The following is a 72,089-nucleotide window of genomic DNA, read 5'->3' as shown; positions in this document are numbered from 1 at the left end:
GTTGGCTGGGTGTCTGCCTTTAGCTCAGGTAGTGATCCCAGAGTCCTGGGATCAACTCCCCACATTGGGCTCCCTGCTCAGCATGGAGTCTGCTTCTCCTTCTGTCCCTCCTCCCCACTCGTGCTCACTCACTCTCTCTCTTGAAAAACTAAATAAAATCTTAAAAAAAAAAAAAGATTTTAAACATCATCTATATCCAACAGTATGCCAGAGACTTCTCTAGCCAGAGCTGGGAGAATGGATTGAACCAGAACATCAGTGTTGGTGATGATTTTCTGGATTTGACACCAAAAGCAAAGGCAACAACAGTAAGAATAAACAAGTGGAACTATATCAAACTAAAAAACTTTTGCACAACAAAGAAAACCATCAACAAAACAAAAAGGCAATCTATGAAATGGAAGAAAATATTTGCAAACCCATATATCTGATAAAGGGTGCATATCCAAAATATATCAAGAACTCATGAAACTCAATAGTCACAAAGCAAAACCCAATCACAAAGTGAGCAGAGGATCGGAATAGACATTTAGACATTAAAAAAAAAAAAAAAGACATACAGATGGCCAACAGGTATGTGAAAAAGTGCTCAACATCACTAATAGCCTGAGAACTACAAATCAAAACTACAATGAGATATCACCTTGCACCTGTTAGAATGGCTAAAATTAAAAAAAAAAAAAACACACACAGGAAACAAGTGTTGGCAGGATGTGGAGAAAAGGGAACCCACATGTGCATTGTTGGTGGGAATGTAATTTGGTACAGTCACTATGGAAAATAGAATGGATGTTCCCCAAAAATTAAAAATAGAACTACATGTGATCCTGCAATTTCACTTCTTGGTATTCATTCAAAAGAAATGGAAACACTACTTTGATAAGATATCTGCACCCCATGTTCATTGCAGCATTATTTACAATAGCCAAGAGATGGAAGCAATCTTAGTGTCCATTAATGTATTAATAGATAAAAAAAGGGAGGAGCAAGATGGCAGAGAAGTGGAGACCTAAATATTGTCAGGTCCCAGGAGTTGAGCTAGATAGTCATCAAGCCATTCTGAACACCTACAAACTCAACAGGAGATGGTAGAGAAGAAGAGCAGCAATTCTAGGAACAGAAAGGTCATCGTTTTCTGGAAAGTCGAGAAGTGAATCCAAGGATTCACTCCGAAAGTGGAGAAGTGAATCCGAGGCAAAATTTGGGAAGATAGACTGTGGGAGGAGGGGCTGGCTCCTGGCAAGCGGTAGAGGAGCAGAGCACAAAATTGGAACTTTCAGAAGTCTGCTCCACTGAGGGACGTTGCTCCAGAAGCTAAATGGGGGTGGCAGGGGCAGTGTGGAGACCTTGTGGGGACAGTGTGGTCTCAGGACCCTAGGGGTCACAAATAGATCTGGGGAGTTTGAGTGAGGCAGAGCTCTCCAGGTATCATAGCAGGGAAACCAGAAGCAGAGACAGAGCCAAGGAGTTACCTTAAACCATGGATCCGGGGTTACCTTAAACTGTGATCCAAGGCACAGTTGGACTACTGCTCTTGGGGCAGGGTCCCCACAAGTGGCAGATATGGGGAGATTCACATTCCTCCCCCAGGGGAGTGGCACAGGAGTGCAGCAGGAATCTGCTGGGTCTGTAGACTTCAAATGGGGGGCTGTACGCCAGAGATAAAAATGCTTGGTTGGGGCACCTGGGTGGCTCAGTGGGTTGAAGCCTCTTCCTTCAGCTCAGGTCATGATCTCAGGGTCCTGGGATCGAGTCCTGCATCGAGCTCTCTGCTCAGCAGGGAGCCTGCTTCCCCACCCCCACCCCGCCTGCCTCTCTGCCTATTTGTGATCTCTGTCTGTCAAATAAATCAATAAAATCGTTAAAAAAAAATGCTCGGTCACAGGCTGGGTGAGCATGGAGTGCAGTCAGAGACCAGGGAGATGGGAGAGAGTGACTGCTTTTCTCCAAGGGTGCACTGAGGAGCAGGGCCCCGAGCTCTCGGCTCCTCTAGGTCAGAGATTGGGAGGCCGCCATCTTCATTCCCGTCCTCCAAAGCAGTACAGAAAGTGTTCTGGGAACAAAAGCTATTGAGAGCAAAACCGAGCAGATTGCTTAGTCTGGCCCTTGGCAAAGGTGGCTCAGTTCCACCTTGGGAAAAGATATTTGAGAATTACTGCAACAGGTCCTTGCCCAGAAGATTAGCAAGAACATCCAACCAAGACCAAGTTCACTGATCAATGAGAACTGTGGAACTCCAGCACTAGGTGAATACAGCACATAGAATTCATAGCTTTTTTCCCCCTGTGATTCTTTAGCCATTCAAAGTTAAATTTATTTTATTTTATTTTTTTATTTATTTAATTTTTTAAAAAGATTTTATTTATTTATTTGACAGACAGAGATCACAAGTAGGTAGAGAGGCAGGCAGAGAGAGAGAGAGAGAGAGAGAAGCAGGCTCCCTGCTGAGCAGAGAGCCCGATGCGGGGCTCGATCCCTGGACCCTGAGATCATGACCTGAGCCAAAGGCAGCAGCTTAATCCACTGAGCCACCCAGGCGCCCCTATTTTATTTTTTTCTTATTCTATTTTCAAAATGTTTTCCTCTTTCATATTTCAACCTTTTTAAACTATTTTACCTTATCAATATTTTTTTAAAAAATCTTTTTAATTTGGGAGAAGGGGGTGGGATTATGGACATTGGGGAGGGTATGTGATTTGGTGAGTGCTGTGAAGTGTGTAAACCTGGTGATTCACAGACCTGTACCCCTGGGGATAAAAATATATGTTTATCAAAAATAAAAAATTAAAAAAAAAATCTTTTTAAATTTTCATTGTTATAGCCATATTCCATCCCTTCATTGTATTTAGCCTTATTTTTTATATACATATTAGTTTTTCTTTCTTTAAAATTGTGGGATACAGTTTCTTCTAACAGATCAAAATATACCCTACATCTAGTGCATGGCTTTGTTCTAGCCTCCAGCCTGATCATGTTCTTTCCTCTTTTTTTTGTTCTTTTTTTCAACCACCTTCTTATCAATTCCTTTATTAGAATCTTTTTAAATTTTCATCTTCATAGTCGTATTCCATCCCTTCATTGTGTTTACCCTAATTTTTGTGTATATGTAGGGTTTTTTTGCTTTAAAATTTTGGAAGGCAGTTTCTTCTAACAAACCAAAATACACCCAAAATCAAGTGCATGGTTCTACTCTATTCACCAGTCCCATACACACACACACACACACACACACACACTTTTTTTTTTTCTTTTTTCTCCATTTCTCCTTTCTTATCCCCTGGTTTCAGGTCTCTTCCAATTTGGTTAGTGTATATTTTTCCAGGGTCATTGCTACCTTTTTAGTATTTTGTTCTCTCACTCATCTATTCGTCTCTGGATAAAATGACAAGGCGGAAAAATTCACCTCAAGAAAAGGAACAAGAGGCAGTATGGATGGTTAGGGACCTAATCAATACAGATATCAGAAAGATGTCAGAACTAGGGTTCAGAATTATGATTATCAAGGTGCTAGCTGGGCCCCAAAAAAGTATGGAAGATAGTAGAGAATCCCATTCTGGAGAAATAAAATCCCTTTCTGGAGAAATAAAAGAACTAAAATCTAACTAAGTTGAGATCAAAAAAGCTATTAATGAGGTGGAATAAAAAAAATGGAGGCTCTTACTACTAGGATAAATGAGGCAGAAGAGAGAATTAGTGATATAGAACATCAAAAGATAGACAAGAAAGAAGCTGAGAAAAAGAGAGATAAATAATACTGGACCACAAGAGGAGAATCTGAGAGATAAGTGATACCATAAGATGAAGCAATATTAGAACAATTGGGATCCCAGAAGAAGAAAGAGAGACAGGGGCAGAAGGTATATTGGAGCAAATCATAGCAGAGAATTTCCCCAATTTGGCAAAGGGAACAAACATCAAAATCCAGGAGGCACAGAGAATCCCCCTCAAAATAAATAAAAATAGGTCAACACCCTATCATCTAATAGTAAAACTTACAAGTCTCAGTGACAAAGAGAAAATCCTGAAAGCAGCTCAGGACAAGAGGTCTGTAACATACAACAGTAGAAATATTAGATTGGAAGCAGACCTATCCACAGAGACCTGGCAGGCCAGAAAGGGCTGGCATGATATATACAGAGCACTAAACAAGAAAAATATGCAGCCAAGAATACCATATCCTGCTAGGCTGTCCCGGAAAATAGAAGGAGAGATAAAAAGCTTCCAGGACAAAGAAAAACTAAAAGAATTTGCAAACACCAAACCAGCCCTACAGGAAATATTGAAAGAGGTCCTCCAAGCCAAGAGAGAGCCTAAAAGTAACAGACCAGAAAAGAACAGAGATGAAATACAGTAACAGTCACCTTACAGACAATACAGTGGCACCAAATTCATATCTATCAATAGTTACCTTGAATGTAAATGAACTAAATGTCCCAATCAAAAGACACAGGGTATCAGAATGGATAAAAAACAAGACGCATCGACATGCTGTCTGCAAGAAACTCATTTTAGACCCAAAGACATCTCCAGATTTAAAATTAGGGGGTAGAAAACAATTTACCATGCTAATGGACACCAAAAGAAAGCTGGGGTGGCAATCATTATATAAGATAAATAAGATTTTAAGCCAAAGACTATAATAAGAGATGAGGAAGGACACTATATCATACTTAAAAGGTTTGTCCAACAAGAAGATCTAACAATTTTAAATATCTATGCCCCTAACATGGGAGCAGCCAATTATATAAAGCAGTCAAAGAAACACATTGACAATAATACAATAATAGTAGAGGACTTTTACACCCCCTCATGGAAATGGACAAATCATCTAAGCAAAAGATCAAAAAGGAAATAAAGCCTTTAAATGACACACTGGACCAGATGGGCATCACCAATATATTTAGAACATTCCATCCCAAAGCAACAGAATACACATCCTTCTCTAGTAGATAAGGGACATTCTCCAGAATAGATCACACCCTGGGTCACAAATCAGGTCTCAACCAGTACGAAAAGATTGACATTAAAAAAAAAAAAAAAAAGATTGGCATCATTCCCTGCATACTTTCAGAACACAATGCTTTGAAACTGGAACTCAACCATAAGAGAAAAGCTGGGAAGAACTCAAATACATGGAGGCTAAAGAGCATACTACTAAAGAATAAATGGGTCAACCAGGAAATTAAAGAAGTATTTAAAAAATTCATGGAAACAAATAAAAATTAAAACACCAAGAAAGGTCTCAAGGCACAACCTAACCCTACACCTAAAGCAGCTGGAGAAAGAACAGTAAATAAAGCCTAAATCCAGCAGGAGAAGAGAAATAATAAAGATCAGAGTAGAAATCAATGAAATATAAACCAAAAGAACAGTAGAACAAATCAAAGAAAGTAGGAGCTGGTTCTTTGAAAGAATTCATAAGATTGATAAACCCCTGGCCAGACTTACCAAAAAGGAAAGAGAAAGGATCCAAATTAATAAAATCATGAATGAAAGAGGAGAGATTACAACCAACACCAAGGAAATACAAATAATTATAAGAACATATTATGAGAAACTATACATCAACAAATTTAACAATATGGAAGAAATGGATGCATACCTAGAGACATATAAACCACCAAAACTGAACCAGGAAGAAATAGAAGACCTGAACAGACCCATAACCAGTATGGAAATTGAAGCAGCCATCAAAAATCTCCCAACAAACAAGAGCCCAGGCCCAAACGGCTTCCCAGGGGAATTCTACCAAACATTTAAAGAAGAATTAATACCTATTCTCCTGAAACTGTTCCAAAAAATAGAAATGGAAGGAAAACTCCCAAACTTATTTATGACACCAGCATTACCTTGATCCCAAAACTAGACAAAGACCCCATCAAAAAGGAGAATTACAGACAAATATCCTTGATGAACAGATGCAAAAATTCTCACCAAAATACTAGCCAATATTATCCAACAGTACATTAAGAGGATTATTCACCTTGCCCAAGAGGGATTTATTCCTGGGTTGCAAGGTTGGCTCAACATCTGCAAATCAATCAATGTGATACAATACATTAATAAAAGAAAGGACAAGAACCATATGATACTCTCAATAGATGCTGAAAAAGCATTTAACAAAGTACAGCATCCTTTCTTGATCAAAACTCTTCAAAGTGTAGGGATATTGGGTACATCCCTCAATATCATAAAAGCCATCTATGAAAACGCCACAGTGAATGTCACTCTCAAGGGGAAAAAACTGAGAGCTTTCCCCCTAAGGTCAGGAAAACAGCAGGGCTGTCCACTATCACCACTGCTATTTAACATAGTACTAGAAGTCCTAGCTTCAACAATCAGACAACAAAAAGAAATAAAAGGCATCCGAATTGGCAAAGAAGTCAAACTCTCACTCTTTGCAGATGATATGATATTTTATGTGAAAACCCAAAAGACTCCACTCCAAAACTGCTAGAACTCATACAGGAATTCAGTAAAGTGTCAGGATATAAAATCAATGCACAGAAATCAGTTGCATTTCTATACACCAACAGCAAGACAGAAGAAAAAATAATTAAGGAGTCGATCCCATTTACAATTGCACTCAAAACCCTAAGATACCTAGGAATAAATCTAACCAAAGAGGCAAAGAATCTGTACTCAGAAAACTATAAAGTATTCATGAAAGAAATTGGGGAAGACACAAAGAAATGGAAAAACGTTCTATGCTCATGGATTGGAAGAACAAATATTGAGAAAATATCTATGCTACCTAACGCAATCTACACATTTAATGCAATCCCTATCAAAATACCATCAATTTTTTTCAAAAAAATAGGACAGATAATCCTAAAATTATATGGTACCAGAAAAGACCCCCAATAGCCAGAGGGATGTTGAAAAAGAAAACCAATGTTGGTGACATCACAATTCCAGACTTCAAGCTCTATTACAAAGCTGTCATCATCAAGACAGTATGGTGCTAGCACAAAAACAGACACTTGGGTCAATGGAACAGAATAGAGAGCCCAGAAATTGACCCTCAACTCTATGTCAACTAACCTTCAACAAAGCAGGAAAAAATCTCCAGTGGAAAAAAGACAGTCTCTTCAACAAATGGTGTTGTGAAAATTGGACAGCCACATGCAGAAGAATGAAACTGAACCATTTCCTTAGACCACACACAAAAATAGACTCAAAATGGATGGAAGACCTCAATGTGAAACAGGAATCTATCAAAATCCTTGAGGAGAACACAGGCAGCAACCTCTTCGACCTCAGCTGCAGCAACTTCTTCTTAGAATCATCGCCAAAGGCAAGGGAACCAACGGCAAAAATAAACTATTGGACTTCATCAAGATCAAAAGCTTTTGCATAGCAAAGGAAACAGTCAACAAAACCAAAAGACAACTGACAATGGGAGAAGATATTTGCAAATGACATATCAGATAAAGGGTTAGTATCCAAAATTTATAAAGAACTTAACAAACTCAACACCCAAAGAACAAATTACCCAATTAATAGGCAGAAGACATGAATAAACATTTCTGCAAAGAAGACATCCAAATGGCCAACAGACACATGAAAAAGTGCTCAACAATCACTCAGCATCAGGGAAATACAAATCAAAAACCACAGTGAGAGGGGCACCTGGGTGGCTCAGTGGGTTAAGCCTTCGGCTCAGGTCATGATCTCAGGGTCCTGGGATCGAGTCCCGCATCGGGCTCTCTGCTCAGCAGGGAGCCTGCTTCCTCCCTCTCTCTCTGCCTGCTTCTGATCTGTCTGTCAAAATAATGAATACATTCTTAAAAAAAAAAACAAAAAACAAACCACAGTGAGATCCCACCTCACCCCAGTCAGAATGCCTAAATTAATAAGTCAGGAAAAGACAGATGTTAGCAAGGATGTGAAGAAAGGGGAAACTTCCTACACCATTGGTGTGATTCAAGCTGGTACAGCCACTCTGGAAAACAGTATGGAGGTTCCTCAAAAAGGTGAAAATAGAGCTACCCTATAACTCAGCAATCACACTCCTGGGTGTTCACCCTGAAGATACAAATGTAGTGATCTGAAGGGGCACGTGCACCTGAATGTTTACAGCAGCAATGTCCACAATAGCCAAAATATGGAAAGAACCTAGATGTCCATCACCAGATGAATGGATAAAGAAGATGTGGTATTATATACAATGGAATACAATGCAGCCATCAAAAAACGAAATCTTGCTATTGGCAGTGACGTGGATGGAACAGGAGGGTATTATGCTAAGCAAAATAAGTCAATCAGAGAAAGACAATTATCATATGATCTCTCTGATATGAGAAATTTGAAAGGTAGTGTGGAAGGTCATAGGGGTAAGGGAGAGAAGAAATGAAACAAAATGGGACCATGGAGGGAGACAAACCATAAGAGAGATCACAAGTAGGCAGAGAGGCAGGCAGAGAGAGAGAGAGGAGGAAGCAGGCTCCCTGCTGAGCAGAGAGCCTGATGCGGGACTCGATCCCAGGACTCTTGAGATCATGACCTGAGCCGAAGGCAGCAGCTTAACCCACTGAGCCACCCAGGCACCCACCATAAGAGACTCTTAATCTCAGGAGACAAACTGAGGGTTGCTGGAGGTGGACAGGGATAGGGTGGCTGGGTTATGGACATTAGGGAGGGTATGTGCTATGAGTGCTGTGAATTGTGTAAGACTGATGATTCACAGACCCGTACCCCTGAAACAAATAATACATTATGTGTTAATTAAAAAAATACAACGGAAGCACAAAAAAAAATAGATAAAGAAACACACACACACACACACACACAGAGGGATATTATTCAGCCATAAAAAAAGGAAATCTTGCTATTTGTGATAACACATAAGGACCTTGACAGTATTATACTAAATAAAATAAGTTAGAGAAAGAGAAATACTGTATGATCTCATTTATATGTGGAATACTGAATCATTTGCACACCTAAAATTAATATGTCAATTACATTTCATTTTTTTAAGAAGCAGGCAAAATAATACTTCAAAAATATAATTAGGAAAAAATATATAATTAAGATCTCATGAATTAGGAGTCAGAATTTTTTGCCCATTCGCCATCCACTTCTTCCACTTAGTGGCTACTCCAAGCTATTTTATAGTTTCTAATCCCATGTTCTAAGTTGAATTTAGACTTCTACCCCTTTTTCTGTTCAAATTTACTTCTAGTTAAAATATGGTTTTCAAAGGGGGTGGGATTATGGACATTGGGGAGGGTATGTGCTTTGGTGAGTGCTGTGAAGTGTGTAAACCTGGTGATTCACAGACCTGTACCCCTGGGGATAAAAATATATGTTTATAAAAAATAAAAAATTAAAAAAAAATAAAATATGGTTTTCATTAGTTTCAATGTCCTTCTGAAAGTCATCTTTCTACCAAACACTGGTCACTTTAAGATGACTTCAGCCTCATTTTTTCTCAGTTTAAATTATTTGCTCTGTTCAGATATATAAATTTTTGAGACCTTTTTCTCTCTCTGATCTTTTAAGGAACTCCTAAGTGCCTTACTACTGAAAAGCCCATGACAGCTTGGTTTTTCTACCTTCTTACCTAAAAGCAAACATACCAGGAACTAGGAATTTGGGAGGCCATATTAAAATTCTGTTAAGAATTTTTTATAGACTATATAGCATAACTGTATCTTGAGACATTACTTTAAATTTCATAATTTTCTCTATCCTGTCATATTATGTGGTCAGTCAAATGTTTTAAAATTTATTTGATATCAAATACTCAGGAATTGAAACTGTTAACTGTTTTTAATGAGAAAATCTAAACTACTCCATGATAATCGGCTATAAAAATAGGAGAGTAATCAAACAGTTAATTAATTAACAATAATTTATTGAGTATTTATAATGTAAAGGCTAATGTGCTAGGTGTTGAATAGAGTACAGGTTTTAAATCTACCATCAAGAAACTTGTAGACAAATTGAGGAAATAAAATAGAATACTCCAGTGTAGCCTATGATAAGAATAAGGCAGTTTTCACTTCTAGCCTTGCCTTGATGCTCTCATTCATGGCTTCCTTTGTCTAGATTCTCTGATCCTCAAAGAAGAAAAGAAAATATTTGGGGGATAATTCTGAAACACAACAAGATTCTCAGGGATTTCTCTGGACTAGACATGAACTTATTTTAAGCCACTATGCAGTCTCACCTTGACCTGGACTTCTGGAGCAAGCTGCAACAAGAATAGTGCTGGTTTGGGTGAATTTATTTCACAGTAGTTGCCTAAGCAGACACTAGGTCTAAAAACTGCCATCTGTGGCTCAGTCTGTTGCATGTCTGACTCTTGATTTCGGGTCAGGTCATGATCTCAGGGTTGTGGAACCAAGCCCACATCAGACTCTGTGCTCAGTGTGGAGTCTTCTTGTCCCTCTCCTGCTCCTCCCCCTGCTCACACACACTCTCTCTCTCAAATAAACAAGTAAACAAACAAAATCTTTTAAAAAAGTTTTTAAAAAGTTTAAAAAACCCTGCTATCTTTTCCATAGAATGGGATATTTGCAAATCATATATCTATAAATGATTAATATCCTGCATAGATAAAGAACTCCTACAACTTGATAACAGCAGAGAACAATTTTTAAAAATGGGCAAAGGACTTGAATAAACATTTCTCCAGAAAAGATATACAAATGGCCAGGAAGCACATGAAAAGACACAATGTATATAATTAACCATCTGGGAATCACCAGATACCATTTCATACTTACAATGGTTATTATATAAAATTAAACAACAGAAAGCAAATGTTGGTGCATGATTGGGCTCTTGCCTCCTCTTCCAGTAACATCCTATATCACTTTCCCCCCATATTCATCATCTTCAACCACTACAGCGTGTGTGTGTGTGTGTGTGTGTGATCGTCTACTTTTCTAACTGGAATACACTTCACTAGTTTTGAAGGTTTATTTTTGTCTTGTCTTTCAGGTCTCAGCTCATGTCACAACCTCAAAGAAGTGTTTGTTTTAAGATTTTTTTTATTTTTTTATTTTTTTATTTGTCAGAGAGAGAGCACGAGTGAGAGCGAGCACAGGCAGACAGAGTGGAAGGCAGAGTCAGAGGGAGAAGCAGGCTCCCTGGGGAGCAAGGAGCCCGATGTGGGACTCGATCCCAGGACGCTGGGATCATGACCTGAGCCGAAGGCAGCTGCTTAACCAATTGAGCCACCCAGGCGTCCCAAAGAGGTGTTTGTTTTAATACAGTGGTTCTCAACTGGGAGTAATTTTGCACACCTCCCCCAGAGATTTGTCAGTGTCTGGAGACATTTTTGATTGCCATAGCTGGAGGGGTTGTATGTTACTGGCACCTAGTGGGTACAGGCCAAGGGTGCTACTAAACATTCTAGTATGTATAGGACAACCCCCTGCAAAAAAGAATTATCTAGTCCAAAATGACAATAAGTACAGAGGTTGAGAAACCTTACATGTAACACCCTATTTAAAGTGGCTTTATTTCACTGCCCTTCACAGCACTTATTCCTTCACAGCACTTATCATAATATGAATTTATCTTGTTTCTTTGTTTGTTGTTTGTTAATCCTCTGCATGTCCCATTAAAACATAAGCTGCATGAAGTCCGCATTCCCATTTGCCTTGTTCACTGCTGATTAAATGAATGAATGAATTCCATGAACTTGTAACTACTCAATTTCCTCACTACTTTGTTTTTGTTTTTGTTTTTTGAGAGAGATGGAGAGTGCATGCACACAGTGCGCAAGGGGTGGGGGTTGAGCAGACGGAGGGGATGAGAGAGAGAGACAAAGTTTTAAGCAGGCTCCATACCAAGTGTGGAGCCCAATGTGAGGCTCCATCTTACACCCCTGAGATCATGACCTGAACCAAAATCAAGAGTTCAATGCTTACCCCACTGAGCCACGTAGGCACCCACTAATTTAAAGTTTTATTTTACAAATTAATCTAATTCATTTACAAACAAGCATCTACTTTTAGTCATTAATTCACCTATTTTGTTTTGAATACCAACTCTGTGCCAAGCAATGAGTTAGGTGCTGGGTAAATAATAGGAAGTAAGACCTTGCCCTTGGTTTTAAAGAGCTTGCAAGTCAAGTGTTGGTTGGGGAGGGATACGTAGAAGTAAAAAGGCCATGTATAGTTTGTGATGCTGTGGGAAATTAAGGAATATGTATGGTCTCTACTCTCAACAGGCTTTATCTCTTCCAGGGGTGGGGGTGTGGAATGAAAGACACACACAAACAACTACAAACAGCAGAGAACACAAACAAGGAAAGCAAGATGTGCACCAGCTGTGGAAATCAGAGCAGGCTTTGTGGAAGAAGTGTTCCTAGATTTGAGACATATAAGAAGACAGATGAGAGTTTGATCAAATGGGAGGAGGAAATGGAAAGAAGGGGAGAGGGCATTCCAGGCAGAGGGAATGGCAAGAGCCAAGGCACAGAAGTGTGTGTACCAGGAACAAGTAGACGTGTTTGGCTAAAACACAGGAGACCAGTGAGAGCTTAGACTGGAAAGGGAGTCTGGGTCCAAACTGGGTCAGTTGAATATGAATACAAATGACCCAGATCTTGCCCACATTTCCTATAATTTAGAGCAGCATTTCCTTCGTGCACACTGGGAAAGGGAAGCTTGGAGAAATCTGGTGACTCATAAGTCATTAGCAGACCTTTATTGTTTTGACTGTCAGGATTTGGGGAGGTTCCTGGCTGACCAAACCTCATAGGACCTTGGTATGATGACACACGTGAAGGGACAGAGCTCCTGATCTATATTAGGAACATTTGTCTCAGTGTATAAACAGTGTGTTGCCACATTTAATTTGGGAGGGGGCGTTTAAAAGGCTCAAAAAGGAGTAATTTTCCTTTTATTCCAAGGTATGATAGGAATGGGTGTACACTAATGAAAGGAAGATAAAGGAAACAGGAGGCGGACCAAATAACAAAAAGAATAGGTCAGTTTGTTTGAGAAACAAGCTATGCTGAAGTATTTATTTGCAAAATTCCAGTCGCCATAGCAATTGGATGCTGTTCTTTCCGCGGTTCCTCCTTTTATCCTTTGCATGGTCCTCAAAGAAGTCATTTCCTAGACAGATGTAGTCCTTGCTGTTGATCTTAAAGATTTTGGAACATTTCTTTCCACCTGCTTTCCCACTCCCCCCCACCCCCGCTTCGCTTTTAACAGTCCAAATCCAGCCACTCACCTGGGAAGAACTGGATAGTATTGGTCATTTCAAGAGCAGGATCTTAGGAACAGAGGAGGCTTACCCAGCCAGATCCTAGCGGAAATGCCCAACTAATGCCTTCTGAAGTGTCCCAGTGTATAAATAAATGATAAGTACAGGGACTAAGTAAAATGTAGAATGGCTTGGGGGAAAAAAAAACACTAAAACTTGCAGGTTACAGACAGAATAGTCAAAATTCTTTAAAGCCCCAAGTAAGAATTATCCCTTATAGGGAGGAAATGATAATGGTTATGAATTTCATATTGTCTTGTTCTCCTGGATCCTCTTAACAAACCTCATGAGCCAGTTGTAGCTAATATTTACTGAGCACTTATTTGGGGCCAGACACTCTTCAGACCCTGTGTTATCTCATCTGAATAATCACAACCACCTTGGTTGCAGAAGATAATCATTACTTCAAAATTGAGAAAAGAAGATAAGGTTAATTATGGGATACAGATGATGTGCCAAGATACTGGGTAAGCATTTGGCATGCACTTTCCTGTGGTGAACCTCGGAAGTGATTCTATATTTTACTGAGGACAAGGAGGTTATGTAACTTGCCCAAGTCTATATAGCGAAGAATAGGAAGAAAGCTAGGCTTTCTTATTCCAGAACCCATGAACTTAAGCACTCCAAAAAACAGAAATGGAAGATCAGAGAGTTTAAAAGACTTGCCCAAATTTACACAGCCAGCAAGTCCTAGATTGATAATCTCCATCCAGCTTTGTCTGACTCCACACTTGAAATGCTGACATTTCACAATAAAGAAGATAATAAAAAATAATTCAGTTCTTTCATTTGAAGCTAACTCTGAAAGCAGAGCCATTGAACTGGGTTTTATTTCACCGTATGCTCTATTTTTAAAAAAATTTTTAAGGATTTTATTTATTTGACAGAGAGAGAGAGAGTGAAAAAGAGCACAAGCAGGGGGAGTGGGAGAGGGAGAGGAAGAAGCAGGCTCCCCGCTGAGCAGGGAGCTCGATGTGGGGCTGGATCCCAGGACCCTTAGATATCACCTAAGCAGAGGCAGATGTTCAAACAACTGAGCCACCCATGTGCCCCTCACTGTACTCTTTTTTTAAGACTTTTTTTTTTTAAAGATTTTATTTATTTATTTGACAGACGGAGATCACAAGTAGGCAGAGAGGCAGGCAGAGAGAGAGGAGAAAGCAGGCTCCCTGCTGAGCAGAGAGCCCAATGTGGGGCTCGATCCCAGGACTCTGGGATCATGAACTGAGCTGAAGGCAGAGGCTTTAACCCACTGAGCCACCCAGGTGCCCCCCCTCTTTGTACTCTTTAAATATAGTTCCCTTAGAAGTTAGTGTGTAAATCATTGGCCAGACTGTAAAATCATGGGTCAGTGGCGCCTGGGTGGCTCAGTGGGTTAAAGCCTCTGCCTTTGGCTTGGGTCATGGTCTTGGGGTCCTGGGATCGAGCCCCGAGTCCACACTCTGCTGCTCGGCAGGGAGCCTGCTTCTCCCTCTCTCTCTGCCTGCCTCTCTGCCTACTTGTGATCTCTGTCAAACAAATAAATAAAATCTTTTAAAAAATTATGGGTCAAATGGTTTCTATCCTAAAGGTGTTTTACCACCTATTTAGGGGAACTAAACATTTAAAAAGGAGAGAAGAAAGGGAACAGATTGGCAGATAGGAAAAGGAAGTGCGGGAATAAAAATAATAGTATAGGAGGAGAGATAGATGGACTATTTATTTTTATCTTTAACTTCTGGACCAACTGAAGATCAACTTTTATTTCATACATTTTGTAGGTGAGACCAGCATGGATTTTCTCCTGACTGGTGAATGTTCCAACTCAGTGCTTTGCAAACTTTAATGTACAGATGAATCACCTGGGAGATCTTGTTAAATGCTGATCGAGTCCTTTAGGGTGGGGTTGAGATTCAGGATGCTAGAAGATTCTGATACAGCTGGCTGTGGACCACACTGAGTAGCAAGGCTCTAGCTTAAGTGATGTGATTCATTTTAATGCAAAAATCATGAACATAAGGGCCCCTGGGTGGCTCAGTCATTAAGCATCTGCCTTCGGCTCATGGTCCCAGTCATGGTCCCAGGGTCCTGGAATCTACCCCCTCATCAGGCTCCCTGCTCGGTGGGAAGCCTGCTTCTCCCTCTCCCACTCCTCCTGCTTGTGTTCCCTCTCTTGCTGTGTGTCTCTCTCTCATGAGGCTTGAACTCATGACCCTCAGATGAAGAGTTGCATTTTTTTACCAACTGAGCTAGCCAAGCACCTGTAAATTTTCCTTATTTAAATAATTTGAGCTGGCATTTTCTGTTGCTTGCAACCAAAAGCAGCCTGATTGAGAAAGACGTCCTAGAGAAATTTCTAGTCCACACATTTTCTAAGATAGACGTAGCTCCCCCAAGAGGAATAGCTCTCTGCATAGGTAAACTAACGTGTACCTCATTTCCACAAATCTGGATGGAGTTTGAGCCCATGGAAGAAGACAGAGAGCTAAACATTCCTTTAGCTCACACATGAAGCTTGACATGATGTTTCTGGAAAGCTAGTGGTGTTGCACTGTTGACTGGAGTATAAGCCTTTGATCTGACACTTCCCAACATCTGGACCCTGCTTCTTGATACACTACAAAATTTTCCTCAGAGATTCATATGAAACATTCTATTCTTTAGCATAATCTCAATGATATATGCTAGCGTTTATTCTTTCTCTTTCCTTCATCTAGTAGCAAAATTTAATGTAAGGGGCAGAAATTAAAACGTGAAAATTTCTTTTTCTTTCTCTCTCTTTTTTAAAGGATTTTATTTATTTATTTGACAGAGAGAGATCACATAGAGACAGAGAAGCAGGCAGAGAGAGAACAGGGGAAGCAGGCTCCATGCTGAGCAGAGAGCCTGATGCAGGGCTCCATCCCAGGACCCTGAGATCATGATCTGAGCCGAAGGCAGCGGCTTAACCTACTGAGCCACCCAGGAGCCTCTCCCTCTCCCTCTCTCTCTCTCTTTTTTTCAAAGATTTTATTTATTCATTTGACAGACAGAGATAACAGGTAGGCAGAGAGGCAGGCAGATAGGGAGCTGAAGGCAGAGGCTTTAATCCACTGAGCAACCCAGGTGCCCCATCTTTTTCTCTTTAAAAAAATTTATTTATTCATTTGACACAGAGAGAAAGACCATAAGTAGGCAAAGAGGCAGGCAGAGAGGGAGGAGGAAGCAGGCTTTTCTCGGAGCAGAGAGCCCAATGAGGGTCTCAATCCCAGGACCCTGAGATCATGACCTGAGCTGAAGGTAGAGGCTTAACCCACTGAGCCACCCAGGCATCCCTGTTGTGAAAATTTCTATTAACTGCCTACTAAATAGATTCTTACTGAGTAAGCACATCCTTCCCCTGCCTTTCCTTCTTAGTCATACACTACAAGTGCTTGAATAAGTTATGTGTTTATGTATTATTTTTTAACAATCTTTACTTGTTTCATCAGACTTTTCCCAATGTTCAATTTCTGTCTTTTTGTTGCTCTCTTGGTCACATGATCCTTCTTGGATTTAGAATATACGATAGTTAAAAGCTTGAGATGGGCTTTTCTTATTTATTCTATGATCTTAAACAAGTTATGTAACTCTGCTGGGCCTCAATTTTCAGATCCAGCAACTAGGGATTCGGACAGCACCTACCTCACAGGGTGATTGTTAGAATCAAGTGAGCAAATAAATAGAAAGATCTTTGTATGGCACCCAAGACTTCATTTGGCAACTCATTAAATAATAGGCATGTAGGGGGCATCTGGGTGACTCAGGTGGTTAAGTGTCTGCTTTCTTCGGTCATGGTCCTGGGGTTCTGGGATCAAGACTTGCATCAGGCTCCCTGCTCATGTAGGAGTCTGTTTGTTTCTCTCCCTCTGCCTCTAACCCCTGCTGGTGCTCTCGCTCACTCTCTGCTCTCTCTCTAAAATAAATAAATAAAATCTTTAAAAAAAAAAAAAAAGGAATGTAGTACTAAAGTAACACCTACACATCACCTTACATAACTTTCTGTAGAATTTTATATATTGTAATTTGTTTAACTAGTTCCCTATTAATAGACTTCAGGAGATAATAGTGGTTCGACACATTTATCTTTGGAGTTGTGCAGAACTATTTGAATCCCACCTTTTGTTTTAAATTTTTTTTTATTTATTTGACAGACAGAGATCACCAGTAGGCAGAGAAGCAGGCAGAGAAAGAAGGGGAAGAAGGCTCCCTGCTGAGCAGAGAGCCTGATGTGGGGCTCGATCCCAGGACCCTGAGTCAAAGGCAGAGGCCTTAACCCACTGAGCCACCCAGGCACCCCTAAATCCCATGTTTATCTTTATCTATCTATTTATTTTTGAGCATTCATGAGCATTGTAATGGCACCATCTATTTAGACAAACTGTTTGTTAACATCATCATTTATTTATTTATTGCTATCATGATTTCACAGCAAGTATGCAATCAATTTTATGCTAGAACAAATCAGGAATTCAAGACACAATTGCCATCCTCAAATATTAACCTTCAGCAAACAGCATCTCCATAAGCTTTGCCTGAAGACACTGGGATTCTACCAGTTTCTGAGGTGTCCCACATTTAAGGAGTGCAGACACTGCTGTTACTTTGAGGTTTTTTTCTGAAGTCATTTGGATCTTTCGAATCAGGTTTTCCTCCTCCTTGGCAGTAGATGAACACGTATCCTTCACCAATGTGCTAATATGCTTCGGCCCATCCCCTATGACTGGTTCTGCCTGAACGAGATTTGAGGCACCAGCTCTTCCCTCCGCTGTCTTTGGAGCCAGGAAAGTAGGAGAAAATGGTCTTGCCATCGTTCTGCTCTGTGTGGGGCTGGACTCCTCCAAGCCCGTCATCAGAACCCCGGGAGACTGATTTTTTTTTGTTTTGTTTTGTTTTGTTTTTTGTTTTTTAAGATTTTATTTATTTATTTATTTTTAAGATTTTATTTATTTGAGAGAGAGAATGAGAGAACTGGGGTAGGGGTATGGAGAGGGACGGGTAGAGTCAGCACTGAGCGTGGAGCCTGACCTGGGAACTCCATCTCACCACCCAGGGATCACAACCTGAGCCAAAATCAAGAATTGGCTGCTTAACTGACCAACCCACCTAGGCAACCCTAAGATTTTGTTTTGAAGTAGTCTCTACACCCAACATGGGGCTTGAACTCAGAACCCTGATATCAAGAGTCACATCCACTCACAGAGCCAGCCAGGGGCCTATAATCCATTTTTATTAGAATGATCTTGGGGAATGACTTTCCCTCATGGATTTTCAATTTCTTCATAAATCTACTGTAGATCCTCATTATTGACAGATTCTGTATTTGTGAACTTACTGATTTGCTCAACTTTCTTTGTAATTCCCAAATCAATACTTGTGGTGTTGTTTTTGGCCTCTTTGTAGACAGGTGCAGAGCAGTGAAAAGTTTGAGTTGTCCAACTTGCACGTTCCTGGCTAAGGATAAAAAAAAAGCAACAACTCGTCTTCTCCTTTCAGCTCTCATACCATAAACAAGTGTCCTTTTTGTGGTCTATGTGGTGTTACATTTTTTGTATTTTTTGTTTTCTGTTGATGATTTCTCCAATTAAAATGGCCTCCAAGCCCATCGCTGAAGTGCAAGCTCCTGTTCCTTAAATGAAAAAGGCAGCCATGAAGATGGAGAAAATATGCATGTTTGATAAGCTTCATTCAGGCCTGAGTTATAGTGCTGTTGGTTATGAGTTCCAAGTAAAGGAGTCAGTATATATTAAATACGGTGTTTTTAAATGGAAACACTTATAACAAGGTTGTATATTGGCAAGCAGTTGACAAAAATGTTGTGACCAGAGGCACACAGGAACCTAATCTGGTATTTTCCTTAGGAGCAGTGGTTTATTACTCTTAATTAAGTGTTCAGGGTCACATGGTAGAGTAACTACGGTAAATGATGAGAATTGACTGGATCTCATAGGCTTGTTGTAGCAAGGCTTAACTGAACTATCGTGTGCACGTGTTCAGCGTTATGCCTAGTATGGTTAGGCCCAGGGCAAGGTGGAGATAGGGAGGGATTTTGGATATATTCTTGTCAGTTTGATCATGACACTTAGGTATGCACTGCATGATTTAAAGCAGGAGGACATATGAGTTAAAGCCATGACGATCTGGAAACTTCACAACAAAACTCTCAGGCTAAGCCACTGGATTCCCCTTGACAAAGCTTCAAATGGACCGTTTTCTTGTAGATAAGAGTTTACTTCTACAGAAATAGATGACCTAGCTCATGATCATAATCAGCCTTTTGGAACTGAATGACCATTGCAAATGAGCGACTATAGTTCCTTCTTTCACTTTCCTAAACTAGTGGAGAGTTCCCATTCCTTTTCCTCAGAATGGGCATTTGAAGAGTAAAATGCCCCATTTTTTTTTAAGATTTCTCTTTTTTAAGATTTTATTTATTTATTTGACAGAGAGAGAGACAGACATGGCAAAAGAGGGAACACAAGCAGGGGGAGCGGGAGAGGGAGAAGCAGGCTTCCTGCTGAACAGAGAACTCGAACCCTGGGACCATGACCTGAGCAGAAGGCAGATACCTAACGTCTGAGCCACCCAGGCATCCCTAAAAATGCCACGTTTTGGGACGCCTGGGTGGCTCAGTTGGTTGGACAACTGCCTTCGGCTCAGGTCATGATCCTGGAGTCCCGGGATCGAGTCCCGCATCGGGCTCCCAGCTCCATGGGGAGTCTGCTTCTCCCTCTGACCTCCTTGCTCATGCTCTTTCTCACTGTCTCTCTCTCAAGTAAATAAATAAAATCTTTAAAAAAAAATGCCACGTTTTGTTGATTATTCCATTACACATATGCTTAAGTAATGTCATAAAAAGAGCAGTATTTTACAGATGAAATGTAATGCATTTTCACAAGAGGTTCTTGAAGGAAACCCATTAATTCTCATTTCAAGTTTGTTGAAACAAGGCGCAGGAATAAAGTACAACAGCTAAGTGACAGACCTGAGTAAGACCTGTGCACAGTGTCATGGCGCTGTGCTCTGCAGTTACCGAGATTAGGAACAGTGGAGCCTGGACATGCCTTTCCATACAAGACTGCACTGCACTGATCTTCTGATTACCCCAAAGCTCCAAACTTTTTTTCTACCTCATATGCCTCTGCATATGCCATTTTATCTTCCCGGACTACTCTTCTGCATCCTTCCCCTAACTCTTACTCATCTTCTGGGTTCTGGGTGAAATGTCACTTACTCAAAGAGGTCATGTCTAACTACTCTCTTTGCCTACAGTAAAACATCCCCTCCCCCAAACCTCTTCAATAGCATTCTGTACTTTTCTCCATAGTGCTCATCACAATTTGCAATTATATGTCTATTTGTTTTTTTAAAAGATTTATTTATTTATTTGAGATAGAGAGAGAGAGAGAGAGAGAGAGGCGCAGGGGGACAGTGCCAGTAGGGGGAGGGGTGGAGGGAGAGGGAGAGAAGCAGACTCTCCACTGAGCTTGGAGCCCGTGCAGAGCTTGATCTCACCATGGACTCAGTCTCACCACCCTGAGATCATGATGTGAGCCGAAATCTAGAGTCAGAAACTCAACCGACTGAGCCACCCAGGTGCCTCATTATAAATCTATTTGTATAAGTATTTGTCTGTCTTATCCACTAGGCTGTCAGCCCTATGCAAGCAGGGGCCCCATTCTCCACTGTAGATCCACTGTGTAATACAGGGCTCTATGTGTAACAACAGGCTCATAAATAAATACTAGTTGAAAGAATGAATGAATGAATGAAATGTCCTGTTTCACACACTCTTCTGGTGAAGGATAGCTTGGAGTGGAAATGGATGTTACTAATAATGCTTTAATGATTGGTGGTGGGTTTCATCAACCTCTACTCTCACACTCTCCCTCAAACCTCTACTCTCACCATCAAGAAGCAATTGTCTGGTGTATCTTAATCTCCTAGTGCCAGACCTGGTCTCTGCAAATTTAGAGACTGGTTTTTGGAACAGATACATGTACCAGGACTGATTGAATTTGTAGGATTTTAGGTTTAAAAGTCCTTACTGAAATAAAGTTTGATTTCATATTATTTTGGAGTAACTCCAGGCATTCACCATTCAATGTGAATAATTCAATATTATTCTGGAGTAACTCCAAGGCATTCACCATTCAGAGAAAAAGACATTTGTTTTGTTTTGTTAAAAACTGAACTCAGGCTTTATGAAAGACACTGCTGCATTTAGAAATAATTTGCTGCATTTTAGGTATCTAAGAAAGGATGTTGTTTTTGGATGGTTATAGTATTTTTATTGATACCCACAAACTTTTGACTATATATTTTAGTTATAACTAATAACTTTTTTCTTTTTTTTAAGATTTTATTTATTTATTTGACAGAGAGAGATCACAAGTAGGCAGAGAGGCAGGCAGAGAGAGAGGAGGAAGCAGGCTCCCTGCCTAGCAGAGAGCCCGATGTGGGGCTCGATCCCAGGACGCTGGGATTATGACCTGAGCTGAAGGCAGAGGCTATAACGTGTTGAGCCACCCAGGTGCCCCTAATAACTTTTTTTTCTAATTGCAAAAGCAGCATGTCCTCTGTAGAAATTTTGGAAAATTCAGAAAAGCAGGAAAAAGAAACAAAAAGCATAAACAAATAAATCACTCAAAAATCACTCAAAATTCCACCACCTAGAAATAACCATTGTTAACACTTGGTTTAGTTTCTCTTGGGCCAATTTCTATGTACATGCGTGTACAGGCACAAACACCCATATTATATATAATGTATTATACATAACATATATACTTATATACACTATATATTAGTATATATATAATATATGTACATACATATATAATCTTTATAATATATAATCTCTGTCTCTCTCTATATTTAACACATACACACACATATATAATAGTTATCATTTACTGAGTATGCCAGATACTTTGGTTTTCTTTTCATGCATATTGTCTCTTATAATCTTCTCAGTAGCTCTCTGAGAAGATATTATCATTCTCACTTTACAGGTGAGTAAATTGAGGATGACAGTGTTAATTTGTTGGCCTGAGGTCATTAGTTGGTAAATGGTAGATATGAGACACAAATCTAGATCCAGTTCTAAAGTCTATAATCAGCCATTATGCTATAGGACTGCCTGTCCATTTCTATATCTTCAATCAAACTGGAATTACTATAGATATAATTCTTATTATTGTAAAAATAATCTTGTAGAATATGTTTTCTATAACATTTCATATCCTTTACTAACCTAATTTAATGGCTTTATGATATTCCATAAGATTTGAAATAATAAGTGAATGAAATACTGTTTATCATACACTGCTTTGGTAAAAGAGATTTGGTAAACACTCTGATCTTTCAGACTTTCTGTCATCTTATTTTCTTAATCTTTTTTTCATATTCTACATAGTTTTCTCTTTTCTTGTCTATTACTACATGAACTATGTATTCTTTGCTTTTTAAATCCTATTTAATAGGGCACCTGGGTGGCTCAGTCAGTTAAGCAGCTGCTTTCAGCTCAGGTCCTGATTCCAGGGTCCCGGGATCGAGCCCTACATGGGGCTCCCTGCTTGGTGGGGAGCTTGCTTCTCCCTCTCCCTCTGCCACTCCCCTTCTTGTGCTTGCTCTCTCTCTCTCTGTTAAACAAATAAATAAAATCTTAAGAAATATATATCCTGTTTAATGCTTTGGAAGTTATATATCCTGTTTTGTTTTTAAGAAGACTTTTTAAAAAAAGATTTTTATTTATTTACTTGAGAGAGAGAGAGAGAAAACGAGAAAGCACAGAGGGAGAATGAGAGGAAGAAACAGATTTTCACTGAGGGCAGAGCCTGATGTGGGGCTTGATCCCAGGACCCTGAGATCATGAACTGAGCAGAAGGCAGACGCTCAGCTGAGCCACCCAGGTGCTGGCCCATATATCCTATTTTTACTCTAAAATTGCTTACCTTGGGTGCCTGTGGCTCAGTTGGTTAAGTGTCTGCGTTTGGCTCATGTTATGATCTCAGGGTCCTGAGATCAAGCCCTGCATCCAGCTCTCTACTCAGCAGACAGTATGCTTCTGCCTCTCACTCTCCCTCTGTGCTCTCTCTCTCTCAATTAAATAAATAAAATCTTTAAAATAAAATTGCCTACCTTTGAATTAAAGAAAAAGACTTTCTGGACACCTGGGTGGCTCAGTTGGTTGGGCGACTGCCTTCGGCTCAGGTCATGATCCTGGAGTCCCGGGATCGAGTCCCGCATCGGGCTCCCAGCTCCATGGGGGGCCTGCTTCTCTCTCTGACCTTCTCCTCACTCATACTCTCTCACTGTCTCTCTCTCAAATAAATAAATAAAATATTAAAAAAAGAAAGAAAGAAAGAAAAAGACTTTCTTTTCAATATCACAATGAAATAATAGCCCTTGATTTCTCCAGGGCAAGTTGTGGTATTTAGCACACTTTTATTTCCCCTCATTATTATTTATTTATTTAAAGTAAGATCTACACTCAGCACAGGCCTTGAACTCATGACTCTGAGATTGGGAGTCGCATGCTCTACTCACTGAGACAGCCAGTTGCCCCTCCCTTCATTCTTTATCCTCATTCTTTCCCTCCCATGGTCCACCTCTCTCTGCTTGGTTTTAGTTCATGCAATCTGGCCTTTCCCACCTTGATTATTCTTATTGGAAAAAGAAATTTTTTTCCACATTATTTATTTTCTCTTATGAGAGTCATTTTAGACACTTATTCAACAAAGATTTATAGCTACTTTGTGCTAGGCACTGTTTTTGGTAGTGGGGAAACATCATTAGGGAATTAAATGCTTACATTTTTGTTGATTGGATTTCCTAAATCTGCTCTATGTATCACCCACTTTTGTTCTGATTTTTCAAGAACTCATACTTTTTTTTTTTTTTAAGATTTTTAAAATTTATTTGACAAACGAAGATCACAAGTGGGCAGAGAGGCAGGCAGAGAGAGGAGGAAGCAGACTCCCTGCTCAGCAGAGAGCCGGATGCAGGGCTTGATCTCAGGACCCTGGGATCATGACCTGAACTGAAGGCAGAGGCTTAACAACTGAGCCACCCAGGTGCCCCTTTATGTTTTTTTTTTTTTAAAGTAAACTGTACCCCTAACATGGGACTTGATCTCATGATCCCGAGATCAAGAGTCACAAGCTCAAGTGACTGAGTCCGCCGGGCAGTCCAAATGAAGCAACTTTGAATATAGACCGGTGGTTTTTCTCCATTCGCTCGTCTTAACATAGAGAGGTCTCTGTGTGTGTCCAATTTTGGTTAATCTTTAAGTAAGAATTGCAGTGGGCTCTGTTAAAGATTGAAATGGGTCTGGGTGTATGCCTTGACTGTCTCTCCACCTGCTTTCACCTGGCCTTCAATCCTGAATAAGGGAATGCTCATGGAATTCTATTGGAGTGATAATATATTTTACTGAAATGGAATCTTGAACTGGCCCTTCCTTCTAATTGAGTCCTTTTACATTCTAACTAGCAGAAGTTCCTCAAAGTTTCTGGTATGTGGAAGGCTTTTCCTCTATGTTTTTTCTTTTGATCTTTTCTATGTAAATTTAGAATGAGGTGACTTAGAAGCCCGTGCTCACAAAGCCATTTTATTTAAAAAAAAAAAAACCAAACCCACAAAATAACATATTTCCCCCATGTTAAAAGGGCGATTAAAAAAAATACCTAAGACTCATAATTATATGTGGTTTTGAAATGTTTCAGAAAGGGTCTCCAACCCCATGTGGGAGTCAGGAGAATGGAATCTGATTGTGATAGGTAATTCCACTTGTGGCTTTGAACAAACGATCTGAACGTCAGGTTCTCTAATCTCAGATCTTCTTACGTCATAGTGTTGCAGGGAAAGCACCAGAAAAAAAGGAATGTGGAAGCTCTTTGAACTGTTCAAAACAGACACTAAGGGAATCTGAGGATTTTTTGTTATTGTTTGAATGCTACGATGGCTTTGGGCACTTTCAAGCTAGCCCAAAGAATATCTGTTGCAGGGATAGCAAAAGAGGTCTGGCTGCTGTGAAGCCCAGATATGCAAAGCATTTCTGAAGTGTAGCTGGGAAGGAACACTGTTTTGGAAGCGATCATGTGGCGTAAGACCCACAAGAGTGGTAAATGTGGACCCACTTTTCTGTTATTTCAAATTACTATGCACGGCTTATCTGAAATTAATTTGCCTCTGCTTTTCATGAAAGTGAAAGCCTCTGGGTATGAATCATGCCTTAATAAACAACTTTAGTACTTCTGGCCAGCACAGGTAGTGCCTGTCGTCTTTGGGGGTGATTTGAAAGTGTGCAAAAAGAAACATCCGTACGGTTACCTTGGAAGTTTGAAGCAAAGATCTTATTGCCCCAGGGGAAAACTTCCCAGATTCTACCTCTTCACAGCAATGAATTCCTTCTGTATTTTATGATTCAACTTCTTTATGAAATTCTTATAAAATTCAGTATGAAATTTTCCTAATCATGGGGAAAAATACTGTCTTTACTAAGATCCGTGACGCTGCAGCTGTTTCTGCACTATGGAGATAAATGGCTCTCTATGTCATTTGTCTCAGACAAATGACTTCTTTTTTTCTTTTTTTCTTTTTTAAGTAATGGACATGAAATGGAGAAATAAGAGTTTCTCCCTTCTGTGCAATGTTGTGCAAATTACACTTGTAACACATCGGCCAACACAGAACAGGGTACCTTGATTTGTTCAACAGTTGATGAATCCCCTCCCATGTACCAGACATTGCATTGGGAACTAGAGATACATCAGGAAACAAGACATAGTTCCTGCCCTCATGTAGCTTCACATCTAATGGGGAATACTAATCAATTATTTTATTTTACTTCCTAAAGATTTTTATTATTTGTGATTTATTGGAGAGATAGAGAGAGCATGAGAGAGGGGGGGGGCAGGGGGTGGGGGGAGAGGAGTCGAAGGAGAGGGAGAAGCAGATTCCCTGCTGAGCAAGGAGCCTGACAGAGGACTGGATTCCAGGACCCTGGGATCATGGCCTGAGCTGAAAGCAGATGCTCAACCGACTGAGCCACCCAGGCGCCCTAATCAAATATTTTAATTTGGGTAAGATGTCACGAAGGAAATGTATGGGATACAGAAACACAAATAAAAACAGAAGAGGAAAGATCTGCTTACATAGGGCAGGAAGGGAGTCTTTGAAGTGACACTGACATTAAGTTTTAGAAAGAGAAGGAAGCTGCTATGGGAAAAGCTGGAGGAGAAATATTACACCAGAACAAACAGAATGTGCTAAGGTTCTTGACTTGTGTAAAGAAGTGAAAGGCACAATGGTTGGTGTAACATGATGGTGACATTAACATGAGTCTGGAGAGAAAGAAACGCCATGATAGGATTTATATTTTAAGGTTACCCCACCTATTTTGCTAAGAACAAAAGTAGAGTGACCAGTAGCTTCGACTAGGAAGTAGTGGAGATAGAAAGAAGTAAATGCGGTTCAAATATATTTGTAAGTCAAGCTGATGGGACTTGTGAATAAACTATAGAAGATGAGAAAAAGAGAGGAGTCAAAGAAGATGCCTGGTTTCTGGATTAAGCCACTGGTGAATGGCAGTGTCCTTATAGCTGGAGAAGGTCAGAGAGAAAGGGGTTTGGAAGAAAAAGTAAGAGTTTGCTTTTCAGCCATGATAAATTTGAAGGAAGAAGGTATAGGTATAACAAGTTAACAGTTGTGAGTCTGAGCTCAGAGGAGAGGGCTGGGGACAGACGTAAGGAATAATGCCGGAGGGATAGTAGTTTAGTCTTAGAGATGGGTGAGATCTCCTAGGAAGACCGTGTGAAGAGAGAAGAAAAGAGAGCTGAAAATTAAGTCTGGAGAACTGACCAGGTGAATAGCTGGGCTGCTGAAAGAAATACTGAAGGAGATGAAGAGGAGCAAGTGGTTTGAAGAGGAAATTGATGCTTTATCTTTGGAGCTTGAGAAGTTTGGGGTACTGACTGGATTCTTGTCATTTCTGGTGTGGTGTCCCAAAATGTATAGGTCCCCTTGTTAATGTTAATGCTCTATTAATATATTATTTTGTGATTCAGTCTTAGGATAACTGTGAATTTTCAGAATAAACCATTCCTAATCACGCCTGAATTAGAGTTTGGAAGAGGAGAAAAACGCCACTAAGATCCATGACGCTGCAGCTGTTTCTGAATTACGGAGATAAATAGTTCTCTATGTCACCAGTCTTAGACAAGTGGCCATTTCTTTTTTCGTAATGGATGTGAGATGAAGAAAGAATAATTTGTTCAATGTGTGGCAAGCACACTTTACTGATAGCACACAAGCTGAGGAGAATGCAGAGACACGACTCATATATTGAGCACCTACTAGAGCACCTATTGAGCACTGCGTTAGGCTCTGGGGATAACTCAAAGAATAAGGCAGAGAGGACTTGGAGCTTCCAGACTAACAAAGGAGATGAAAAAAATTTAACTTACAAATAAAATAACTACAAAGTGTGGCAAGAGCCATGAATGAAACGAACATGGGAAATAAGTGCAGGGTGCTACTTCAAATCTAGATTTTTAGGGAAATGTGCCTTAAGTAGGTGACATTTACTTCAGTTGACTCTTAAAGAAGGAGGAGTTGGTCCTACCAAAATTAGGGGGTGTGGCTGGCCACTGATGATCCACCAAATTGTTTTGTGCAGTATTTGTTCCTGAAAAGTTACGGTAGGTTGAATAGCTCATATTGGTGTTTCAAGAGTGGCACACCCAGGGCTGGGGAGGTATTGGGAGTGGTCTGCCCTCATGGGGAGAATTTTATCACTAACGTTGCTTCAAATTGAATGCATGTGGTAATAATAAAAAGTAGACTGACATTTAGTCAGTTTACTATGATTTAAAAATTTTTTACAGGCAATGCCCCTGTTGTGGGATGAATGACTGCCCCTCAAAAGATGTGTTCATATCCTAAACCCTGGAACCTACGAACTAGCATCTTATATGGTAAAAGAGTAAATGTTACCTTATGTGAAAAGATAGATCAAGAATTTTGAAAATGTATATCAGATGATCTTTTTAATTGATCTGAATACAGATATTAGACTGAGAAATTAAGTTACCGAGTTCTTAAGATAAATAGGTACATATTTTGATAGAGTTGTAACTGCAGAATTTGATGTTGTGTTGAGAGAAATGTTTCTTATTTCTAAGTTTGCTTACACCCAGGTAACTTAACCTAACTTGAGCTACATACCTGGCCTACGTAGACATTTTGTATTTCCATTCCTGTTGTACAAGGAGGCCTCCTGGTAGCTCATGCTGGCCCTCTCAAGACAGGACTACAGTCCTGGGCCTGGTTATAAGTTTTGTTTCAGTACAGACCAGTGTTAAGGACACTCAAACACACTGAGCAAACTCATTAAATCTGGCAAATGACAAAATTCGAGTGTTTAAGAATATTTGCTAATTTAGGGTGCCTGGGTGGCTCAGTCAGTTAATTATCTGCCTTTGGCTCAGGTCATGTGATCCCAGGCAGGGTCCTGGGATTGAGTTCTGCATCAGGCTTTCTGCTCCTTGGAGAGCATGCTTCTCTGTCTCTCTCTCTGTGTGTCTCATGAATAAATAAAAAAATAAAAAATCTTTAAAAAAAAAAGAATATTTACAAATTTGATGAAGAATGAGGAACTTTGTATGCTATTAGTCTACTTTCTCACCTTAAAGGCAAGTCCTGTACAATACGAACTTATGTTCAGAATATAGCTAGGTGATGACATCATAGCAAGCAGAATAGTTCTGATGAATGTTTTTATCTTTTTATCTCTGCAGTAGATAGCCTTGAGATGACCTTCAATGAGAGTGTAGTGTTCCTACCTTCCTGTTATCCTCTCCCTTTTTCTGTAGATTGAACTCATTTCTTCCTTTAAAAAAAAAAAAAAATATATATATATATATATGTGTGTGTGTTTTTATCATTATTTATTTATTTATTTGATAGGGAGAGCGAGAGAGAGCACAAGCAAAGGGTGAGGCAGGCAGAGGGTGAGGGAGAAGTAGGCTCCCTGCTGAGCGAGAAGCCTGGCGGGGGACTCAATCCCAGGACCCTGAGATCATGACCTGAGTCTGAAGACAGAGGCTTAACCGAAAGAACCGCTAGGTGCCCCTTGAGTTCTCCCTCTTGTTCTATGATTGAATCTGAGGGAAGACAATTGTGTTGTGTGCTGCCTTTGGAGAGACCTCCAGTCAACAGCCCGTACGGTACTGAGGTCCTCTGTCCAACAAACCATAAGGAACTGAATCCCTCCAAAAACCACATAAGTGAGCCTGGAAGCAGATGCTCCCAGTAATTTCAAGAGAGCCAGAGGCACCCAGCTAAGCAGCACCTGGATTCCTGATCCTCAGAAATGATGAGATAATAAATGTTTGTTGTTTTGAGGCACTAGGTTTGGGGTAAATTGTTACACAGCTATACATAACTAACACAAAACCAATCACATAACTTTTGAAATGCTAATTTTAAAACATCAAAAGAGAATGGGTGGGGATAAAATTGATATGTTGTAGCTTTCATGGCTATACTATTTATTTTCTTATAGCTTCTTAGGCATTCTAATCACACTGACAAGATTCCTTATTAGTGGTTAATTTCATCTGGTTTATGTGGAGTCTTACCAGTTTTATTCTTAGGGAGTGACCTTTTATACAACTTCTGGATGCATTTAATTATGGACTCCAACAAACTGAGAATACGTCCTGACAACTAAATACTTATTGATTCATTCAAACATAAATTAATTTCATCTACTGGGAACTCAAAAAGGAATCCAAAATGGCAGATTAATTCTCTTGGCCTTTTTTTTTTTTTTTTTTTTTTTTTGGATTCATGTTCATAGGATAATTGGATATTGAACTCATTCATTTTTTAAAAAGATTTTATTATTTATTTGACAGACAGAGATTACAAGTAGGCAGAGAGGCAGGCAGAGAGAGAGAGAGGGGGAAGCAGGCTCCCCGCTGAGCAGAGAGCCCGAAGCAGGGCTCGATTCCAGGACCCTGAGATCATGACCTGAGCCAAAGGCAGAGGCCTTTAACCCACTGAGCCACCCAGGTGCCCCAACTCATTCATTTTTTAAAAATACTTTCCTTTTTTTAATAAAAGGAATAAATGCTCAATGTACAACATTTAGAGAAAACAGAAAAGCAAAAGAGAAGAAAGTAAAAGCCAACTCTGCACGTGCTATTTGAAGAGGACTGCTATTAAGACGGAATGCACTACTGCTTTTAGCTGACATTTGCCTTTTTCTTCAACATAATAAGACTTTTGGTCGCCATTAAAAGTCTGAATTTTAAACAGCTTCTTGGACTGGTGGCTCTTATCTATCGGCTTGTTCAACTTCAGCACCTGTCTCATCCTAAGTTGTTTTTTTCAGAACTACCAGCCACCTTTATCATGAAGTCCCATGAGTTTTCCCCATACAAACTCAGGGTTTTCAGCATCTTCACTTTTCAAACAAAGACATTAGGGAGTGGAGAAGCAGATTGGCAAGCCTCTTCTATGTCTTTTCCAGTGCTGCCTGGAATCAGTTTATTGACCACTTCTTTCAGATCATGTGTTTTCTCCTCTCAGGTCATGATTTCCATCATCTTCCCCTGGATTTGGCAGAACTGTTGGTGCTTAGTGGGAGAGGTCCAAATCTGATAATTTGAGGTTTTCTTTATTTTCATTTTTGTTTTTTAAAGTAGGCTCCAAGCTCAGCGTGGAGCCCAATTTGGGGCTCAAACTCATGACCCTGAAATCAACACCTGAGCTGAGATCAAGAGTCCAATCCTTAACTGATTGAGCCACCTAAGCGCCCCTGATAATTGAGATTTTTAGTAAAACCAACAACAGAATAGATAGAGAAAATAACCATTGGTAGTCTTGACATCAACATGGGCTTCAACCTCAGTCTGCCATTTTTGATCATGGAGCACATTATGTCACTGGTAAAATCCATGCCATGGAAGTTAGTCAGGCAATTTTTGCCCTGAACATCTTCAGTAATTAGCTTGGATTTTCTAAATGCAACTTCATCGTGCTGCAGATCAGCAGGGCTTACTCAAAAACTCCACCCTTGAGGCCATCAAATGCAATTTTCATTCCTTGAGTGCTCTAGACTAGTGTTTTTATTTCTTATATTGAACACAGCTGGTGCTTTCACATCATACTATATTTCTAGAAAATGGATTAGCCACTTTCTTCTTGGCAACCTTTTTGCAGCCTTTCATAAAGTGCTTGCTCTTACCTACTGTCATAGTGCAGCTCAGACAGCCAAAGGGCTATTTGCCTATCATTTCAAAAACTGGGAAAACACTCTATTCTTGGTTAACTTGCTAACTGACTTCTCTGAAACTGAGTTTCTTTAATGAAATATATCTGAGAGTTTATCTTGATATATCTAATATTTAATAATTTGGTATCACTAATATTCGATATTTGACACCACTTACTAATATTATAAACACTATACTCAACAACTTTGTGTATATTATCTTATTTAAACTTCACTACACCTTGTGAGTTAAGCACTAATATTACTTCCTTTTTTCAGCTGAGTAAACTAAGCCTTAGAAAGGTTAAATAATTTGCCCAAGCCAGGTCACTAAGCTAAGCAGTTTCAAAATAGAGATCCCATCTCATTTTTGTCTGACTACAGAACGTAGACTATTCTGCTGTAGTTTCTCCCTCAAACTTTTCCCATAATACTTTTCATAAAAGCAAAATGTCACTTTTTAAAACTTTCATATTTAGAAAAGTTGTCATATTCCAGTTATTAAGAGACTAACCTAATTTACCCATACCTCTGTTCAATTCCTTTGAAAGTTTTTTGAAGTTAGTGTCTCTAGGCAAAAATATTAAGATCTAAAGGAAATATACATGAATAAAATTCTTTCCCTGTTGAAATAAAACAGTGGATGTTACTAGTGATTTGCCTCATTTTGAAACTGGAACTATCATCAGAAAGCCAATTTCCATTTATATAAAACTACATGATATTGTTTCTGATTATAATTTCTGTAAAGTTATAATCATTTGTTACCGTTGAAAAACTCAAATTTTATCAGCTAAATTTCCCGCTGTTGCATACTTTTATTATAATGAAATAAAGGGCTAATCAATCTGGGAAGAATGAGCAGAGATATATAATCATTACATGTTAGAATGGGAAAAATTTGGCCATTCTCCTATTTTAGAGAGGAAAAAACTGAGGTCTGGAGAGTTAAATATTTCTAGATCTCTTAAGTTGTCATAGTACACAAAGTATAAGATTAAAGGTGTATAAAAAGTTATTTCATTTGATAATTAAGACAGTCTTGCAAATATATTTAACCAAGTTCCAAAACTGAATCAATAAGAGAAATGGATTAAAAAAATAAAACAAGGGGTACCTGGCTGGCTCAGTTGGAAGAACGTGTGGCTTTTGATATTGGGAGTCATGAATTTGAGCCCCATATTGGGTATGGAGATTATTTAAGTAAACAAACTTTAAAAAATAAAATGAAATGAAACAAACAAACAACACCCAAATAACAAAAAGCATAATACCTGGTACATAAAAAAATGCCTAATCAATATTTATTCCTTTCATTTTTCAAGTTCCCTCATAGTCTTTGAATGTATATTTTATACGCAACAATAATGTGTATATAGAATTTGTTACTTTGCTTTTTGTACTTGAATTACAGTGTCAATATTTTTCCATATCATTATAAAATATGACTATACCCTTTTAAAGTACCTATTGAGTTACAACACTTCTGAGATTCCCAAATGACTGTTAACCAGGGTGAACCTCAAATTGGGAGTCTTCCCTCATTAAGGAATAAAATACAAAAACATATTGCTTTAAAAAATTTTACAAAATTGGGGCGCTTGGGTGGTTCAGTGGGTTGAGGCCTCTGCCTTCAGCTCAGGTCATGATCCCAGGGTCTTGGGATCGAGCCCCACATCGGGCTCTCTGCTCAGCAGGGAGCCTGCTTCCTCCTCTCTCTAACTGCCTCTCTGACTACTTGTAATCTCTGTCTGTCAAATAAATAAAATCTTAAAAAAAAAAATTTACAAAATAATTTAAAAATATCTAACTCTTCCAAAAGGTTATTTCTAGGAATTTGGAGGGGCCTGTGCACTAAAGGGCCCTAAACCTTCATTAGCTTCAGAGTATACCCTGACTCTGTTAATAACAGACACCATCTTCACAGTGGTTGTGATACAACATGAATGTTTTTTCAGAAGTTTACTAAAGTTTTAGAAATGTATATCACAGGGCACCTGGGTGGCTCAGTGGGTTAAAGCCTCTGCCTTTGGCTTGGGTCATGGTCCCAGGGTCCGGGGATTGAGACCCTCATCTCATCGGGCTTTCTGCTCAGCAGGGAGCCTGCTTCCACCTCCCTCTCTCTGCCTGCCTCTCTGCCTACTTGTGAGCTCTGTCCATCAAATAAATGGATAAAATCTTTAAAAAAAAGAAAAAGAAAGAAATGTATATCACTTTGATAGTGTTAGAAATTCTTCTATCCAGCCAATCTGGCATCTATTTCAGGCCCTGTTATAAACTTGGTGGCTTTCAATTATAAGCAATTCTCTTAACTAATTCAGGCCTCAAATTCCTTATCTCAAATTCCTTTTCAAACAGGCTTAGTATCTATCTTAAAAACTTACAAATGAAAACAAAGATAAAATACTTGGTACAGTTCCTGACACATAGTAAATGCTCAATAAATATTAACAACTAGGGTTATAGTAATAGTTAAAACACTAACCTACTTCCTATCACCATTAAAACTTCCCACATTGGGGGTGCCTAGGTGGCTCAGGTAGTTGGGCGTCTGCTTTCAGCGTGGGTGGGGATCCCAGGGTCCTGGGATTGGTCCTGCCTTGGGCTCCCTGCTTAGTGGGAGGCCTCTTCTCCCTGCTCCCTCTGCTGCTCCCTTTTTTGTGCTCTCGCTCTGTCAAATAAATAAATAAATAAAATCTTTAAGAGAAAAAAACAAAAAACAAACTTCCCACATTGACATTAGGTAAAATAAGCTGTAAAATGGATTTCAAAGGATTGTACAGATTCAATTTTTTATTACTTTAATTTTTAAAAATGTTATGAAAAGTAATAACTACATAACAGAACACTTCGAAAATAGAGAAAAGGGGGGGGAAAAGCATCCGTAATTTTACCAGACTTGTTATAGTTTCCTGTTGTGTTTTTCTCCCTAGCACAGATGCTATTTAAAAAATGCCTGAAATAGGGGTGCCTGGGTGGCTCAGTGGGTTAGGGCCTCTGCCTTTGGCTGAGGTCATGATCCCAGGGTCCTAGGATCGAGCCCAGCATCATCGGGCTCTCTGCTTAGCGGGGAGTCTGCTTCCCCGTCTTTCTGTCTGCCTCTCTGCCTGTTTGTGATCTCTGTCTGTCAAATAAATAAATAAAATCTTTAAAAAGCAATGCTTGAAATAAGAATACCCAATTATTCTCTTTTCACAGAGGTTTGATATTATGGTATCATTGTTTTCAAATACATGGCAGATTTCAAACATATTTTATATAAAACTTTTAGAAAAATCAGATGGAAGAAAAGGTACATATTCTCATCCTGTATTTCCATACTTATTTTTAAATATTCCTGTTTTTACAAGGTTATGATGGTAGCATACATAGAATTTAATATTCTGCATTTTTTTCTTATGTCATATCACAAGCCTTTCTCCATGCTGCTACATGCTACTAAGGCAACATTCATAGTAACTAAAGCACCTGAAGCCAAGGTTTCATTTCCTAAAATTCATTCAACTGTATGTGAAGAAAGTAAGGTAGGCTAAGGTGTGGTAAGTCAGAAACTCAGAGTAAAATGCTTTTGGTTTGCCTGCAACTGTAATGTAGAAAAGGGAGAAACAGAAGTTAGAACTCAGGAATTCTTGCCTTCCAACTAAATGTCTAAGTCAGGAAAGGAATCTAAAACCCTATCAACGTAATTCTAACTTGTACATGCACTTTTATTTCTTGTTCAGTAGATGAGAAAGTGGTGGAATACTACTCAATGGGAAAGACTTATTTGTCACAATGTTATTATTGGGGTTTAAGCTCTCAAAATTAGGTAAATGTACTCTCCATCACACCCTAAATGGGTCTTTCCTCAAATTTTAGCAAGGCGAAACAAATCCTTCACTATAAAGAACAAGCCAATATCTGGTCATGGTTGTTTGAATTCCCCGACATATGCTGCTGTAAAAAGGCTTTTACCTTTTAATTCTGCTTTTGTGTTGATATTCACTAATTTAAGAGCACAGATTTTCCCCTTAAAGCTTCTTTGTTCCTTTAATATTGTCCTGCCATAATAAATCAAGCCATTTTATTTATTTATTTATTTGGGATGTTTATTTATTTATTTTCCAAAAGTTTATATTTATTTATTTATTTGGAAGGGAGAGAGAGAGACAGTGAGAGAGGGAATACAAGAAGGGAGGAGTGCGAGAGGGAAAAGCAGGCTTCCCACTGAGCAGGGAGCACTATCCCAGGACCAGGGATCATGACCAGAGCTGAAGGCAGATGCCTAAGCAATGAGCTACCCAGGGACCCCAGAGTTTTATTTTTAAATAATCTTCACACCCAAGGTGGGGCTCAAGCTCACAACCCAAGGTAAAGTGTCACATGTTCACTGACAGAGCCAGCCAGGTACTCCTGTAGCCACATTTTAAAAACTGTAAAATATACACTGAGGAAACAATCCATAGGTCCATTGCCAAATGAATGGATAAACAATATGGGGCATGTACATACAATGGACTATCATTCAGCTTTAAAACTGAAGAAAAATTTGATACATACCACAATACAGTGAACCTGGAAGATGGGTTAAGTGAAATAAGCCAGACACAAAAGATTAGATATTGTATAGTTTGACTTGTATGAGGTATCACAGAGACAGAAAAGAAAATATTGGTTAAAAGGGAATGTGGGGAAGGAGAAAAGGGGAATTATGGTTTAATGGGTGCAGAGTTTCAGTTTGAGATGTAGAAGTCCTGGAGATGGACAGTGGTGATGGTTGCACAACAATGTGAATGTACTTACTGCCACCGAACTGTACACTTAAAAATTGTAAATTATTATATATGTTTTATGCTAAATTAAAAAAATTCCCTCAATGTAACATATACTGAAAATAGTGTATTATATATATATATATATACTCGGTTTAAGAAGTAATTCTAAAGGGCGCCTGGGTGGCTCAGTGGGTTAAAGCCCCTGCCTTTGGCTTGGATCATGGGATGGAGCCCCACATCGGGCTCTCTGCTCAGCAGGGAGCCTGCTTCCTCCTCTCTGTCTGTCTCTCTGCCTACTTGTGATAGCTGTCTGTCAAATAAATGAATAAAATCTTAAAAAAAAAAAAGTAATTCTAAAGCAAATACATGTGTCATTACTATCTAGCTCAAGAAATAAAATATTATCAAAGGGTACCTCTGTGCCCCTCCCCAACACAACCCTTCTCTTCCTTCCTGAGTAATCACTCTCACTCAAAATGTTCCTAACTTTTGCTTTTAAAAAATCAGGCTGTGATGTGATAATGCAGGATAAATTAAACCAACATTACAAGAGCAAGAGTATTTAAATTCCATTATTTTCCATACATGCAAAAATATTTTAACTTAGTAACTTTTAAAGTGCCCTTTCGCTCTTGAAACTTCATATTCTACAATTTTTCTTGGTTTTACAGTTGACCTCACCTGGGTTAACAACAACAACAACAACAACAACATCTCAACAACAACAAAACTACTTCACTGTAGATTGTAGATTTTCATTCCTCCCGCTCTCCCTTGCCTCCAACTACAAAGAAACAATGATTTAAACCCTTTGTGCCCTTTTAGAAAATTACACAGATACCCCATTGTGGAACCCTATAATCCCTTCGTGGAAAGGAAGAGATTAGCATATGAATACAAAGCAAAATGAATCCAGAATACAAAATGATCTATGGGATTGTGAAGCGCTTGTGTTCTTTAAAAAAAAATGTATTTATTTCCTCTTTTTGTATTGCCCCTTTAGTGGTCTCAGGGTTAAGGGAACTGAGCTTCTCCTCTGGTTACCCGGAAAAGGATTTAAAAAAAAAAAAAAAAAAAGCCAGCAGATTCTAGGAGGTGCAAAACCAAACAGATGGCTCCACGAGCCAGTGGAATTGCCAGTGGAATCGCCAGTGGAATCTGCTACACTCGACGTGAGTTTGCTTGCGGGTAAGGAGTGTAGAAAGTGCCGTTCGCAGACTGCGCGGTGAAGGAGAGAAAGCGACAGAAGAGAGAGCCATAGTGCTGACGTTGAAGGCCCGGCCCTGTGAGGTTGCACAGGGTAAGTGGCGTTGGCCAGGAGGCTGTGGCGAAGGGGAAGGAAAGAGGATTTGGGCTAGGGGCGGGGCCTGCGGCCCAGCGTGGCTCCTGATTGCTGGAGCGTCGCTGCCAATCTCGCAGGATCGCTCGGTTAACCAGTGCGCTGGCTAGACGCGCTCAGATATACTGAGTGAGCCCCGAGAAGCAGTCTCAGATCCTGACGGTGCAGCAACCCGCAGCCTCAGCCAGGGAGTCCCAGCCGCTTTCAATGGAGGAGAAGCCCGGCCAGCCACAGCCTCAGCACCATCACAGCCACCACCATCCGCACCATCACCCCCAGCAGCAGCAGCAGCAGCAGCAGCCGCATCACCACCACCATTATTATTTCTACAACCACAGCCACAACCACCATCACCACCACCATCACCAGCAGCCTCACCAATACCTGCAGCATGGAGCCGAGGGCAGCCCCAAGGCCCAGCCGAAGGCGCTGAAACATGAGCAGAAACACGCCCTCCAGCAGCACCAGGAAACGCCGAAGAAGAAAACAGGTCTGGGAGGGAGGACGAGTGGGGGAAGGGGAGTGAGGGTGGGGGGTAGGGGAGATGGGGGTGGGGCTGGATGTGGAAAGCGCGGACGCGGTCGGAGTGGTGTGCGTGTGCGTGTGTGTGTGTGCACGTCTGTGTCTCTGTGACCTGCGGGTCTGGGGAAGCCCCCTTCCATTCTCCCAAAGCCCGGGCTGGGCCGCGGGGTTTGCAGCGCCCTCTCCTTCCCCTCAGCACGGGAGAGGCCCAACCAGGCCAGTGTGACCTTCCCGGCCCCCGCCCGGGCTGGAGGGAGACCCGGAGGGTCGGCCTTAGAAGTCTAGCCTTACTATTCCTTTCCCGTTTACCTTCCTGAGGCCCCAAAGGAACCTTAATCTGGTGGCTCTGAGTTGGGGTGACCACAGCTCCCCCCACCAGAAGCCTTCGTGGTGTAGCTCAAGAAGGCCTAGCGAATCCCGACTTGGGTGGTGTCGCGAGACCCTTTTGCAGGCGGCGAGGCGAGGGTAGGTGGGCAGAATTGAGGAAGTGTCCTCCCTCACTCGCCACCCCAAGCCCACCTGTGGCCTTGGGGTTCCTGTCTGGGGGGGCGGCCGGGACCCCTCGCCTCTCGAGTCATTTGCACCTCTAGACGCCCCTCTTGGGCAGCGGACCCCGCAGTCTACCCTTACGGCTCCTCGCGAGGCCGGCGCCCCGGGCCCGCTCCCCCCAGAGCCGGCGCGGCTGGAATGTTCTCTCCTCCTCGCGGGGCCGCTTCCTGTCCGCCATGTTGGAAGCCGATTCCTGTCACCGACTCCGGCCCAGGAGCGGAGGGGGAAGGGTGTCGAGGGGGCTCGGCGCGGCGGAGCTGGGGGGCTCGGGATCCCTACCCGCGGCCGCCTTGCCCCCCCGCACTGCGGGGGCGCCGTCGCCCCCGGCCCGTGGCCGCCCCTCCCCCCGTCGCCGGCCGGGTTGTGTAACCCGGTGGCGGCCGCGCGGCCCCGGGCGGGTCCCTGGGGTGAGGGGCGGGGGCGGTTGGGGTGGGGGAGGGAAGCGGCCACGAGGGGAGCGGCCTTCACCGGGCCCCGCGCGCCGGCGGCCGCGTTTCCCGCTCCCGGGTGCGGCGGGAGGCGCGGGCGGTCCGGGAGAGGAGCCGGCCTCGAAGTGGAGCCAGGAGCAGGAGGCCGCGGGCGGCGGCCGCGGCGCTCGTGGGGGCGGGGGGGCGGGGGGGGGGGGTACATTTTGGGTAGAGGCGGTGCCTGAAGGCCGGGTGGGGTACCCAGCGGGAACCAGGCTCCCCGGTCACGAGTTTCTCTGCCACAGGAACCTCGTCTCCTGCCAGGTTCGCTCACGACTCCGCCTCTCAGGCTTTCACTTGGGCCCTTTCCTCCTAACAGCTTATTTTTTTTTTTTTTTTTTTTTTTACAAAAAAAGCTTGTTTAGCTTTTTCAAGCCCCCCCAGCATTTTTCTGGGCTTGGGTAGTGATTTTTGAGGAGCGAGATTAGAAAAATGATTGGATGGGGTAGCGGGCGAGGTTTTTTTTGACCCCTGTTACTTGTCCTTAAAGGAGAAACGAGGTGGTTCATCCATGCGGTTGGTTCACTACCATCTTGCTTTGGACGAGGCTTTTCCCCTGTAAAAAGGAAAGGTGTTTTCCTATTTTCAAATTGATGCCGAGCCCCAAACTCTTGATTTGAACAATGTTAAATTGAGGGTAAAAGTCATTTTAGACAACATTTGAGAAGAAATGAACTTTAAAAGTTTGTGACTAGGCAGATTTTTACAAATTAAAGGTTCTTTATAAATTGGAAGAGAAATGAAGGGAATGGTAAGAAAATGGATGTTAAACCCAGCATATCAGATGTGATACAAACAGTTACTGAGAGCTGGAGAAAAATTACTGTTCTGTTGAAGATTTAATGTAATTTGAAGACTGAAATTGGAATGCCAGATTTTCCACTTTGGGGGGTAGGGACATCAGGTGTGCAGTAGAAATGAACATATATATGTATTGGGAATTAATCTTAACGGGTTTGGAACAGTTTGAAAACTATCAGAAGGTATACATCACTAAATGTTTTAACCTTAGGTCTTTTTCAATTTAGAGAAAAGAAAATCTTTATTGTGGTTGCTTGGAATATAAAGCAGTATTACTGTTCAGATTGGAAAATTTTATTTAGTTGGTCAGGTATTAATATACCCCACCCCTGAACCATTCAGCCCCCGGCGTTCTTCAAAGTAGTATGTCTAATCCAGGAAGAGGATAAAGAGGGGAAACTGGATTTAGCGATTTTGAGAGAATGTAAACAATTTGGGATGAACAGTTTTCCATGTGTGGCCTGGTCACGGTACTGTGGCGTCAATGTGTGTAATGCTAATTTACTAAGAAAACCGAGCATTTTTGAAATGTGTCTGTAATATGTTGAAGTGGGCTTTTATGACCCATTACCCACAAACCTATAAAGAGGAACCCGTTTTCTTTTACCAGAAGAGGGCGCAAGAGAGGGCCAAATGTGTTCAGTAATTTGGGTTTCTAATCCAAAAGCTAGATTTATTAGGACTGAAGTTTTGCAGAGTCCATTTGAAATAGGGTTAGATACTTTAGCATGGCAAACCTGAATAGTGAAAGTGCAAAGAGCCCTTTGATTTCCCTCAGTGATTCTGTGGTATTTGCATTTTTTCTTAAATACCTAAGTTTTTAAAAGAAAATGCCTCTTCTACACTTTGTGTAAGTTTCTATAGAAAAAAATTTTAAAGACTTTATTTGACAGAGAAAGAGAGCGTGATGGGGTTGGGGGGGTGGTGCTGAGGGAGAGGGAGAAGCAGTCTTCCCGCTAGACCAGGGCTCTGAGATCATGACCTGAGCATAAGGCAGATGCTTGACTGAACCACCCAGGTGCTCCTGGAAAAAAACTTCAGTTAAATGAGAAAGGTTTTTGTTACTAAAACTTGGGGGTGGAAGTATGGTGGTTTTTGAGCTGTTATTAAATTGTTAGGTGATTACTGATATTGGAACCACTAAATATTAGTAATTTCAGGAAAAACTATTCCGGTTCACTTAAAAGTCCTGGCTTTGGTCCAGGTTAGTTTGGACATTGGAATTTTTTTTTTCTTAAAACTGCTTACCTTTGAGAAAGTTATGACTAATAGGCCCTAGAGTACAAAACCTTTGTTTAGCCTGTTAGCATGAAATGGTGTATGTAGTGTTTTTGTTTGTTTGGTTTATTTGGTTTTAGTCTAGGGGTACACAGGTAAACTTGGATCTGTTAAAAACAATGAGAGCCTCTATTTAGGAACTTGCTGCTTTTCTAAAGAAAAAGAAAAAAGAAACTTTCAGAAAACATTCCAAGGAATGGTCTCTTCTTTACTAGTAGTTTCATAGTTAGAATTTTACCACCAAAAATTTGATTTGATTGGCTATCCTAAAATCACTTTCAGCAGTCAAAATTTAAATACAACTCTGCAAAAGAGCTTTAACAAAATAAATTGTTTTGTGGTACAGATTTTGTGCCACTGCATCTTAGGAACGATTATAGTCGTGAGTTATTTTCTGAAAGTTAATACAGTGGGAGAAAATGCTTTTGTTTGTTCATTCGTAGCATCATAATCTTTTTTTCTCTGATACGAAATGAGTGCCTTAAAATTACAGTAAATCCTGTTGTGCATCTTCCCAGATTGTTCTATTCCACATCAAATTATTTTAAAACAATGGTTCTCACACTTGTTTAAAACAAAACAAAAAAACCCCAAAAAACCTTAGATCCCTTATGCTTTTAAAATTCACAAAGAGCTTTTACTGTGGGTTATGTATCTATTGATGTTTACTGTATTGGGAATTAAAACAATTTCAAAACAAGAATATACAGCTCACATTCCTTTTAGCCTTCACAGGCTAAAGACCCACAAGAACGAGTGAATAAAAGTGACAAAAGCAAATTACTTGGTATTGATTGGATGCCCCGCCCCAGTCCCTTGAAAAACTCCCTTAAATGAATTTGTGTGCATCCTTCTGTTACGTATCTGTTTCTAATTACTTGACCTCAAAATACTTTTGGGAACTTTTCATAGAAAGGTAGATAACTAATACCACTGTTTAAACTGGTAAGGAAATGGGAAAAAACTGTTGTTTAGCCTAGTTGAATAACATATAGTAATAAACTGTTTATGGCAGTTGAAAGTCTGAAACTTGAACACCATGACACGTTTTAAAGTTAAATACTTTTTAAGGTGCTTGGGTGGCTCTGTCATTAGATGTCTGTCTTTGGCTCAGGTCATGATGAGGGTTCTGGGAACAAGCCCCACATTAGGCTTCTTGCTCATTGGGAAGCCTGCTTCTTCCTCGCCCACTCGCCTGCTTGTGTTCCTTCTAGCTGTAGCTCTCTGTCAAATAAATAAATAAAATCTTTAAATAAATTAAATAACTTTCATTGTAATTTTGTTAGTAAATAATATTGCATCACTTGTAGGCAGTATTACATAGTAATGGGAAACTATGTTGGGTAAACTGTAGTTCACATTTCCAGTTCTTTACTTTGTGACTTGGGCAAGTTAATTTCTCTGAGAGTCTTCTTACCCAGATGTAAAATGAAAAAAATGTATCTTAAAAGAGTTAGAAACATTGGTACATAGGTATTTTGGTTTCATACATAAATAGTATGATCTAATGTCTGGGAAATATTAAATTCAAGACTACTGTAGAAAAAGTTCACAGGTAGTAGATTTTTCTTCAGCAGAATGCAGTAGAAACTGCTTATGGTGTACCAGCCATTTATGGGTTCATAGAAAGGGATTTTTTTTTTTAAGATTTTACTTATTTGAGAGAGAGCAAGAGAGCACGAGCAGCGGGGAGGGGTAGACAGTTAGTTGTCGGAGGGAGAAACCTACTTCATGCTGAACAAGGAGCCTGATGATGTGGGGCTCAATCCCAGGACCCTGAGATCAGGACCTGAGTTAAGGCAGATGTTTAACTGACTGAGCCACCCAGGTGGCCCTAGAAAGAGATTTTTTAATTCTACTCTAATATACAATTAATGTATCAACATAACTTGATTTTTGCCCAGAGGGTAGCTCTGCTCTTAATTGTAAAGGAAATTTTACAACAGCCTGTGAGAACAATGGGAAAGTTGATTCTGAGAGAGTATGGCATACAGCTTAAGAGGTCTTGTTCTTCCTGAACTCAGACTTTGGTTTGAATTCCAGCTTAGTTCAGTCTCTTGCTTGCTAGACTTCATGGGGCTCACAAGTGTTTTCTCGTAGTTGTGAAATAATAACAGATAGTCAAGCTAATGTTCATAGCATAATGTCTTTAAATGTTAGGTACTATTGGTGTGCCTGGGTGGCTCAGTGGGTTAAAGCCTCTGCCTTCAGTTCAGGTCATGATCCCAGGGTCCTGGGATCAAGCCCCTCATTGGGCTCTGTGCTCAGCGGGAAGCCTGCTTCTCTTCCTCTCTATCTCTCTCTCTGCCTACCTCTCTGCATACTTGTGATTTCTGTCTGTCAAATAAAATCTTTTTTAAAAAAGTTAGACTGTTGTAATCTGTATATTGTAATTGTTTTTTAAAAAAAATTTTTTTCCCCCCTCTAGGCTATGGTGAACTAAATGGTAATGCTGGAGAAAGAGAAATATCTTTAAAGAGCCTGGGTTCTGATGAAGCTACCAGCCCTATTTCCAGGGTCCTCAATGGCAACCAACAAGTTGTAGACACTAATCTGAAGCAGACTGTAAAGGCCAGCACCTTTGGGAAAGCAGGAATTAAAACCAGGAATTTCATGCAGAAAAACAGTATGGACAAAAAGAATGGGAAATCTTATGAAAATAAATCTGGAGAGAACCAGTCTGTAGACAAGACTGATACAGTAGCAATTCCAAATGGTGTTGTAACAAATAATTCTGGTTATATTACTAATGGTTATATGGGCAAAGGAGCAGATAACGATGGTAGTGGATCTGAGAGCGGATATACCACTCCTAAAAAAAGGAAAGCTAGGCGCAATAGTGCCAAGGGTTGTGAAAACCTTAATTTAGTTCAGGACAAAATAATGCAACAAGAGACCAGTGTCCCATCCTTAAAACAGGGACTTGAAACTTTCAAGCCTGACTACAGTGAACAAAAGGGAAATCGAGTAGATGGTTCGAAGCCCATTTGGAAGTATGAAACTGGGCCTGGAGGAACAAATCGAGGAAAACCTGCTGTGGGTGATACGCTGCGGAAAGGCTCTGATATTAAACCTGGTGTGAGCAGCAAAAAGTTTGATGATCGGCCCAAAGGAAAGCATGCTTCTGCTGTTACCTCCAAAGAGGACTCGTGGACCCTATTTAAACCACCCCCAGTTTTTCCAGTGGACAATAGCAGCGCTAAAATAGTTCCTAAAATAAGTTATGCAAGCAAAGTTAAGGAAAACCTCAACAAAACTGTACAGAATTCTTCCGTGTCGCCATCTTCATCTTCATCCTCTTCATCATCTACTGGGGAAACTCAGACCCAATCTTCAAGTCGGTTATCCCAGGTCCCTATGTCAGCGCTGAAATCTGTTACTTCGGCCAACTTTTCTAATGGGCCTGTTTTAGCAGGGACTGATGCAAGTGTGTATTCTCCAGGGGGTCAGCCACTGCTAACTACTGCTGCTAATACTCTAACACCCATCTCTTCTGGGACTGATTCAGTTCTCCAGGACATGAGTCTGACTTCAGCAGCTGTTGAACAAATTAAATCTAGCCTTTTTATCTATCCTTCAAATATGCAAACTGTGCTGTTGAGCACAGCACAAGTGGATCTGCCCTCTCAAACAGATCAGCAAAACCTGGGGGATATCTTCCAGAATCAGTGGGGTTTATCATTTATAAATGAGCCCAGTGCTGGCCCTGAGACTGTTATTGGGAAGTCATCAGATCATAAAGTGATGGAGGTGACATTTCAAGGGGAATATCCTGCCACTTTGGTTTCACAGGGTGCTGAAATAATCCCCTCAGGAACTGAGCATCCTGTGTTTCCCAAGGCTTATGAGCTGGAAAAACGGACTAGTCCTCAAGTTCTGGGTAGCATTCTAAAATCTGGGACTACTAGTGAGAGTGGAGCCTTATCCTTGGAACCCAGTCATATAGGTGACCTGCAAAAAGCAGACACCAGTAGTCAAGGTGCTTTAGTGTTTCTCTCAAAGGACTACGAGATAGAAAATCAAAATCCTCTGGCGTCTCCTACGAACACTTTGTTAGGCTCCGCCAAAGAACAGAGATACCAGAGAGGCCTAGAAAGAAATGATAGCTGGGGTTCTTTTGACCTGAGGGCTGCTATTGTATATCACACTAAAGGTAACTCGTTTTTTCTTATATAAAGATTCTTACTGGTCGATTTAACTTATATTTATTAGCTGGTGTATTATGGGTGAATTTTGGAAATTACTAGGAGATTCTTGAAGAATTTGTGAACTAAGTTGACAATAACAGTGGATAAAGCTGCTGATAAACTAATTCAGAGTCTTTGGCAATAGTACTATTTTGAAGAAAAAAAATTTTTTTAAACTTAAAAGCATTTAAAAAAATATATATATATACACACATATACATATATACACAGTGTATTTGACTTCCTACACTTAGTTCAAAGAGTGAAGAAGGGTGGGGTTGTGCCTAAAGGGATGACATATTTTCTCTTGGGTTGTTTTTTAAATTTTTCTTTGAACAGATGCTCCCTCTCCTTTGCTTTTTATATCATAACGCTTCTTTATTAGTGAGCTCACTTGATAGTTCTAATATGTGTAAAATGTGTAGGAGCAGTGTTTTTGAGGAGGAGTCCAAAAAGATGGAGTGGCAAACTAGTTTTTCTTTTACACAAAGGAATAATGGGTGCTGAATGGTAACTGGAAAGTAATTTTGATAACTGCAACAGCAAGCCCAGTTAGCATTGTAGAACCAGGCACTTGGAGTCTGTACTTTTCATAGCCCTGAAGCCTGTGTTTAAAAAAGGAATCAGATATCTTTCAAGTTCATGCCCATAACTTTTTTTAGAATATGGTTTCTTGGTGTCTTATTTTACTTATTTTTTTTAAAGATTTTATTTATTAATTTGACAGAAATCACAAGTAGACGGAGAGGCAGCCGGGGGGGAGGGGGAGCAGGCTCCCTGCCGAGCAGAGAGCCCGACGCGGGACTTGATCCCAGGACCCTGAGATCATGACCTGAGCCGAAGGCAGGGGCTCAACCCACTGAGCCACCCAGGCGCCCCTGGTGTCTTATTTTAAATTAAAATTAATTTATTTCAGAGAGAGAGCACGGGTAGGGAGGGGCAGAGGGAGAGGGAGATACACAGACTCCCTGCAGGGAGTCCACCTCTGGGCTTAGCAGGACCCTGAGGTCATTATTTGCGCTGAAATCCAGAGTCCGGTGCTTATCTGGCTCTGCCGCTATTTGTGTCTTAAAAATCTGCTGTATGGCATAACTTATTTAAATACCTACAGCAAATAACAAGGCTTAGTGAATGATGTTTACAACCTTGATACTTTTGAGAACAGTAGTTTTCAGTCTTCCATTTCCATATTCCCCTCCTCCCCTAACAGAAATCTATACCCCGTGTGTGCATACACACACCTAAGATATGCTGCACATTCCCATTTTTAGTATTGGCTCATTTAGGCAGTGACCTGGAACTTCAAGGAAGGGGCAGCATAAGTGGGGATGAGGTAATTGCCATATTCTCCCTGGAAGAATCACTGCCTCGGAGATGAATAACAAAGCTATTTATGTGACTTTTAAGCAAATTTGCCGCCTCTGCATACCTTACCTTATCTGCAAACTGGAAGACATTAGTAAAATGAACAGATGTCCATTTACTATTTTTCTTCTTTTTAAAAAATGGGAGTAAGTAGTAGTATTGCCTTATGGGAGTTTAGGAGTAGAAATCCTGGCAGATAAAATTACCTGTCTTCACTTTTTTCTCCAGCACTGCTGTTTGGAAATAAATGAATTGACCAAGAAGTGGGTGTTTTTAGGAAAGTTAAGACAAAAAAAATTGCATAGTTTCTTAAGACTTGTGGTTAATTATAAGTTAAATTCTGCTGGGGGAGTTGGCGTTTCTGGTGGTATCTTCTGTGCCATCGGCCCTCCAGAGACCTTTACTGGGAAAATCTTTACCTGAGTATTTTGTATTGGTGGTCATTATGTGAACCTGAGAGGATATCTGGTTTTCTTCCACAGCCTGTGAAAAAGTCTGGGACAAGTTGTTCCATTAAGTGGCTCCTAGTTTTATATAGATTTTTATTGTGAATTGTAAGCCTTTTTATTTTTTATTTTTTTAAAGATTTTATTTATTTATTTGACAGAGATCACAAGTAGGCAGAGAGGCAGGCAGGCAGGCAGAGAGGAGGAAGCAGGCTCCTTGCTGAGCAGAGAGCCTGACACGGGGTTCGATCCCAGGACCCTGGGATCATGACCCGAGCGGAATATAACCCACTGAACCACCCAGGCGCCCCTTGTAAGCCTTTTTATTTTATTTAATTTATTTATTTATTTATTTGAGAGACAGACAGTGAGAGATAACATGAGTGAGGAGGTCAGAGGGAGAAGCCGACTCCCAATGGAGCTGGGAGCCCGATGTGGTACTCCATCCCAGGACTCCAGGATCATGACCTGAGCTGAAGGCAGTTGTCCAACCAACTGAGCCACCCAGGCGCCCCCCTTGTAAGCCTTTTTAAATGGGAGTATTAACTCCAATTTATTTCTAGGTATTCTGTATGCATTTTCCATATAGGTAGGCTAACTAGACATGAAATCAGTGGTATTTAGATGAGCTAAATGCCCCTACATGGATGCAGTTATATTTAATTTTGCTAATATTAACGAATGATTTGCTTTAGTGAAGTGCATCAATTTGAGTTTTGTAGTTGAATATTACTGAGATTAAATTGGTATTGATTGTGTTGTTGCTGCATCCCCCCTACCCCCAACAATGGATAACATTCAGTTCAGTTAGTTCCTAAAGTGGCAGTTTCTTTGTATTACTGCCAAATGTGGATTGGTTCATTAGGTCACTAATTTCTCTTTTCTTTGAATTTGTTTTGAATTACAGCCTTTTAAAGATCTGAAGTTCTGGCTTGCCTTTTTTTTTTTTTTTTTTTTAAAGTTAAACTCTAAAGAAGGTAATCAGTTGTGCTTACTGGAATATCCTTTAAAAGAGCACCTGTATTTTTTTTGGTCCTTTAGCGTAGTCTTCTCTTTAAATGTTCAAAGGCGATCACTTACAAAGTTAGTTAGGCTCAGGAATAGAAGTTCTTATGCATACCTCCTAACTTCAAAAATAAGTTCTTCAACAACTTTATTTGGAAATAGTAGGTAAGAGGGTGCTTAGTAAGTTCAGTAGGAATGGTGCATTTTTTAGATTAAACATTAATTACTTGCAGCCTTGGAAGTATGTTCAGTACATTTGAGGATATGAAATAAAGATAGATACATGAGGCATAAAAAAGGGATTGGTGGGAATTATAACTCTTGGGATTTTTCTTTTAGCTTATGATACATGTTATGCTATTAACTTTTCCTTAAGAAACAGGAGGATTAATCTTTATATTATCTGGAGGAATATTGTACCATTACATAGTAGTATTAATATGTATGGTGAGACATGGGTCCTGTTTTCTATTTTTCTCAAGTGGCACTTAAGGGGTGAACTTTAAAGTGTTACCTTTTTAAATTGGCCATGAAAAAATTTATATTCAAAAGTGGAAACTATAATGAACCCCAAAGTACCCATCGTCCAGCCTGAACATTTAAAAAGCTTAGTCATTCTTATTTAACCTATCTACCTTCAGAGTTTCTTTGGTAGGACTGTCAAGAGCAAATTCCAGGTACCTAACATTTTGCTCATTGATACTTCCATTGTGTTAGAGTGATAGATTTTAATGCACGTACTGGACAGACAGCTGTTGCCTCCTTTAAAGCATTTAGTAGACCCTAACTTTTTGAGGTGAATCTTTGATTTTGAAATGGTCATTTGAAGTTATTTGACTCAGAAAAGTCATTTGAAGCCAAATCTGTTGAAATAAGGTAGGTTGATGTGAGTTGTGTGTTTGGTCAGTGTTTAAACCGGGTTGATATATCTTGCCTAAAACTGTGCTGAAGGTTATCAAGCATTCAGAATGCTTGTATTTTTGTAGTATTCATGAAAAAATAATTTGATATGGTAAATTTTATCCAGCATGTAGAGATGGAAGGGGAGATGAATAAAATAAGGTGTAATTCTTGATGGTTGAAGTGAGTCAGCATGGCAGTTATCTAGTATAAAATATACTTGAGGGGACACCAGGCGCTACAGTATAAAACTTTAAAAATTTGTTTCTCTGTTACTTATAGGTTATTGGCATAAATGATTTGAATTCACTAGATCTGGCCTACACCTTGGAATTAAAATGTATTTTAACTTACTAGGTGGTTCTCACTGCCTGCTGGGATTGAGAACTCGAAATCTAGAGAGCTTTCTTCAGCTTAATCCTTTTTTTCTTTTCTCTGACACAGTTGTGCAGTAATTGTGTGTGTGTGTGTTTTCCTTTCACTTATTATGTACTTATAGGCAAAGTACTTCACTTAGTTATGGAAGATTTTGCAAGATTGAGTCTTTTTCTTTGTAGAGCTTAAGGAGAGGCAAAAGTACACAAGTTTATCAGGCAAGATTTTAAGTGTATTCAGATATAAATAGAAGACTTCAGTGGAAGGAGAATTTTTAATGGAGTAAAGGTGGGAAGAGTAAAGGCAGGGTATGTTTTCATGGAGGCAGCAGCGTTTAATAAGAGTTTTGATGGACGTTTAATAAGAGTTTTGATGGACGGGGGAAGATTTTGTGACTTATGGAAATGCAGATAAGAGGAAAATAAAGAATAGATAAGTTGGAGAATTCTGAGTAAATGTAAACAGTGAAAGGGTTCTGCTTTGGTTATGGTGAGGGGACATAAAGAGAAAGAAGATAAGTTGATGCCAGATCATTAGGTCGGTCTGGAGGCAGGTGGGAAGCCACTGAGTATCAGGGAGATGGGCTTGTGGAATGGAAGTGACTTAAACTGCACGGGAGACGGATGAATGCCAAAATGTTCCTAATTTCTGTGTACTTGAAAAAAATCATTTGTTGTTCTTAAGTCTGTGCTTCTAAATTTATAAAATAGTACATCGGCCTTTGTTTTATTTTACTGAAGAGCTTGAAAAACTGAGTTGTTATTATAGACCTGCATTCAGGTAGATTAATGTGGCACCAATTTGTAAGGCAGATTGGAAGGCATTTTTCTAATGAGCTCTTAGAATAGTCTAGGCAGAGGAGTAATGAGATTTTCCCATTTGTATTTGTAGTCATATGGATGTTTTGCTTATCTGAAGATAAATACTTAGTTTAAAAAGGGGATTTTAGGTTTGGGAGTGAGGAAGTTGTTCTACAGGGTAGGAGGAGGCAGGAGACAAGTTATGGGTTAATCCATCAAAGGGGGAAAGAGGACTTTTGTTTACAGAAGCATCTGAATACTAAATTTTCTTTTTTAAACACAATGTTGAACAAGTATTTTCACCTTTACTGCATTTTACTATTACTGTTTCGTGATTGCTTATAGCATCACAGCTGTCTTTCTCATAATCTTAACTACAGGTGCCTAAAGATTTGAATTTGGTTTCAGCCCTAGTTGAATTTCTTAGAATGGGGAAGGATCCTTTTGTCCCCCTCTATAATATGGGACATAAAAGAATGTTTGTAACAATTTAACGTGATTGTGAGATCTTTTTTTTCCTAGTGACTTACCATTTTAGCATCTGTATTAAGCTGCTTGATTTTTCATTAAGTCTGCTTTTATGAGTGCAATAGTAATGAATTTACTTTGGTATTAGTCTGAAAGGTAACTTGTAAAGAATTTATAGAAGGTAAAATTTAACTCCCAGATTTTATTAGCTTACCTCCTGAAAGTGAGGAAAGAACCACCCATGCTATAAAAGCAGAAATTGTCTATTACTATCTTAGTAATAGCAGTTTCATTATGCCAAGCAACTTGAATTTGATATTTTACCTTCAGAGTAAACTGGATTAGAATAAGCATAGAAGTAGAAATGAACCAGAACTCAAAAGTTTCTAATGTATATATTTAGACATAATATATACATATATATGTATAATATACTATGTATATATATAATAATAATATAATATGTATATATAATAATATACACATATGTATGTATAGACATAATAATGTATATATTCCAAGTTTCTAATGTATATATTTAGAGGTGGTCCAGACAGTTCTATTTAGTCTGGTTTGGTGTAACTCCAAATTGGGAATATAAGATTGAAATTGATCCAATGAAGAGTTTTAAGTATCTCCTGAAAAGGTGATGACTTCTAACTACTTCAGTCAGTCTAGGGCTTGTGAGTTTGAGCTGCACATTAGGGTGTAGAGGTTACTTTTAAAAAATTTTTTTCTAGGATTTTATTTTTAAGTAATCTTTACCTCCAGCATGGGGCTAGAACTCGCAACTCCAGACCAAGAGTCATGCACTCCACCAACTGAGACAGGCAGATGCCCCTAACATTTTTTAAACAAAGATAAATTTTTAATTCTCTGGTATAATCAAAAATGGAAAAGGAAAGGGTGGGGAGAAGATTCTGACAGTCGTCTTTGCAAAAGAATAGGGAGGTACTATGGAGTGGTTGAGGAAGGAAATCAGAATAGCAAAACAGGGTGAAGCATCAAGTGGTAAATTGACCTGGGGGAGGTTCTCAATTGTGGCAGTCCTCTTTTTTAGCCTTGTATTTGACTGACTTCCTTTTTTGGTGAGGAGACATGCTTTTTATTTTGGTTTTTAGACTTTAAAAACTTAATATTTAGATAGAGTGTGTGCTTGAGTAGGGGCAAAGGGAAAGGGAGACAGAATCTCAAGGAGACTGTCAGCACAGAGCTGGACACAGGGCTCAATCCCATGACCCTGAGATCATGACCAAAGCCAGAATCAGGAATTGGCTGCCCAACTGACTGGGCCATCCAGAGCCACCCAGCCACATGCCCTGAGACATGTGCTTTTTAAAATGTTTAAATATTTTGGGGGTGCATGGGTGGCTCAGTTGGTTAAGTGTCTGCCTTCAGCTCAGGTCATGATCCCAGGGTCCTGCGATCAAGCCCCACATCAGGCTTCCTGCTCGTTGGGGAGCCTGCTTGTCCCTCTCCAACCCTCCTCCCCTGCTTATGCTTGCTCGTTTGCTCTCTCAGATAAATAAATCTTTAAGAAGTTTAAATGTTTTCAGAACATTTTTTAGGATTGTTTATTATTGTTGTTGTTATTGTTATTATTATTATTTTTGTACAGAGAGGAAGTGTGTGAGGGCAGGGAAGATGGGGAAGGCCAGAGAGAGAAAGAATCTTAAGCAGGCTCTTAGCCCAGCACAGAGCCCAGTGTGGGACTTGATCTCACCACCCTGAGATCATGACCTAAACGCAAACCAAGATTCAGATGCTTAACCAACAGCCACCCAGGAGCCCCTTAAATGTTAATATTAAACGGGGACAATAGTATCATTCAATTTTAAAAGTTTAAAAAAAAAAGGTATCAAGTTTAACCTTTAACCTTAGCTTTAGTCTTTTTCTTCGGAGAATTAAATGCAGAATTTTTTTGTTGGACCGTATGTAGTTGCTGTTTTTGTAAGTTGAAAATGGTTGAATATCGGTTTCAATGGACGTAATACTACTTTGTTATATTTTTGCTTCCTGACTGATTTATGAGTAGTATTTTGTTCAAATATTTACATATAGCACCAAGCTCTGTGAGAAGCAATTGTGATAAGTAGATGAAAAGAGAGTATTCATGTCTTTAAGGAATTCAGTCTAATAGGGAACCATACATGGAAGGAAGTACATGACTAGTGTCAATGCTCTGTAGAAAAATACATAAAATGTGTGTGGAACATAGAGAAACTCCTAAGGGAGGTGGGAGGGTCAGAGAAGGCTAGTCAGGTTTTAAAAAGAAGTGGAAATTGGTTTATTTATTGTACAAGGAAAGTCATAACTTTTTTAGGTTATGACTTTTGAAATGAAATAATATTTGAACATGCTAGTCATTCAGAGTGATTCAAGGAAAGTGAGTGATACAAGTTTAAAAATCTTTAATTTAGTTGTCCAGTTTATTTATTGATGTACAGCTGTGTCAAATGCTGGAAATTTTATACAAGTGAACAGATCTAGTCTCTGTAGACCGTGAGAATCCATTGAAATGTTTTGGTCCCTTTCAGATTTATATTTTTAGAGGGAGAGAATGATAGCCATGGTGTAGAAGATAGAAAGTGAGACCCGATTAAGGGTGAGAGAAGCCTCTTAAAAAAAAAGATTACACGGCAGAAGTGTTCATAAGGTACCACTGCTTGAACAAGGCAGTGACATCTAGCTAGGGGAAAAAGAGAGTGACTAGAAAGTTAACAGTCTTAACTTTGAATAAGAATTGCCGTAGTTGAACACTCCCTCCCTAAATTCTCTAATTTGCATTTCCATAACTACTCACTTTCCTCCTTTTTACATCTTCAGCATAACCTGCCTGGTATCATTCTCTTTTTCTCAAATGTTGGTGTTCTTTCAGTCTCCCTTTCATGCTACTCAAACTCCTCTGAGTAATCTCATCCAATTCTGTCACTGTGTATTAAGCTCAAAACTTCAACTGCTTTTACTCTGAGTTCAAACCACATATATTCAACATCATCACTCTAGTCTTTGTATATAACACTGAATTCATTTTTTTCCAAACCTTGATGATTAGGTTATATGGATCCTGTCTCTAAAATACCCATTTTTTTCCTTTCTATCTCTAATACAACTGTCCTAATTTCTTCACTTTTGCAGTAACATTTACTGGGCTCTTTTTCTGTACAGTAGTCCCACCTTATCCGTGGTTTTGCTTTCCGCGGTTTCAGTTCCCCACGGTCACTGTGGTCTGGAAGCAGATGATCCTTCTGAATCGTCAGAAGGTCAGTAGTAGCCTAATGCTACGTCACAATGCCTATTGTCATTCATCTCACTTCATCTCATCACTAGGCATCTATTCATCTCACATCATCACAAGAAAAATGGTAAGTACAGTACAGTAAGACACTTGAGAGAGAGCACACTCAACATAACTTTTTTTACAGTGTGTTTTATTGTTTTATTGTTAATCTTTTACTCTGCCTAATTTATAAATTAAACTTTATCATAGACATGTATGTATAGGGGAAAACATAGTATATGTAGGGTTTGGTACTATTTGCAGTTTTAGGCATCCGCTGTTGTTGGGGGAAGGGTCTTGGAACCTCTCTCCATAAGGGGGATGACTGTGCTATCACTTCACCCATACTCTGCAGTTACCTCAATTATTACTGATAATTTAGTATGATAATCTCAGATATTTTCAGTGGCTTCCCTTCAGCTGTATGGTTTAAATAGGAAATTTTCCTTTGTATGTGCTTTTGTGCTATCCCCTGAGTAGCAGAATAGGGGTCGGTCTCTCCTTGCAATTCTAGTTACTTGATTCTGTCTTGTAAACAAAAACAGCCATGGCTAATATATAAAATGAGTGTGACTCTGTTTTAAGAAAACTTGACTTGCAAAAACAGGCAATGGGTAGAAATCAAGTTTGCTGACCCCTGCTTTAGCATACCTCCTACTTGAATATGACCCAGGTTTGTTTGCATGTTGATACTTCTATCTAGAAAAGCTGTTTCTTCTACTAAGCTCACGGAGCTAGAGCCTTTCTGGTTTCACATCTATATCCCTAAACCCTAAATAGTAGTTTTTAAACTACTATTTGAAATTTAGAACTTCTAAGTTATTGGACATCTACTACAGGGAGCATTGTGATAGGGAGCTATGTAGGAAGTAGAAGTGTAGTCTGCTTTAGAAAATTGAATTGAATATTAAATTTTCTTTCCTGATGAGGTTGTGTAACTAAATATTTGAAAAATTTTATATGATAAAATTTAACATTTGGATGGTGGCAGTCTTAATTGCAGAATTTTAACAAAATCACCTACTTTGGTATATTTTCAAAGCAGAAACCATGACTTCCTATGGCCATTTCTCAATAACTATTTGCATAATTGGGTGCTGGGATCCAACTTTAAAAAGAACTGGGAAGTAAAAGATTTTGGGGGAGATGATGAGGGCAGTATTAGAAGTAGACTGTGTTACGACACTGTATAGTTGAATGTGCCTTACTTTGTTCCGCTTCTCTTATGGTAGTTAAAACACTGGTTTTGTATTTAGAATCTGCATGGGGAGTTTTGTAACTTCAAAAAGGTCAAAAATACCATTTTTTCTTTTCCTATATATTCTCTATTACTAGGTTCTTGTTAATCATGCAAACAATATTTGATTTAGTCCCTTCTTTCTAATCTTCAGTTAAGTTCCATAGAAACTTAAAATTCTAATCAAGGACATCAAGTTGCTACTAGTTATAGAAGTATTTAATATTAAATAACTAGAAGGAGAGTTGCATTAATTTCTCGTTCAGCATTTCAGATAACGTTGATTTATTTCTTGCTACAAGCTTGGTTGGCCATGGCTAATTTTTTAGCTAGGTCATACATCCCTTTACCTTCCTCAAAAAGCATAATCAAATTCACTGCTCCAGAGCCCGTATTTCAGTGTAATAAGACTTTCTTACCAGAAGTCATGTAAAATCTATGTTTAAAACCTAAAACTGAATCAGGACTAAGCTAAGGAAATGATTTCAATCCATTAAAGAGCTTGGGTGGTTTCAAACAGTTGTATTTTGTCTTTAAAATTTAAAAGTACTGAAGTACTTCTCTGGACTCTTGAGTGTAGTCCCTCCCCATCTCCTGCACCAAAAAATGATGGCAGGGTAAGAGGCAGGTTGAGGTTTGTGATGGGGGAGGAGAAAAGGAAATGTTAAAGCATAGGTGGGTCAAAAGGGAAAGTTTCGGTTTTTTCAACATAATATAACTAAATACACATTTATCTTTACATTAAACAGACTTAACAGTAGTGAGCACTGAGTAATCAATACATACAGAACTCAGGAATTTATTTGTTGGAAAATGGATTTCTGTACTTTGACTAAAAGAAAAAAACATTTGTGTTGGATTAATGTTTTTGAAGTCAGGTCAACCAAGGAAAGGCTGATCTTTGGACTTCTTAAAATAAGCCATTCTGAAGTACAGAAATGTTTAGGATAACGGCTCTAAAGACCATTTCAACTATTCCTAATTGTCTGAAACTAATAGAAATTAGAGAGATAGATACGAGTGTCATGACTAGAATAACCTTCCTGCTTTATCTTCTTTTTTCCAGATTAAATTGATCACAATTCTCTCCCCTTAGACCTAGGAGATCTTTGGATGGGTATCTGTCTAGTGATTTTTTTTTTATTTGACAGCGAAAGTGAGCACAAGCAAGGGGAGGGGCGGGGGTGAGGGAGAAGCAGACTCTCCACTGAGCAGGGACCCCAGTGGCAGGGGCTTGATCTCAAAACTTGAGATCATGACCTTAGCCCAAGGAAGACGCTTAACCAACTGAACCACCCAGGTGCCCCTGTCCAGTGATTGAAAGCCCATAGCGTCCTTCTATGCTCTTGGACCAAGTGATAACTAGTGTATTACTTCCCAGGTTTTATTTAATCAGGCATTTATTTTTTTTAAGATTTTATTTATTTATTTGACAGAGATCACAAGTAAGCAATGAAGCAGGCAGAGAAAGAGGGAAAAGCAGGCTCCAATCCCAGGACCCTGAGATCATGACCTGAGCTGAAGGCAGAGGTTTTAACCCACTGAGCCACCCAGGCACCCCTAATTGGGCATTTATTGTGATACCTTGAATGCAGTGTTATCTGTATAATTAGTTTGAATAATTAACCTATTTTTCCAAACATAAAATTCTGACAAATTTTCAAAACTTAAGAGTGAATTTGATGAGGGATAGAGGGGAGCAGGACGACTGTGATCTACCCTTCTCTGCCTCTATCCATAAACATAAAACAAAAAAATAATAATTTGAGATTTTACACTTTTAGCCCTGGAGAGAGATTATGTTGTACCTTACTATGACCCATGTCCAGATATATTCTATCTTACTGAGCTCCTGTTTTATTTTTCTTTAACTATATTTGGCCACTGATAAATTGTATGGAATACAATTACACAAAATCCAGTTATACAGAAGAAAATCTCCTTTTTGTCTTCAGATTAACAGTTGTATGGCCATGGGAAGAACACTTATTCCATAGTCATAGTTAGGTTCATTCCTGTTACTCTGTAGTCTTTGTTTACATTGTAAGCCGAATAGAATATTTCCTTTCAAGATACTGTAATTTCTATTTTCCTGTTCTTTGGTTCTTGTGATACAGTAGTCATCTATTGTCTTACTCATCAAACCTTCAAATAAAAGCCCTCTGTGAAGCTTTCTGGAATGCTTTCAGATAGAATTTTTCTCTGTATGTCACTCTAGTTTGGTCATTTGCATATTTTCTTCACTAAGTTATCAAAGTAAGCATGTTGTGATCACATTTCAGTGGAATTAGAGCAGATGAGGATTTGTTTACTAATAAATGGGTATGGATTGGCATTTTGACCTTATGGATTAAAAATAAGAGTAGGTGTGGTTTGAAGAACACAATCACTTCCCTACAGCAAAGAGTTAAGTAAAATTTTAATAAGGCCTGTTAAGCATCATGTTTAATCAAATTTGAGGGCTTTATTCAGAAGACTTTTGGGTACCATTAGGTTATGATGGATTGCCAAAAAATACTTCATTTTTTAAATAACAGTGAGCTGTTACAAAAAGTGCCACTTTATGTCATGCTTCAGCATATCTTCACTATTTGTATAGATAGAATTGCTCTCTTGGTAGTTTAATTTCAGTCAGTAATTCACTTTTTTTTTCTAAGATTTTATTTATTTGACAAAAAGAGAGCACAAACCGAGAGGGAGAAGCAGGCTCCCTGCTGAGCAGAGAGCCTGAAGCAGGGCTTGATCCGAGACCCTGGGATCATGCCTGAGCTGAAGTCCGGCACTTAACCAACTGAGCTGTCCAGGCGCCCCTATAATTCACTTTATATTATCAACTTACGGCAATCTGAAAGACACTTCATGAGAATTCCAAGAAAATAAGAATGTGTTGTCTTATTTAGTAGAACTATGCCATTTCAACCCTACCTCTAGCCCAGTCTAGGTTTTTTAGGTTTAAAGTGAAAATTATAGCTTTAAGCTTTGCTCTACAAAACTTAGTGTATAAAATAATGTTGTGGGTTTGTTTTTTTTTTTTCTTTGCAGAAATGGAATCTGTTTGGAATTTGCAGAAGCAAGGTAAGAATGGTTAGGTTACCTAAAATGTTAGTACTAATGACTTACAGCATATGTTATGTTTGGGTAGGAATAACATAAACAGTGACCCACCAAGGAAATAGGCTTTACATTTTGAATTATTTAATAACTGCAATTAAAATACATTTGCTACCATACCAGGATTGCTAAACATGGGATAACACTGTAAAAGAAAAGAGTATATGAAAATACTCTTCACCTGCTAGGTGAAGAACATGAATTTTTGCCCCCTCTGATTATGAAAGTAAGACAACATAAATATTTTTACTGTAGGAAACCAACATGAGTAAGTGTTTCCACTTATAGCCAGTCTTTATCTGTATTTGTGTGGTAGACAAGTGGTGTTCTAAGAACTGAAGTTCATAGTTCAGAAAAATACTGGCTGTTTTAGAAGCCTTATTTGGGCTGTATATTCTCTGAAATAGTAGATGGTTAAAAATCTAAAGAACAGCAAAGTAGCTTCCTTCATGAACCACATGTATAAGATGTGAATAGCAGGAAGGCAAAGGAACTGAATAATCCACATCTGGATTGTTTGGAATTTTCAAAAAAAATCAAATTGGGTTATCCTAATTGTGTGCTTTCCTAAATATGTTAAAATGTGGTAGCTGTGGAATACCTGAAATAAGGTAAGTTTCAGTCTGGAGACCTAGTCACTAATAGATTTGGGCTTTTAGAACCCTGTAACTAGCTTTGCGCAGTGGCAGTATCGTAGCCAATGAGGTTTATCCGAGGCGCGATTATTGCTAATAGAACCCTGTAACTGAATTTCATCCATTTCCCATCCACTTTGCTAGCTAATATAAGTGAGAAAGGTCACTGTGTAAGCTAGAAGGTGGCAAGATTAAATGTACATTTCCTTGGGGGCACGTGGCTAGCTCAGTTGGAAGAGCATGGGGCTCTTGATCTCAGGGGTGTGAATTAGAGCCCCACGTTGGGTGTAGAGATAACTTAAAATAAAAATCTTAAAAAAAAAAAGAAAAAAAGGTAGGTTTCCTTGATTTCCAAGGATTGCTCCTCCTCCCATCTCTCTCATACTTAGGTCAGGTTTTACTTGTCTAACACAGCTGTGAAGATAACTAGCAAGCTCCTGAATTATTTTGAGTTGCTTTCTGTGTCCCTTTTTATTCAAAGGCAAACGAGAAAAAGTTAGACTAGAAAATATACTCTGCAAAATTAGACTTCCTGTATTTACTGTAAAATGGCTATTACTTACTAAGAGCTAGCATTATCTTCATGGCAGGTTGCTAGGGGATGGCTATTACAGTCCTAGAAGGGATTTTATCTCTGCACTAAATTAGATTGACTATTAGGCTCAGGTGAGCTTGAGATCTTTAAAGTTATATTTAGGTCTTTATACTTTTCCATTAGGTGACAAATTTTACTGGTTTCCTATTTTGTATTAAAAGCATGTATTACTTTTAAAAGTTCTTAGATAGGGGAAATGGTATGTAATAAAATTAATGCCTCTCTAGTAGAGGGGGAGCATACAGCTAAATAATTAGAATTTAGAATAGCACCTGAATCTCAGCTTATGCACATTGCAGAGAATAAAGACTGGGGGTGCTATGGGAAATTTGGAGGAAGAAAGAAGTCATAATTAGGACTGAATTGATAGTTTTCCAATCTTAACTGGAAATTTTTGGTGTTAGATGTGCCTCAAACAGTTCCTTATTAGACAGTCCATATTGGTTAAAGTTAATTTTGACTTCATTTCACTGAGAACAAAAGTTAATAAATCTGGGACGGCTGGGTGGCTCAGTCATTAAGCATCTGCTTTTGGCTCAGGTCCTGATCCCAGGGTCCTGGGATTGAGCCCTGCATTAGGCTCCCTGCTCAGCGGGAAGCCTGCTCCTCTCCCTCTCCCATTCCTTCTGCTTGTGTTCCCTCTCTCGGTCATAAATCAGTAAAATCTTTAAAAATAATAATAAATGAATCCAAGTGTTTATTTTAGTATTGGATTATGAACAATTTAAGCTTTTATAATTGGGAGAAACACATAAATCCTTTTTATTTATTTATTTTTTTAAGATTTTATTTATTTATTTGACAGATCACAAGCAGGCAGAGAGGGGAAGGGAAGCAGGATCCTCCCCACTGAGCTGAGCAGATGTGGGGCTGGATCCCAGGACCCTGGGACCATGACCTGAGCTGAAGGCAGAGGCTTTAACCCACTGAGCCACCCAGGCGTCCCCACTTAAATCCTTTTTAACTGAACTCAGCCCCTCTCTAATCTGTAGGAATTGAAGCCCTCACTGGCTAGAGGGCACTTGCTAGAAATCCTTTGGGATGCCGAACTATTGGGTCCTGGAAAAGTAGATCATATGTGTGTCAATACAAAGAAGCGGTCTTAGTTTTTTCTTATTATTATCTCTTTTTTTTTTTTTAAGAGGGGGGAAGAGGCAGAGGGGGAAAGAGACTTTTTTTTTTGTAAGATTTTATTTATTATTTGTGAGAGAGAGTGAGCACAAACAGGAGGAGAGGCAGATGGAGGGAGAAGCAAGTTCCCCCTGAGCAGGGAGCCCAATGCAGGGCTCAATCCCAGGATCCTGGGATTTTGACCTGAGCCCAAGGCAGACGCTTAACCGAGCCACCCAGGTGCCACAAGAGAGAGAACTTTAAGCAGGCTCCACACCCAGCGCAGAGAGCCCAAGGTGGAGCCCAAAACAGGGCTCAGTCTTAACCCTGAGATCATGACCTGAGCCAGAATTGAGTCGGACACTTAACTGACTGAGCCACCCAGGTGCCCAAAGAAGTGGTCTTTAAATTGTGTTTTCGTAAAAAAGGAGGCAGCTAAAATGATGATGGCTATTTGGAATATGGGTGGGCTTTTTGGCATTCATCAGACCTTATTTTTATTTATGTATCTATTTCTTAACCTTCTCTCCAGATCCCAAAAGGATAATCACTTACAATGAAGCCATGGATAGTCCAGATCAATGAAGGACCAGACTGCCTATTTGTAACCTTTCTGCAGCATTAGAGCCACCGTTCATGGGGGACACAAGGCTTTTATGCTCCTAGATCTTCAACGCAGCAGAGGAACCATAAGTAGAATCACAGGATAATATATACAAATATATATATATACATATATATATATAGTTATTTAAAAAAAAAAGGCAACTGAAAGTAATTAGACTTCTTAAGGAATCAAATTTATTTCAAGAGACTACACAAGGTTATTTAATCTCCGGTACTGAATAGTTTTTTGTTTTTTTTTGGTTTTTTTCTTCTGTTAGTTTTTGTTTTTAAGTGTGAATGCAAGTGATTAATGAATACAGACTTATTAACAAGCGTGGTTCTAAAGTTCCTGCTGTCATCAACTTGGGCAACAAATGACCCACTGGAAAGGCAGATCCACTTAAAAGATCTCTGTATCTTGTTCTGTGACTAAAGTGATACACTAATCACGGGGAACCCAGAATGATTCACCATTTTACCCCACTCCTCCCTTGATCTTTTGGTTATACTTTGAGCCCTGCGAGAATGCTGGATAAAAATGCCTTGAAGTTTGCAGGGGTGTATTTTTTTCTTTTTTTCTTTTCTTTTCTTTTCTTTCTTTTTTTTTTTTTTTTTTTTTTTAGCGAATATGATTTGCATGTCTTGCCAGGAGTTGAACAGCCTCTATGGGGATGTTGGGGAAATATTTTCTTTTCCTTTTATTTTTTGTGGGGTGGGAATAGGGGAGGGCATTGAAGTTCTATAATTCTGGAATAGTTGGTGGTACACAGTTCACTTGGCTTTGGTTACATATTGGACTTCAACAAGTGAAGAACCCATGAGTGTCATTTAAGGAAAAGTTACAGAGCAAACAATTGGCTTTAGATATTTAATATGAGAAAATATTCCTTTGCCCATATTTTAATGTAATTGTGTAAGTGGGAGCAAAAATATATTCTGCTTTTCAACTGTAGGTGCTCCAGACTTGCTCTCTGTCACTAACACTAAATGTACTGTTTTCCTTGTTTTTCATTGAACATCTAAAGAGAAACTTCTGTACCTTTCTGTAAATTCTCTTTTAATTTCTCAGAAATATCTAAAAGGGGAAGAAAAATTTCCATGAAAATTATAAAACTTTTCATGTTTTTAGCCAGTGAGGAGGTAATAAACCCTGCCTATAGAAGGTGTTTTCATGCAAACTATACTTCTGAGCTTATTAGCTTCTAACTATATCTTAATAAATATATTTTATTACTAGAGCAAAATGGGTTTTTTAAGGAAAATAATGTGAAATTCTGGAAATTTTCTTTTGGGCAGAGAAGAGCATTAGCCCTGTCTTATCATCACATTGCCATCCTGTTGCACTGCAGCTTGTATATAGCATGCTGAAATAAATTTTTTTGTGTGTGTGCAGAAACTAAGGGTCCAATTTAAGATTGGGTGATGTTAGTGGCATAAAAACAAGTTCTCTGGCCTGACATAGCATCACATTACACACACACACATACACACACACACACACACAAATTAGTATATCCATGTATGTCAAATACAGGTTAAAATAGCAGGGCATTTATATAGAGAGGTGTAGTCTTCTAATAAAAGTAGACTGGATCCCTTTGGGGGAGAAGGTACCTACTTTTGCTCAAACCCTTTGCTTAAGAAATGTCCAGTTTTGAGCGACTGTAGTATGGATGAGTTTTCTTGTTTTGTTGATTATTTGAGACTTTTAACAAGTAGTTTGTGAAAGAAGCTGTTGGGCTCAACATAGAGTAGAGAAAATATCTTTAGTCTGGATTTCTGCCCTGCTTAGATTTTTAAAAGTATAAGCATGGATTGCCAATTCCACTTGATGTAAACAAAACTTTTTATACATAATATATATATATAATAACTTATTGTATCAGTCCAGGTTCAGAAACTTGTGGTAGGCCAGTTCCAGATAGTTTCATTTCACCTGTAAACTGTATCACTTTTACTGATATTGTAATTTTCAAATGTATAATATGTTTACAGATGTGCCCTGCATTTAGTCTGCCTTGTTCCTATTTTGATTTTTGTTGAGTCTCCTGCCTGCTTGCCAAAAGCTAGGATGCTTCAGGCCCATGTACAATTGAAAGCAGAGGCATCCTTGAGCTTTAAAGCATTGAACAAACTGGAAATTGCAACATACCACATACTGAAGTGAAAGAAGTCTGTGTTTCTGTGTTTTTTTTTTTTTAAATAAAAATTTTCAAAAAGTTAAAAAAAAAAAAGAAATAAGGTTGATTAAAGGACAAAAAGGCTCCAGTTTGTTTTATAGGTTTTAAAGTTCTGCTGTGTGTTCAATTGCCTTGTGTAACCACTTGTCGCCTTAGGGCCAGATTCCCCCTGCACCTCCCCCCTTCTTTTTTAAATGTCCATTTTGCTTGCCTGGAATTTAAAAGCTCTTCTGTCTCACAACTCACAAGAAACTTTCTGGGTTTGTGACATAGAGGTTGAATGAATATATATATTTGAAAAGAAAAAAAAAAAACCACCAGCCCCTGTCTGAATTGAGCTTTTTAATTGAGAAGCAACGCTTAAAAAAATACCTTTAGAATAATCTCTTGTTGCTTTCCTACTTCCCTTCCATATAGCCCTCAGGCCTCCATGTTTAGAGAAGCCAAAAAGAATGTATCCCTTATCTGTTTGTCCAAAGGTTTTTGAGAGTCTCACTTCTGAATGAAACAATGCAACATTTCACCTTGATTTTCTCCACTGAAATTTCCTTAATTATATGGTTAGAGGTATATAGTTAGGAATGTCTCTTTCTGGGAACCCTAGTGCCCCATCATATTAAGTCAGTATTTTTGGGCATTGGGTTAATGGACTTAATTGCCTAGGTACAAGCAGGACTTTGGGACAAATCTCCTTTGTGCTGTTTGGTAACACTTGCCGCAATCTTTCTCCTTAGGTCCTCACACAATTCCCTTACAGAGCACTTATTAAAAAAAATCTTAAGAGTTGATCTGTTTTCTGATTATTTTTGTGTAAGCTTCTAAACAAACTTCAGCTGTGATTAATTTAGCACATTTAAATAACATTAATGTGTTATTGTTTGGTATAAAGAATTTTCCTTCAACTCAGAGTATTAGTACTGTAGCATAAACCAAATACAGTCTAGAGGGGATTTTTAACATCCCTCCATTATAAAGACTGAAAAAGGAGTGTGTGTGTGTGTATGTAGTGTGTGTGTGTGTGTGTGTGTGAGGGACAGGGAGATAGTAAAATTAGTAAATGAATGTGTGTAAGACATTAGTATTCAGAGAATGAACTTGTATTTATTTTGTGCCATTTGTTTTCATTACACAGAATAAAAGTCAGGTGGTTTTAATCCTTAAAAGGGTAGTATTTGAAAAATGGCACTAAGAATGAAATCATGACCTATTTTTTTAATAGCTATGAAGATACTAATTATGGGTGAAGATTTCTTTTTAAATCTGTCTTGATTGTAGGCTTCTGTGTCACATACCACTCTTATTGTAGATGTCTAGAATAATTCCCCTTCCCCACAAAAGACAGGGTGTATTTATCTTTCTCTTTATTCACCCCCACTTTGCTGAACTGAAGTTAATTGCATAGCCTTTCCTGACTTTCTTAGTAATGAACTTTGACGTAAAGTATATTTACAGCATCTGTAGTTAGCCCCGCCGCCTCCTTTCTGGGAGGGGATAGACAATAATTAGGAATTTGTTAATGCCAGTTGTTTTTTCTTCGAATAATGGCTGGAGATGGTATCTCCATTTTAGAATTTTGCTGTTGTTCTTAATCACCTGCTTATCTACTCATTGAGAATTTGCAAAAACTTTATAAAGGAAAAAAAGTGCTGCATTGGTTTTTCAAATAACAGTTTCTAGGGAAAATATTGCAAACCTCAGTTATGAGTATTGTCCACAGTACAAAATGTGTTTCGTCACAAAACATTACCATAGCAGTGGTAGATTCATACTTGGTTTAGTCTTGTTGCTAACCCAACTGGAGGCCTCTAATGGTTTATCTTGAAAACTTTGAAACGCAAAAAGCCATTTAGTGTGAAATTTGATGTCCTATCCAATGGCCACAGGCAAGGAAAACTGGAAGAGGACTTATTTTAAATTGTTAAGTAAGGAGGGAGTCATTTTGTCAAGGCTATTTTCAGAGAAAAAGGTTTGAAAGTCCCATTTCCAAGGATTAGGAGTATAGTTACACCACTGGGCCATATCCTTGATACATGATCCTTGTGTACCTATGCTAACTGCAAAATAGACTAGTAGAACAGGTACATATTAGGGACAGCTTTTATAATCAGGTCTGTTACATGACGATGTTGTACTAGTTGACTTAGATTCTGACTGGCAGTGTCCATTGATAATCCAGAACTGAACTGCTTCATTTTGAAAGGCGTAAGATTTGCTCATCTTTTCCTCCCCAAAGTATTGATACTTGTTTAAAAGGGAGGGTCAGAGGACAAATATGTATAATAGCTGCTCCAAGTTTGCAGATGCATAGGTTATCATTAGTTCTTAATACTGATGTTATTTTTATTAATGTGATTAATCAGCAGAGCGCCAGGATTATTTTATGGTGAGAAAGATGGGCTTATGCTTTGAGTATCTTAAAATGTTCTTTTTAAGTACACTTAAAAATCTTTTCAGATACGTGAGAGCCAGGACCACCCTGGGTTGGTTTAAAGAATGATAAATCATTGGCTCCCCTCAAGTGCGCTGCTTTACTGAGTTTTAAATTAAATTTCACACTGTTTTGCCACTCAATAAGAATAAATAGAATTTTAAGTTGTCTGGGTAATAGAAACACCCAGTGAAGCATGAATGGTATGTTGCTTTTGCATTACTGGGAGTGTCAAATGGCAGTTATGGGCAAGAAACCTATGGAACAGCCATCCTCACGTGTTGGGATTGCTGATTCAGACTTCCCTATTTACCCATAAAATTTTGCTTTTGTCCAGAGTTCTAAAGCCATTTTATAATACTGCAGTATCCCTTTTCTATAGCCTTACTAAAATAGCTACAAACATATTCCAGTTTATTTTCACTTTCATTGTATATCAAAGTTTATACAGACCAAGAAACCAACTTGAGGTAAATTACATAGCTTTCCATATACCCTTTTTTTTCCTCAGGTGCTAAACAAAGGCTCCCAAAAAATGGATACTGCTTTAGTAATGTCTTTTATTCTTAAACATTTCTTTTGCTAGATGTAAAGATTTGGTGTTAAAAATGGTTTTAATATGTAAATATGAGTGAATGCCTTTAGTTTGCCCCTGTTTGTCTATTATTAGTCTATTTCATTTATCCTCTCTAGAGGAGGATCCTTTCATAATCTTGAATACATTTCATTAGGAGTTGTTGCATTTCTTAGAGTGAAAATACAACTGTTTTCTGTCTTGGATTAATCCTGCTGCTGCTATGAGAAACTGAAAATCAAGAATGTGATGCACTTTTTACATTACTATATACCATACCTTTATAAGTTGCTTTGAATACCTTTCCTGTAGCACAGCCACTAACAAAAGTGAATGAATTGAAATTTTTTCTTCAGGAGGGAATCAGTACAAATAAACTATTTATGGTATTGGCCTGTGAAGGGCAATAACTTAGGAAAATAAAAATTGTTAGTATTACACTTTTTGGCCTTAAAATGTCTTCTACTACTGAAAATCTTTTAAATCTTAGTTTTGTTCCTCTTATTCCCTCTCTCTGCCTCAAAAAGAGGGTTTGGGAAGAACGGTTTAAAGGAAGTATCATTGGTTTGTTGCTGATTTATCTTGTAGAAAGAAAAACAATTGTCTACTATATAAGCTGGGGAGTTTTTGTTTGTATACAGAGGGGAAATAATGCCATCCAGAGCCAATCAGATTTAGTGTAATCAAATTAATCAAAACTCAACTATTCTGCTTCTCCTAGTATGTTTTTACTTAGCAAAGATAACTTGAGTAGGAATGCTACTTGACAAGAGGAAAAGTCATTTCTCAAGCACATACCCAAACTTGAAGGAGACTTAACCCAAAATAATGGAGGAGAAAACACCAAATGGGGTGGAGGAATATGAGAAAGATAAGTGGTCCAAAGCTATCTGGTTATATTTTGATGTTGCCAATATTACCAAGCCAAATTTTTAATTTGCTTATTTAATATGTTTGTTGGCCAGAGATCTATTTTTATATCAATGTGCCTTGCATGTATATTTTAAAAAGTTTGGAAAGGCCATGTAGTAATGCTTGAGATAGTTGATGGTTCTTAACCACCTCACTAATTTTTATGCAGTATGAAATGCTCATTCTATCGCCCAACTGGTGCTCTCTGTTTAAAGTTATAGATCTTGTCACAAACTGGAACTATTTTATAAACTGGGGAAGTGATTTAATTTACTTTTTTTGTTGTTTCTTTTTTTGTTCTTAATCTGTTAGTGGCTGTTCTGTAGTGGGAAATAGTAAAAGGATTCTTCACTCCCGTTCCCTACCCCCTCAGCACCTTCTTCAAGTAATGTGATGACACCATTTCTTGTGTGCTTTGAAAAAAGTTTCAGCTTGCTGTCTCCTTTAGTGTTATTAAAAAAAAGTGTTATAAAAAGCATTGTTTGCAAAATCTAGGGAGATAACGGAGTCCACTTTAATTTGGAATTCTTTGTGAGCTATTATCCAAGTTACTGGCTCTTTCCAACTAAAAATTTTTATTGTTAAAGCACCTTGGCTTAGAAAATTTTAAGTATATATGTCTGCAACAATTGTCTCAAAATAATGAACTGTGCAATTCTTGTCATTAAAAAAAAAAAAAAAAAAAAAAAAAGAGAGATCTGAACTCTCCCTAATGTGACTTGTTAGTTTCTCTGTATTTCCTGCCAGTGTAAATGTGAAAAGCTTTGCTTGCATTACGTTTTAGAAATGCATTTTGCACACTCGAATTTTGCTGAAGCTCCATGAAAAGGTTAGATCTTAGATGAATAAAGCTATGCACATGTTTTGAAAGTTTAATTTGTGTGTCATTACCAAAAGTGACCTATCCTTATTACCTTGCTGTTCTTAGCTTTACCATCATTAGAAACGCGGCTCAAAGTAATAGTTCTGGGCTAGCTCATCAGTAGAATTAGAAGAGCGGAAAACTGGCACCTAATTTAATAACCTTCAGTTTAAATGAGAGCTGGACTTGTATCTACTAAAGGGCTTTTCTTGAAACAGGGCAGTTTTATCAGCTTTACAAACTTTTGGATGCTCTTACTTCCTCATGGAAACTTTGGTTTATTTGATCAAATAGAAATGGGAGGTAACTCAAATAGGAGGGGAGGACCTTTGCCACATGGAGTTCTTTGACAATTCTGTGTCTTAAGCCTGGTTTGAAGGTAGGATAACCATTTTCCCTTTATTGCTTTAATATATGTTTGGTTTTTCTGAATGAATGACTTAAGATTAGAATCATTCAGCTGTTTAAATATCAAAGCACAGGTTGTTTTAAAGATAATGTGTATCTTTTAAAAATTGCCCAAGCTGATTAGAATAACGTTTAGAAACTGGGCGAATTTGGTTAAACTGCTGCAGTCTGCATGTACTAAATAGCTTTACTTCACATGGATGTGTACTTTTAACGATTGTGTAGATGTACTGGCCAGGTTTGTCAAATCTTTTAAAAGATTGTTTTGTAATCTCCTTAGAACTTTTATAGAAGAGGCTAAATAAGTAGAAGATGATAATGGTATTTTCCCCATGCTCCTACATATAAAAGAAATATTTCTGATTTGTACTTTTTTTCCCCTATGTTGAAAGGAGGGTTACTTCTCTATCATCAAGTGTGCTCTTGAAGTATGTTGTTGACTTTGAAAAGAGCAAAACCCTTCCTTCTGAAAGTGACAGTCAAAAACTAAATCTATTAGTCAAGATTGGTAATGTAGTCCATCGTGCCTGGCCTTAAAAGGCAGAAATGAGGGAGTGTAGCATCATCTTAGATGGCCGTGGCTGGTGGGGCTATTCCTCAGCATCTGTCATAGTTCACTTATGTTTAGTCTTAGAGCATGTTGAAGGAGCGAAGTAATTTCTGTGTCTTGTGTGCACCAGCACTTAGGAGTTGTGTTACCTCTTCTTAATCTGCGGAAAGGATAATTAGTGGACTACAATTATGTTGGAGGATGTTTTTCCTTCCCTCTCCCAATTAAAAAAATTTTTTTTTTCAGTGTTTGTTTTGCCCAGTCAGAAAGATAGGCCTTTTCTAGATAAAAGAACAATGGCCAGAAATTTACCCTTTTGCTAATGCTTAGGTATTTGCCATAGCTGTTTCTGATGTCCTGGGTTCTGAGGAAGCGTCAGTTACACGATGATCTTCCTTTATTGATGTCTTACTCCATGTTCAGTGTTTTAAAAATAATATAAATTACAAACACTCTACATCCATACCCAGATTTACTTATTTTATCAGAAAAACTTGAGAAATTTGTAGATCAAATTAAGAGACAATTAAGTGTACATTGTTGAATAAAAAATTTTAAAGTTTCTGAGGTGTTTGTGTTATCTTTTGTGTGCTTTAAGTTTTTTAAAAATCTGAAAAGTAAGATGGTGAGACATAATGATGATACTTTTTCAAAGGGTCAGATGTACAAATTAAATCTTAAGTGTACCATGGTCATATGTCATTGTATTAAGACAAATCATACAGGTTACCCAAGTGCTTAGAATTGGCATATTTGTTTAAAAATGAGCCGTGGGAATAGCTATCCTACTTTTTTGCATGACCATTGAACCTTGTGTTCTTAACAATTGAAATAAGCCAAAACTGAGCTCAGCAATTAAGCAACTACAAGAAGTGGCCAAAATCTTGGATTTATTCGCAACTTTATGTAGAAATCCATGGCAATGCATATTTGAGAAATTTCCCAAGTTTGTATAGCATTGATTTGTCACAAGTTGAAAAAAAAATCAGTGCTAACATCAACATATTAGAGTAGGGAACGAGGGGAGGAAATGTAAAAGAACATTTATGGAAAGTGTGTCTGCCACTATATAGACAGGTACATTTCATATGCTTTTATGTTTGAGTTGGAATAATTTCCTTGGCCTGGTGAGTGACTTGCAAGGATACAAAAGGGAATTTGGGGTTTCACTGAAGTTTGTCTTTACAAATTCTCAGTCCCATAGGTGTGATTTATATAAAAGGATGGTGGGATACCTGGGGGGCTCAGTTGGTTAAGCCTCTGACTCTTGGCCCAGGACTTGATCTCACAGTCGGGAGTCTGAGCTCCCTGCTGGGCGTGGAGCCTACTTAAAGGGGCACCTAGTGGTGTGGTTAAGCTGCTGTTTCCGCTCAGGACCCCGAGTTGAGACTGAGCCCTACACAGTAAGCTTGGAGTCTGCTCAGGTTTCTCTTTCCTTCTGTCCCTCCCTCACTTTTTTTCAAGTCTTTGAAAAAAAGAAGTATGGTAGTTAATTCAGTCTACACACTTTTTCTTTTTTAATGACATTTATTGTGGATTTCAGCAGCTAACATAAAACTCATTCTAGATTGCTTAGCAAGGTTTCTCTTACTTGGAGCTTTTAATCCACTACTGTTGGATACGGCGAATTGATTGAATCTGCGAAGTCTGGGCGTGAGAACCCCATTCTCTCCAGTGTTTATAGTCTCCTCCATGATGGTCACATTCCAAGATATATTGATAACCACGGTATCCAGGATACTGGTAGCAGACCCAGCTAGAAAATCCAAAGCACATTAGATTATTAAAGCTAGTTAGGAACACGGTCAGTACCCTAAAACCTGAGTGTCTTTTCCTCAGCACAATTGGTACTGAGTGCTTTTCACCTTGGAAAACAACAGTCATCCTGAATGTACCAGGCACTATTTGTGAGCATAATATGGCGACCGCTAGTCGAAAATCAACTTTGATTATGAGAAAACATAAAAGGGTGCCTGGTTGGCTCAGTTGGTTAAGCGTCTAACTTTTGATTTTAGCTCAGGTCATGAGCTCAGGGTCTTGGAGATGGAGTAACCTAGTCAGTGGGGAATCGGCTTCCCTCTGCCCCACCCCCTGCTTATGAGCATGCATTCTCAAATAAACGAATCTTTTTATTTTTTTAGAGGTTTTATTTATTTGACGGAGATCACAAGAAGGCAGAGAGGAGGAAGCAGGCTCCCCGCAAGCAGAGAGCCCAACGTGGGGCTCGATCCCAGGACCCTGAGATCATGACCGGAGCCAAAGGCAGAGGCTTTAACCCACTGAGCCACCCAGGTGTCCCTAAATGAATCTTTAAAAAAAAAAAAAAAAAAAGATCTCTGCCTACTTGTGATCTCTGTCAAATTAATACATAAAATCTTTTAAAAAATAAAAAATAAAAGAGTAGTCAACGTAATTCCATAGAGAAATATTTGAGAGGGAAAAAAACTGACCTTAAGTGAGAGTTGGTACCAACAACTTGAAATTTGAAAATTAATAACTAGAACGTGCCAGTCAAATTAGTATACTAGTGTATGAAATCTGATAAGATGTACCATTGATGTATTAATATTTACAAGATCTACATTTGCAAGAGTTACTTTGAAATGAAATGTGCCCCAACCCTGTTTTTGCACTTACGCCCCACATTGTATCTTCATGGACCCAACTTCGTTGTTGAACCAACCCATGGCTTGCAAGGAGGGGTAGTCATCACAGATCTCCCACTGGCGTCCAATGAAGTTTTCCTTCTCAAAGATGGTAATCTTAGACTCCTTATGATTCTGTAAAACAGAAATTTTTAAGAAATCATTTGGTAGCAGTGTTAACGAC

General features: G+C 39.1%; 2 protein-coding genes, 1 non-coding gene and 1 pseudogene across 3 annotated transcripts in view; 2 read left to right on the top strand and 2 right to left on the bottom strand.

The window, feature by feature from the left end:
• Positions 1-30,550: 30,550 nt before the first annotated feature.
• Positions 30,551-31,499, bottom strand: LOC132003412 (small ribosomal subunit protein eS1-like; annotated as a pseudogene).
• A 6,089-nt stretch (positions 31,500-37,588) lies between these two features.
• NUFIP2 (nuclear FMR1 interacting protein 2) lies at positions 37,589-61,466 on the top strand. Its single transcript, XM_059380537.1, has 4 exons — positions 37,589-38,099; positions 43,655-45,379; positions 58,332-58,364; positions 61,273-61,466. Exons 1-4 carry the CDS (start codon positions 37,817-37,819, stop codon positions 61,323-61,325), a joined length of 2,094 nt encoding a protein of 697 aa, XP_059236520.1. The 5' UTR covers positions 37,589-37,816; the 3' UTR covers positions 61,326-61,466.
• LOC132004663 (U4 spliceosomal RNA) lies at positions 59,072-59,205 on the top strand. Its single transcript, XR_009400610.1, has one exon. It is a non-coding gene; the product is annotated as a U4 spliceosomal RNA (small nuclear RNA).
• A 9,398-nt stretch (positions 61,467-70,864) lies between the features above and the next one.
• The window catches only part of CRYBA1 (crystallin beta A1), a 5,826-nt gene continuing 4,601 nt past the window's right edge, over positions 70,865-72,089 (bottom strand). Inside the window, exons 5-6 of the mRNA XM_059379123.1 lie at positions 71,898-72,040; positions 70,865-71,016 (exon numbers count right to left, since the gene is read on the bottom strand). Of these exons, the coding sequence (XP_059235106.1) occupies positions 70,869-71,016; positions 71,898-72,040 (291 nt within the window). The 3' untranslated portion in view covers positions 70,865-70,868. The remainder of the gene's footprint in view (positions 71,017-71,897; positions 72,041-72,089) is intronic.

The sequence above is a fragment of the Mustela nigripes genome, chromosome 16, assembly GCF_022355385.1.
Source record: "Mustela nigripes isolate SB6536 chromosome 16, MUSNIG.SB6536, whole genome shotgun sequence".
In the NCBI taxonomy this organism is placed as follows: Eukaryota; Metazoa; Chordata; class Mammalia; order Carnivora; family Mustelidae; genus Mustela; species Mustela nigripes.
Note: the sequence above shows the minus strand (reverse complement) of the source record. Positions and strands in the feature narration are given on the sequence as shown.

Bases quoted from the DNA above. Each gene is read 5' to 3' on its own strand.
- NUFIP2 (XM_059380537.1), top strand. From the start codon at position 37,817: ATGGAGGAGAAGCCCGGCCAGCCACAGCCTCAGCACCATCACAGCCAC. The intron at 45,380-58,331 runs GTAACTCGTTTT...TTTTCTTTGCAG, and splicing joins TATTGTATATCACACTAAAG to AAATGGAATCTGTTTGGAAT. The intron at 58,365-61,272 runs GTAAGAATGGTT...CCTTCTCTCCAG, and splicing joins TTGGAATTTGCAGAAGCAAG to ATCCCAAAAGGATAATCACT.